The sequence below is a fragment of the Pinus tabuliformis genome, chromosome 4_2 (assembly GCF_031772625.1).
Source record: "Pinus tabuliformis cultivar Carrire ecotype Pingquan chromosome 4_2, CPIR1, whole genome shotgun sequence".
Lineage (NCBI taxonomy): Eukaryota > Viridiplantae > Streptophyta > Pinopsida > Pinales > Pinaceae > Pinus > Pinus tabuliformis.
In genome coordinates, this window is record NC_142304.1 from 729,427,047 (window position 1) to 729,499,135 (window position 72,089).

General features: G+C 37.3%; 2 pseudogenes; one reads left to right on the forward strand and one right to left on the reverse strand.

Annotated features, from left to right (window-relative positions):
• Positions 1 to 12,438: 12,438 nt before the first annotated feature.
• On the forward strand, positions 12,439 to 13,855 carry LOC149171667 (zinc finger transcription factor YY1 pseudogene; annotated as a pseudogene).
• Positions 13,856 to 29,766: 15,911 nt separating this feature from the next.
• Positions 29,767 to 30,683, reverse strand: LOC149171668 (putative pectate lyase 5 pseudogene; annotated as a pseudogene).
• Between the last annotated feature and the right edge of the window lie 41,406 nt (positions 30,684 to 72,089).

Here is a 72,089-nt window from a genome sequence, read left to right on the forward strand (position 1 = left end):
CCATGAAGTATTCTCCAATATGTCCAAGCCTTTGATGCCACAACATGGTCTTCTCTCCAGAGACCAATAGAATTTCTGCTCCACTTTTAGGAACCACAGAACTGTTGCACCCATCAATAATAGTGCTACCTTGTAGCTTGCACAGTTCCAATTCAAGCTCCCCGCATCAATACCAGTGATCCCTGAACCATTTTGCAGGTATCCTTTTCGAACATTGTTTTTACACCTACATCATCCAGCTTTCTTACAGAAATTAGATTTCTGGCCAATGCAGGAATATGCAGAACACCCAGAAGTGTTCTAACCCTTCCACCATGCAACTTCAACTTTACTTTCCCGCGACCAATGATTCTAGCCTTCCTATCATCCCCTAATAAGACATCACCACCATCATATTTCTCATACTCGCAGAACCACTCTCTATGGTGAGTGAAGTGAAAGGATGCACCTGAGTCAATCAACCATGCCTCATGATCTACATGTGTACTTGAAGAAGCCAAGTACACATCCCAACCTTCATCTGAGGTGGTTTTCGCCTTTGTAGAAGGAACATCATCAGATCCCTTTCCTTTATCAGGAGCTTTAGATTTACAGTCCCTTTTGTAGTGCCCTTCCTTTCCGCATTTCCAGCATACCACCTTTACAAGTTTTCCTAGAGATTTAGATCTCCCTCTAGATTTAGATCTCCCACTCGATGAATTATTTTTGTTTCTATTCTGGGACCATCCTCGTACAGAAAAGGCATCACCATTCTGGTTCTCCATATTTTTCCGTCTCATCTCCTCTGTCAACAAGGATGGGACTATTTCATCAAACTGCAAGGTAGTTGCATTGCTACCTATTGCAATAACTAGACTATCCCACAAATCTGGTAGAGAACACAACAAACTGATGCACTTATCTTCATTTGAAATTTTAATATCAATAGATGCTAACTGACTTACCACAGTATTAAATGCATTCAGATGCTCTGTCACCGAGTCTCCATCTTTCATCCTTAGTTTATATAGCTTTTTCCACAGGAACAGTTTATTCACCGGAGACTTAGATTGGTACAAAGTCCCTAACTTGTCCCACAAAGCCTTCACTATAGCTTCCCCTGATACATTCAGCAATACTGAATCTAAGACACACAATTGTATTGTGCTCTTTGCCTTCCGATCCAACTTCTTCCATTCTTCATCGGACAATCCCGTTGGTTTAGTACCCAGATCTACTACGATCCACTTATCTTCATCCACCAACAGATCCTCCATCTTGAGTTTCCACAACTCAAAACTCTTACCATTAAATTTCTTGATCTCTATCTTTCCACTGCTCGCCATCTTCTTTCACCACCGGAATTGATCTCGCAGATCTCCCACTAAACAGGGTCTACCACAGCCCTGAGCGAAACCCCTCAGCAACAAAGGCGTCCCCTTGAAGACAAATTTTCTCTGATACCAAATGTAGGTTTTAACCCCGTATAGAAATTACCTGCATACGAATTCTAAAACACAAAAAATAAACAATGCGAGGCATAACACATAAAACACATATACATAGAGATTTCCCCTGGATCCCAAAACCGAGACTACCAGCTTGATTTTTCATTATGTTCATTTCAATGTTATAATACATATTTATACATGTTGAATCATCTAATACCATGGACCAAAAACCATAGCGTCCAAAAAACATGTGCAAAAATCATGCACAAAATCATAGGTGGGTCCGCCCAACCTAACATAGGGTCCAAAACCAAAAATTTTCTAGGGCGCTACCCCAGACCCCATAAAGTGGGGTTATGGGTACACCTTAAACCCCCTGTTACCTCCCCCCGCTACATAATCGGCGCAACGAAGGGGGGGCTACGCCCCCCCTCTAACCCCCCGGTTAACTACGTGAGCTAGTCCTGGAAGGAATATAACACAACCCAACAAAATGATCTAGCAAAAGATTTTGTGATCTCTTTGTAGAAGCCATCAAATTTTTCAATGAAGTTGAGCCGTCCAACCTTCTGTAGCATTTCCTTGAGTTGTGCTTATCCCTCCATATATTTTTCTCCTACTAGCTCTGTCTTGACAATGAGTCCCATGGCTTTTGTTTCGCAAAATTTCTTAACCTTCAGAATTACTCTCCTAGTCTATGGAATGGACTGACTGCGAGTATGGTGGAAAAGAACTACGGGTTTGCATGGAATAAGTAGATGGTGAGGGTTTGGAAAGACGTGGATACATTGGTCACATCGTAGCCATGCCCATTAATAGATGGAGTTATTAGGGACCATTTAGGTACAGAGTATGGAGAGTGTAGCGAAGATGTGGTATGATGAAGTTATTATGGATTGTTTGGTACCGAGTATGGGAGATGTGGTATGATGAAGTGGCAGTCAAATCAAATGATGACTCGTTAAGGAGACATATGATTATCCATATTACACATGCCTTATGTTTTTAACTTGTTGTTTGAAATAAATTTTGCATTTTACCTTTAGAACTTAACCTTCCTGCTTGATAATTCTTTTGGTGTTGATCCGTAGGTACCTTTTAGCATGTTTGGTCTCCAAAACTGGATTCTTCAATTTCTTGCATTCATGATTTATTTGTGAGCGGTACAATTGTGTCAGAGCTGATAAGTAAGTTGTAGCTGCAGAATCATATTAGTTGCAGAATGTGAAAAGAAAGAAAAGTGAAATATGGGTATGGAATATGAGTGTAAAAATGAAATGGAAATGGGTTATGACAATGAGATGGAATGAAATGTAAAATAAAATGGGAAATAGGGTGAGATGGAGTAAAACTTGTAAAAATAAAATGTAAATGAAATATGACAGTGAGATGAAATGGAACTATAAAAATGAAAATAGAATGAGATGGAATGGAACTATGAAATTGCAGACTCTAAGCTGCAAAATGAATGTAGCTTTTTGTCACTACTTATTACAAAAAGGAAATGGAAAATATAGGATGTCAGAAATCTCTGATTTTCATCCTGTATTTTCTGTATAAGTATGCCAATCAATGATTGGTTTTCATACTCATACAATTTATTTATTTATTTGATATTCTATATTTTTTTATTTTTTTTAGGAATAATAAAGGCTAAGTTAGTGGAGAAGAATAATTCTTCTTCACTAGCTTCATTTCAGAATTATTCTAGAAAATCTTAATGAACTCCTCTCTTGAAATTGGCTTCTGATATATCTTCTACCGATGACCATTCACAAGAAGAGGTATTTTTCTTTCATCTATTGTCCTTATCCTCACTGCTCCGTTATTAAAGACTTCTTCAATGTCATATGGCCCAAGCCAATGAATCTAAAACTTCCCTTGAAAATCTTTGAATTTTGAATCAAACAAAAGTGCCCAATCTCCTACTTGAAACTTCTTCTCCTTGATATATTTATCATGCCATTTAGCCCTTTTCTGTTGGACTATATTGGTTCTTTGAACTGCATCTTGCCTGATTTCATCAAGCTCATTGAGTTGCTCCAATCTATGTTTCTATGCCTCTGATAAATCCAGTCCCAATTGGACTACCATCTTGAAGGTTTTGATTTGAACTCTATGGGGAACAAGACTTGTTTCCCATAAACAAGTTCATAGGGTGTGTGTCCCGTCGTGTTCCTCCATCTAGTTCTATAAGCCCATAAGGCTTCAGGAAGCCTTTCTGCCCAATCTCTTCTATGTAGATGCACAATCTTAGTGAGAATTCCTTCAATCACCTTATTTGTAGATTCAACTTGACCATTTGCTTGTGGATGATAGGGGGTAGATTTCCTATGTTTGATCTTGTAATCTTCCACAAGACCCTTCACCATTTTAGATGTAAATTGAGATCCCTAATCTGTCACAATTTCTCTTAGAACACCAAAATGAGTGAAGATGTCCTCAAAAAGAAAATTAACTACAGATTTTTCATTAGCAAAAGGTAATGCTTTAGCCTCTACCCATTTAATGACATAATCAGTGCATACCAATATATATTTCTTTCGCTTAGATGGGGGATTAGTTGGTCCAACAAAATCCAAGGCCCATTTTTCAAAAGGTTCAATGAGTACCTGAATTTGTAGTGGCATTTACTTTGAAGAAGCAGGTTTTCCTACCCTTTGGCGGCTGTCACACCTCCTGACATAGTCTTTGGCATCTCTGAAGATGGATGGCCAATAATATCCTAAAGAAAGGATTTTATAGGTTGTCCTCTTGTCAGCAAAGTGTCCACCCCATGGTTCATCATAGCATGCCTTAAGAATCTCAGGCATTTCATCTTCCCTAACACATCTTCTGATCATGAGATCTGGACCTGTTTTATACAATTAATTAGTGATCCATGAGTATCTTGCACTTATTTGAATTTTTCTTTTCTCTCTAGGAAACAAATTTGAAGGCAATTTCCTTGTGACTATGTAATTGGAAATGTATGCAAACCAAGGGGTATGAGTAGTCACTACAAAAAGATATTCATCATGAAACTTATCTTCAACTGGAGTGTCATATTTGATATTTTGAATTCTAGACAAGAAATCAGCAACTGTGTTTTTCTTTCCAGGTCTATCTAACACAGTAATATTGAATTCTTGCAAGAGTAATAACCATCTTGTAACTCTACCATTAGTAATAGGTTTATTCATTAAGTATCTCATTGCATAGTGGTCTTTATGAACAAAGGTTTCATAGCCTGTTGTATAATGCCTGAACTCATTGCTGGCATGAACAATAACTAAAAATTCCTTTTTAGTTACAGTATAATTTAACTCGGTGGGAGTCAAATTCTTATTTGTATAGTAGATGGCATAGGGAATCAAATATTTTTGTCCTAATATAGCTCCCAGAGTTGTATCTGAAGCATCTGTTGAAATGTGAAAAGATAGTTTCCAATTTGGACCTCTCAAGATGGGTGCTTCAGAAATTCTTGCTTTTAAAGTCTCAAATGCTAACTGACAATCATTATTCCAATTGAATTCACAATCCTTGGTGAGTAATTTGAAGAGTGGGGATGCTATTTTAGTGAAATATTCTATAAATCTTCTATAGTATCCTGTGAATCCTAGAAAACTTCTATAGTATCCTGATAATTTAGAGATGACTTCAACTTTAGATTTATCAACTTTAATTCCATCTCCTGAAATGTGATGTCCTAAAACAATCCCTCCTGTAAACATCATAAAACATTTCTCATGGCTTAGTGAAAGGTTTGCTTCGTTACATCTTTTAAGAACCTTTTCCAAATTTTCTAAAGCTTCTTCAAATGTATTCCCATAGACTATAAAGTCATCCATATATACCTCTACACAATCATGTATTAGATCAAAAAAAATTCCTAGTACTGCTCTTTGGAATGTCACAGGTGCATTACATAATCCAAAATGAAGTACTCGGTAGGCATATGTTCCCCATGGAAAAGTAAAAGTGGTTTTGTCTTGATCTTCAGGTGCCACCTAAATTTGATTATAACCACTAAAACCATCCAAGAATTAGAAATACTTCTTACCTGCCAATGTATCTAACACATGATCTATAAAGGGCAAAGGAAAGTGGTCTTTAAGGGTAGCTTTATTCATTTCTCGATAATCAATGCATGCCCTCCATTTACCATTCTTTTTAAGCGCAATCACTAAAGGGTAAACCCATTGGCTATCCAAAATTGGGTAAATGAAGTTTACATTCAGTAGTTTTTGCAGCTCTTCTTTCACAATTTCCCTAACATTTGGATTCATCCTTCTTTGAGGTTGTCTGATAGGTTTACAATTTTCCTCAATGTAGATGTGATGTATACAAGTCTTAGGACTAATTCCTTTCATGTTAGTATATTCTCATGCATATGCAACAGAATGTTGTTGTAATGTTTTGATTAGCTTTTCTTGTTGTAATTTCTCCAAGTTATTGTTTATGTTCAATTGTCTCCTTGGAAAGATTTCAATTGTAGAGCTACCAAATTCTTCCATAGAATAAACAGACATCTGCCTAGATGACAAATATTCAATATTGGATTTTTCTTGGAATTGATCATGTTCATATACTGGAGATGATTCAAAATTTTCCATTGTATTCAAGCTTTGACTATCTTCACTAATGTCTGAAATAGTAAAGAGAGGCTGAATGTCATTTTCATCATCAATCCATTATTTGTCATCTATTTCTGTGATTGTTCTTGCTAGAGGATATAGAGTGAATTTATTTGTTGAATTCCCATCAGAAATATACATGTCACCAAATCTATAGCTAATGAAAGAATCAGTTGTAGCCAGCCAAGGTCTTCCTAATATAAGTGGATGTCCTCCTAGATTGTTCTTGGGGGTTAAGATCATAAAATCAACAGGATATTCCCAAGAATCTAAGGACACTGAAATATCTTCTAACACACCATCTGGTTTGATTACAGATCTATCTGCTAATTTCAATAATGTAGGTGTATAAAGAAGATTAGAAAGCTTGAGTTGTTCCATGGTTTGTTTGATCATGATGTCTATAGCTGCTCCTAAATCAATCAATGTATTCAGAATTTCAATTCTATTGATATGTGTTTTCACAATTTGACTTCTTGGATCTACATATTTTTGTATGGAAATTTTTCCCATCATTATGTCTGTTATTTTTCCTATAAGGTGAATTCTTTTTGTTTCTCTTGTTTTTCTTCCTGCTTTCTTTATGCTCAACTCCTTTATTATTTTAGCTAGAATTGGAATCTCCTTAATGGCTTGTAACAAAGGAATTTTGATACAAACATTTTTCAATTCATCTAGAAAATCATAATTAGGCAACGTAATCTGCTTTTCTACCCCTCTATCAACTTGTAATCTTTCAAGAAAAGGAGGTGCAGAAGTAGACACTAGTTGCTCAATGATATGAGTTGAGTTCATTGGTTCTTTCTATTTTTCATTTTCAGTATTTTTGTTTTGGAGAGGTGTTCATTCAAAACTTTTATTGGGCTGTAAAGAATCTTCCTCGGAATTGTCTTGTTCCTGAATAACTACAGAAGACTTTTATTTTTCGAATATCCTACCATATCTTAGTTGAACATCACTGCGATCTAGAGGAGTGATCATATAAGGTGGAAATTGTTGTCCTTCCACCATGCCAGTATTCTGAGGATTTTTATTGTTGGGGTTTGGTAATGGTTGGGCAGGTAGAAGATTTGGTCTCTGCTAAAATGGTAGTAAGAGTTGAGGATTTTGGTTTTGAAGTTGAATTTGCTAGTTTTGTTGTGGGAATGGTAGTGAAAGTTGAGGATTCTAATTTTGAAGTTGTGGCTTCTAATTTTGTTGTAGAATTTGTGGGGGAGGATAATTTTGATATGGTGGAGGATATTGATAATATTGAGAAAATATTCCATAAGGATTTTGTATTCCTTGAGCCCAAGGTTGAGATTGAGATTGAGGTTGAGGCCAAGGTTTCTGCCAAGAATTCCAATTTGGTGGGGGCTGTGGATACATTTGATTGTTAAATCCTTGATTTTGTGGCCCCTGCCAAGGTCTTCTAGAGACAAAGCAAAGAGATTCTGCTGAATTTGGAATTGTTTCTTCTTGAAAAAAAGCCTTAAGATCTGGAATTGAAGGACAACCCTTGGTCTCATGGTTTTCTAAACAAATCACACAAGTCTCTATGATTTTTGCATCCAAAGGGCATTCTCTTAAAGTGTGTTCTTTTCTACATTTGGGACAGAAAATAGCTAAAGCATTAGCCTCAGTTTTCTACTTTTTTTGTAACTTAAGGGTGTCTATTTTCTCACTAAGGCTCCCTAGAATATATGTTTTGAATTCATCAAGCATATTCCCAATTTCTACCCTACTCACTGATCTAGTTGCAGATTTATTCACTCTAACAAGAGAAGGATCTCTTGGACCTTTCCCAGTTTTGGATTTTCCTCTTGAGAGATGAACACATAATTCTCTTATGTCATTTAATCGAAGTTGAGAGATATCTCCCTTCCCCATCATGTTAAGGATATCTATCCACTCATCTCTAATGGCTTTTAATAGAAGATCTTTTAAGGTATCTTCATCTAAGTTATCCATCTTTGCTCTTTTCAAGTTATAGTTGAATCTCTCAATTAAATCCTCTAAATTTTCATCCTCTCTTTTCATCATTTTGAACACTTCATCCTTGTGATTGGTAGGCATGCAATAATCAAAATACCTGTCCAAAAACACTTTCTTCATGTCATTCCATGTTCTAATGGACTGAGTGACCAACCCCATGAACCACTTCAAAGCAGCTCCTTTCAATGTTGAAGGAAACAACTTAAGTTTTTGAGAGTCTTCTAAGTAATCATAGGTTTTGCACAAGACTTCAAATTCAAATAGAAATGTTTCAAGATCCTCACTTTTTAACCCATGGAAGTTTAGGAGAACAGAAGGTGAGATATTTTTCATTGTGGCATTTTTTTCTTCATCAACTATAGGGAATCCAAAAGAATGATCAATTTCCCTATTTCCTCTACCTCCTCCATTATTTCCTCTACGTTCTCCATTGTTTCCTCTACCTCTTCCTCTACCCCCTCCTCCTCCAAAAAGTGTGATTTCTCCATCCTCTCCTTCTTCTACCATTATAGTTTCTTCAGAGTCAGTATAAGATTTAATCTGCAAGGTTAAACACTCTTCCTTTGGTTCCTCTATTAATGGTATGTGGGAGAGAAATTCTACTTCTTCTTCCTCACTAGGTATTCTTAATTCTTAAACTAAAATATGTTCCCCTGTGGAGGTGAAGAAGGCTAATCCTTCTGCTGGATATCCAAGATTTCCCTCCTCTAGGACTGCCTCAGTAAATGAAGTAGGATATCTTCTTGATTGAATTTATGACCTTAAAACTTCAGGAGTTCTATGGCTAGGAGTATGAGCTTGATATGGAGGTATATCTCTTTTTAGTCTTGGTGGAGTAGGTGGTGTTGTAGGAATGAAACTCCTGCCTCTAGCTATAAATCCACCCCTAGAGTCTCTTTCTCTACACATATCAATTTTTTTTTTTTGAATGTAAGAGATAAGGTTACATAATTTACATTTCCCCGGCAATGGCACCAAAATGTTTAGTCAATTTAGTGTCCTAAATTGCTTACATAAATTATCAACCGAGGTTTGTAAGCTAATGAAGTGTAGTGCACTCTATGTACTTAGTTAACCCTTCTTACTTCGTTGTTTTGTATTTTTATATTGTTTTTGGGTTTATATTCTTTGATTCCTAGTGATGTACAATCTGAATTATGAAAAACTCAAGTGAATCTAAACTTCCTAAAGGTGAACCAAGAGCTAAAGCTGGTCACAATCTAATTTAAAGAAAGGAAAAACAGAGCATCTATTATATTTCATCATTAATTCTAAGTCATGAATCTATTTCTTAAAATTGAGGATGAATTTGTAATGCATGTTGAAATAAATACAGAGAATGAAATCAAACAAAGTACTTCTAGTTACTTTAACCCTCAATTTTGAAAGATAACCTTCTTGAGATGGAATACAAGAAACTTTCTGTACTTTATGATCTCGAGAACTAAATAAAACATGCAAAAGGTAATTGATTGATTTCAACCATTGTGTGAAGTGAATGTTTAACCATTCAGTTTAGGATGAGTATCAACTTGAAATGGTGTTCCAAAACATTCATTAACGCAGTGTATTGATAATCTAATCTAGAAAATAAATAACAAAACAGTGAGTAAGCTAGTCAATAATGCATTCCCATTACTTCAACTTTACTCTGTATAGAAACAAAATTGTTTCCTTTCATGAAATGTGTTGGAGGAACAAGATTGCACAATTGAGTTTAAACATTATGCTATTGATCAAAACTAAAAGACATCAACCTAATTTAGAAACACTACTAAAAGAAAGTAATGAAATTAAAACTAACCAGAAAACAAATGGAAAGAAAACCTCCTTCGATGCAGGGGCCCTCTGCAACTGACTAGGTTGAGCTGCTAACTAATTGAAAATGCTCTCTTAAACGATCATTGATCAACACACGGTTTATATTATAGAAAAGAACGAAGTCCCAAAATACAAAGATGAAAGTCTGAACTTGAATACATGAAATTCTTCGAACCCCTCTCAGTTCTGTACAACCAGTATTTAAAAGGAAATATTCATAACTGTCTTTGAGGAAAACTAGTTACAAGTGGCCTATACATATTAAAACAGGACTACGTAAACGTCTGATCAGCTACATGTGACTTAAATTCAAGCGAGATGTTTGCAACAGAACCGTTAACACAGGTGGCTGATCTGAGTTAATGCTGCAACAAAACTGTTAGATTTATTGATTAACCACGAAAGAGTAGACAAAGAGTCCTATTGCTTCCGGGTATCATATGTTTGACTCCACCTTTGACTACGATCTTGAGCTTGCTTTCTTATCGATCTGGGCTAAGTGACTAGGATAGAATCCATGTGGAGATGATTCTAGAGATGCCCATGTGGCCGGATTCTTCATTTGACATCTGGAACCTGCCATACCATAGAAGAAGCTACGAAATACACAGTTAGCGGCAGAATAGGTTGCGCTTTGTAGCTAATTTGCAAAAATTTATTCAAATAGCAAAAACATTAAAATATAACATGTCAATCATTTAATGCCTTCCTTGAGACAAAACCTATCATTTATCATTGATGGGGATCTGTAATCTTATGGAAAAGGAAGGGAAAGAAGTGAGAAAAGTTGTCAAGGAGAGGGTAATTCTGAGGTTCAACAGAGAGCTCTATGAACTCTTTTGCAAGAGCATTTACCAATTGAACTAATCCTTACTGCTACTATCTCTTAACTAAACCTTTGACACTTTATTATTAAAAATAATGAAATAAAAAACATGTATAATTAGTTGTTGATATAGTCCAATTTGTCAAATAACTTAACAATCACAATATCAATTAGTTAATAAGGGAAAATTTTATCAATGGCATGAGGACAAATATTATTGAAGTAGCTTATTTATGTGGTGTGCATAGGAATTGTTTTATACCTCAATGAATTTTGTTTTTCCATTTAGTCCAATAGGCTCCTTTCTTAGAGAAACATATCAAGCACTAACATTTATTAATGACTTCTAAATATAAAAATCTCCAAAGTGGAATGATATTTGTTTATATTGGAATTGTAGTCCACTAATTTTACCTATTAGGATTAGTAAAGGCACTTCAATAAATTTAATATATCAATTCAAATTACACAAGTGACACCATATAAAGAGAAAAAAATTAAATTCAGGTTGGTTATTATCATATTTGCATTGAAATTATACATTTGTCTTTTGGTTAAGTCGGGAGAAAGAAATCTACTTTCACTACAGAAAAGGGGCAAACAAGAAGTTTTATTTTTTTGCAAAGAAATTCCAAATACATTATCACATTAGTTTAGTGGCTGTCATTTATTAATATAAGTATGCAATTGAGGAATGGAAATGGCATCCAAATGAGAGGCCATGAAATTAACAAACCTTGGACTTTGTGTGATATCTCTACCTTATACCCTAATTTTCTTAGGAGTTTCTCCTATAATATGGTGAAGCATGTATCCCAACATAGAGTAAATTAAATTAACACCCAATTTTTCACTAGTGTAGATATTATTTCTTGTACCAAATGGAAGTAGTCCATAGTCATGGCCCTCCATATCAACATTTTCTCCAATAAATATCTTAGGCCTGAAGGTAAATGGACTCTTCCATATAGTTAGGTATTTAAAAACGGCTTGCATATTTACATGTATATTAGATCTTTTAGATATATTATGACAACCAATCATCAATATTTTATGCTTTTCTATGCAATATCATTAGAGAAGTGGGTGGACATGCAAAGAGCCTTTTTTGTGATATATTAATGAACTTTAGATGATGAAAATCAATGTCACTCATCACTTTATCTAATTTGTCGTGTGCTAAAAATATAAACATACCATTCCTTAAGTGAAGATATTAATAAGATCCCCTAAAAAAAATATTAGTGAAAATGATCCCAAATAATAAGCACAACACCCTTTAAATCATACATTTATTAAATAAATAAATTAAATTTTTATAATTTTAAATGTGTCATTATTATTTAAATTTTAAGAATTTTTTTTTTTTTTAAATTGCAGTTTATTAATAAAAACAAAACTACAAATGGAATTAATCTATTTATCATTTTTTACTTTGTAGTAATTTTTAAACTCATATTTATCATTTTTTACTTTGTAGTAATTTTTAAACTCATATTTATTTTTTACTTTGTAGTAATTTTTAATTGAGTTTATGTTATGTTTATGTAACATACCGTTAAGATTTTTTTTTGTTCCAATTATGTTATTACCGTAGTAAGCGCCCTTTGTCATACCTTACCTTTAAGAAATTATGTATATTTGTGATCTCAACTAATCGTTTAAGTTTCTCCTTTTGTAAGGTTTATAGCGCCTCCTTTACTCATATATTCATCTCTCGTAAAATGCCTAGTTCACATTTATTTTGGGCGTAAGTTCTATGATTATAGTTAGATTAACAACAAGCGAGTGAGATATTGTCAGGGTTTTAGAGGCGAGGGGGAGGTGGAGTGAAGAGGACAAGAGGTGATGAGTTCGAATCTCGGAATTCCATTTGAGAACAGCAGGGCAATGGAGGCACTAGAGCAGCAACATCCCTATCCCAATCCGCAGGAACACGAGGAGCAGGCCGGCCAAAACAAACGGAAGTCCACGAAATCTGCGGGTGTGAAATGGATCAAAGAATGGGTGACTCAAGAGACTGTTCTCAATAATGGGAAGTGTTATTTTTTGAAACGGGTAACAGAGGATACCTTGAAAACCCTAAAAGAGAAACAACAAGAGAAGGAACCAGAGCCTGAAACACTTCCTCCAAGGGTTTTTCTTTGCAGCTATGAAGGTTGTGGGAAGACTTTTACAGATGCTGGAGCTCTAAGGAAGCATTCACATGTGCATGGGGAGAAGCAACATGTTTTTCATTATGAAGGATGTGGCAGGAAATTTTTAGATAGCTCCAAGCTGAAGAAGCATTTTCTCATCCATACGGGAGAAAAGCATTTTACATGTCCACATGAAGGTTGTGGTAAGGCATTTTCTTTGGATTTTAACTTGCGTGCACATATGCGAACACATTCACAGGAGAACTATCATATTTTTCCATTCGAAGAATGTGGAAAAAGATATGCACATGAATACAAGTTAAAAGCTCACATAAAGTCTACACATGAGAAGAATTTGGCAAATGCGGTGAAGCTTCCCCCTCAGACTGAAAGGGAGTTTCCTCATCCAAAAGCTCCAACTTCACTGTATGGCTCTATCCCTTTGGATCGTCCATTTTCCTGTCCTTACGAGGCTTGTGACAAGTGCTACATACACGAGTATAAGTTAAATCTTCATCTCAGAAGAGAACACGCAGGTTATGCTATCGAAGAAAATGGAAGACATGGAAGTGATAGCGAAGATGAAATGGATCAGGGAAGCGACCAAGATGGAAATGGTAGGAATACTGGCATCATGACAGGTTCCGGGCGAGGGAGACTTCAGGTTAATTCAAAGACATCTTCTGCAACAAATCTTCATAGAAAGTTTTTGAATGCAACAGCTGTTGATTTAAATACGAAAACCAGTTCCAGAGCAATTGTGGAATCAAAAGAGCCTGGGAAGGGACATCCTCGAGAAGATAGTGAAGAGACAGAAGAAGAAGACCAGGAAGATACAGATGATGAAGGTTGGGGCCATGGGACAGAAACAGATGATGATGATGATGACAATGACGACGATAACAATGAAGAAGAAACAGAGGATGACATTGACTAGGTAATTAATGTAGGTGTAGATAATTGTTACAGGCAAGAATCAAGTCGTGTAAAACAAATTTTCTTTTGCAAGTGAATACACATTTTGAAATTTCATACAGGAAAGATGTGAGAAATAAGTATCTCAGAGGAATAGGTCATAATTAATGTGTCAAATTTTGTTGATGAGGGGGATCATCAAATAGGACAGCTATGAAGAGAAGATCATTTATGCATTTTATCAGGTGTGCATGGATTTGACTGTTAAAAGTCGATCAGATTTTCTTATCTGGCATACTTAATAACATTAAATCTTGTACACAAGTTTCCCTCCACATAACAAATACTCTCGAATCCCTTGTGTATACAGCTGTCAGGGTTCCTCGAGACCAGTGTGATGCTCGATCAAGGGCTTCCATGAGTTTCTCTGGAATCAATGGCTCACAAAAGATGTAGTAGTTAGTGGAACTACCCTCCTCCTCTATCGACACTACTCCCGAGCCAGTGTGCATTTTCCAATATGGAGGTTTAGCTCTGCAAATCAAGTTAGGGTTTCGGTGCTCAAGGGCTTTCCCCACTGTGCAGATAACCATGTAGGCTGTAATTTCACCAAAATACTCCGCTGTAAGTTTCCCTATTCTCAGATATTGTTCAACCCTCCAAATTTTCCTTTTACGCTATTGTTCATTGTTAATGTATTTACAAGCAGGTTGTAGGTATTTCCGTCGCTCAGACTTATTGGGGAATTTTCATTTGAGATTCTTCTAATTTTCTTGCTAAAACCCCAGGTGATTTCCTTCCACTCGGGACAAACATTTCTATGTTTTCTTTTGTTAAAGTCTGTGGTCGGGTTGAGGGTGCTTGCTCCTTGTCCATGCTGGAGATGTTGATGCAATATCCACATAGGTAACCCTGCAACCTTACTCAGTGATGCAGGGCCAACCCTGCAAACCCAGAAATTCTAAATACCATGCATATAAAAATGCATTTCAGCATTTTTCCAAATAAAAACCTCAATACCTGGAAAATTCAACTCACACACTGCTATTTGCATGCGGAAGCTTTTCAATATATGGTTTAAAATCATAATAAATTGTGTGGAAACTCCATCGCTCTCAGCCTCCACATTAATAGTAGATTGAATCCCAACACATCCCCCTTTAATTCAACAAACTTTAACTCACATACCTATAACCTCTGTGCTACCAATCAGATCTTCGATCAGATGAAATCAACTAAGTTTCGATCGCTGCTTCCTTCTTTGTATGCAATTTGATGTTTAGATTAATCATTAAGTCGATTAATGAAATTTAATTCAGCTCAGAATTCCCATCGCTCCTGCAAACTTTGTTTCTCAATTCAACACTGTCACTCCTGCAAACATTGTTTTCTTGATATCGATTTCACATATTGAGCATGTTAAATAATCAACATTGAGTTATCGATTATCATGTACTGGATTTTAACACAAATCGATGTCAATTTATTTACAAACAAATCATTCCTTCACGTGGTAGCATAGATCGGATACAAATCGATCTTCCACAATCAGAACCTTGTTTCTTCTAGCATGAATCAAAGTTATAACTTTCAGTTTCCATTGAGAGAATGATGCAGTGATAAATTCAATATGGGTTTCAGAGAATCAACATTCGTTAATTCCGTCAGTCTCTAAGCTTAATTCAGTTTTTATGGCTTCAACACCCTAAGTCAATAGCAATAAATGAAATTGATTCACTATTGATTATGTTGAGTAACACAAGCTTTTATAAGTAACCAACAAGGCCGAAAGACAGAGCTTTATGCATGGGTTTTAACACCAAACTGCGGCCCGAATACATTGGAAAATACCCACTCATGCTAAGATTCAACATTCATAACAATCAACGATTATGTATTTCAGGTTTCACACAGAGTCAATGTAATTTCAAGCACATCGAGTTACTCTTCCTCGTATCCAACTTCAACAACATGATTCATAATCCCATTGATCTTATTCATTGAAACACAAACTCAATAAAGGTGTAAACTCCAGAAATCAAATTCTGCATAAATATACAGTACTTACATAATAGCCTCCTTACTTGACCTAATTTCCCAATTGTTGGCCCTTTTACAATCTGCCTGAAGGCTTCAAAATGGAAACTCCTACCCTCTACTCACATTCTCCCTCTCAATCTCATTCCTATCTCAATGCCTTTGAGGCTTGATAATTTATACAAATTGAACTGAACCAATTTAGGTTCAAATCCCTTTAATCAGTCAACAAAGTCCTCAAATATCTCAACACCCCTACAATCTATATTTTATCCCTAAAATCTTGAAACTAAATCTAACTTAGGCTCATAATTAATTCTTAAATATCTCAAGTCTAATTTCTCTCATGTTTTCCAATTATTTGGAAACATTAACAAATCCTCCCATATAGTTAATTAAAAACTTTCAAAATCCCATTAATATTTACATAAAATTAATATTTCCTCATAAACATTAAACCCCTTAGTTTAAATAAAATACAAAGTGTTTTTCGAGTCTAATGCTCCTGCATCAGACTCCCAAGGTTGAAAATGATCATGATCTCCTGATCATGCGTTTTAAATCTTTGTCCGCCTGGATCCCACATTTTGTTTTGTAACTCATCATCCATATCTGTTGTTTGCTTCTTTTCTCCAGGTCTCCATATCTTATGTTGTCTTGATCCACTCGCTGCACTTTCACAATCTGTCTCTGTCTTCATTTTGCTGCTGCTACTTCTCTTCCTTACTGATATCTTCCTCTGAGATACTTTCATCATGATTCTTTTGATTATTTCAATTTCTCTGTCCAATAAATCTTCAAATTGTTGATTCCTTACCGCCCGCTGAGCTAAGACGGCTTGCTCAGTTCTCACTCATTCAATTTTTACTGTCACTTGCTGACTTCTTGCTCCTGTCCTTACTGCCACCCAATCATCCAAACCCTCTTGTCTTCTACAACGGAAAACTTCTTCTCTGTTTTCTCCTATCAGCAACTTACTGGACTGGCACATTGTGTACTCTTTTCTGCTATCTTCATCTCTCTGCATCTGCAATTCCCAACTCTGAAATTGAGATTCTTCCTACACTGAATCTTGATCATTCAGCATCCTTTCCAGCAACATAATGTCCTCATCCCATGGATTAGATGTTTCCACAAAATTCTCGTCTTTCTCTTTCATTTGATTGCTCAACTGAGTCAAATGTCCTTCAACACCTGCAATAATACCTGCATTCACAAAACAATTGTTAGAATAAAAAGTATAAGGCTTTAGTGCCTCTTCTGTTGTTGCTGGCAACATTTTAGTATGTTGCTATGAAATTCCCTCATCCATCAGCACATTAATATGCTGATTCAATTCCTCTGTGAGACTATCAGTTAGTCCATCTTCCACATCATCTGATTGGAAAATATTTCCCTTTTCTGTGTCTTTCAGCAACTTTCCCTAAACATAGATCCTTTTCCTTTCCAACTCTCTCCTCTGAAGATCTAACTTTCGATACAACTGAACAATCTGAACTGGAGTAGAACTCGGAAATTTTACACAACTTTCCATACCTTCATTTGCTGTTGACCAATCATCACATTCCTTCTCTAAAAGGAATCCTCTACCAGACTTTACCTCAAGAACTTCATTGTCCTTTGTGACAGTTCCATCAGACTGCTCACCATCTATTGCACATCCTGCAAACATACATGAACTGTGAGAAAATTTACAAGGCTTCATAGCCTTACATGTTTCTCTCGTCATTACCTCTTCAGATGCTTCTTAACTATCCCAATAGTTCATGAGATCTTCCTCATTGATCTCTTCACCCAGAATTTCGCCATGTTCTGGGCCACAAATGGAAACATCCATTTCCAACTCAGCCTCTCTTAGTTCTTTGCAACTCAACATCTGCTCGAGCTTCCTCAGCGCCTCCATCAACTATATGTTTACCTGCTTTTCTCTTCTTGCGTGCAACTTCTGCCACTTTACCTTCTTTCTCATGGTCCAACCATGTGTCTGGTTTCTCACATTTTCCTGCAACAGCTCCATTAACAATTCAAGATGAATTGTTATCTCAGCCTTCTCCCACTCGTACTCTTCATCAAATTTCTAAAAATGACTATCAACAGTCATCTTCCCCTCCTTTGTGAACTGCATCTGTTCACGTATGGACTTCATTTAATCCACTTCTCAGCAATCCTTTCCACAAGTTCAACTCCTTTGCTTGGCTTCTGTTTGTTTTCGAACCAATCTCTGACAACCTCTTGCTACAAATTGTTGCAAACAACACCTTAGCATATACAAAATGCATCTCAAAAATTTTGCCCAAATAAAACTTCAATTCTGGACAATTACATACACTATTATTATCAATTGCGGAAGCTCCTCCTTAACATATGGTTCATAAACCAAAAACCCAATAATCAATTTACTTGCATTTAAACCCACACCTCAATTGGAATTTACAGCCAAATCATACTCTCACTATCCAAAGTTGCTCCTCAGTAACAAACTTTTCAAAGATCTTATGAAAGACTTTAATGGAATTTCATTGGTTTCCAACTTTGTAACCAGACCAGACTCTTACCATAATGTATATGCACGCTCTTCCCTTTAATCAAACTGGACATTGTTTAATTAACCAACCTTATGGAAAATTGAATGTCAACCGTAAGCAGCCACACATTAACTTACCAATACGTATCAACCGAATGGATGCAATTCATATTGCGCTTTCTCCTTATAACGCAGGTTTCATACTTCAGTTCCTCATAAACAAACCTATGAATTAGTTTCAATGCCACTTTCTGCTCTTGTGTCCTTCTAAACCCAGCGCAATGCTTGATGCTCAGTCTGATTTCAGAACTCGATTTATTTCAAACCGATCCCATTCAACGCAATCATTGCCTAGCTACAATAAATACAAATCTGTTAAACAAAATGGAGCTTTTCTCCAACACTTGCGCAAATCCATAATGCACCCCCACTTTAAGCAAGTTCAATCAACGCTTTCACACTTCACCTTTTTTCTGCATCCTCGATTCAATTTGGTCTCCAAACTCCGCCTTTTAACTGAATGCCTTTACCATTTAACTCCCAGTTCTCTTACTATGGTAATTATATAAAATTCAGATTTATTCAAAAGCCGAATCATTAACCACGACTTACCATCACATTAATTATGCCTCTGCCTCTGCACATTCAGTTCCAACTTCTTACACGCGAAGAATCTGTTTCCTCTTTAACAAACTTGACTCTCTGTGCTTCACCATTAATTTCATCACTTACAAACAGAGGTTAATGCAGAATAAAATACTAATGATCAATTTCTATAATATCACCTGCTCCTTCAAAGCAAACTCATCAATTTCTAATGAAACTTCTGCATTCTTGCTCCATACGAATTCACCAGTGCTTCCTCTGCGTGCTTGAATCCTTGTGTAGGGAATTTAACACAAATTAACATCGATATATGTAAATCGATTTGTCTTCCTCCGTTGAATCTGTAACACTTTTACAAAACATCATTCCAGCAATTAGAGAATTCGACATCTGCATTATTTATCACGTCTGGCAATAACCCAATTCATCGAATGGATTAACCTCTTGCACTGTTTCCAAGTCTGAGCAACGTTCTGAAATTACAATGGTATTAAAAATCTACTTGAAAGCCGAACCCGACCAATGTTTGCACAGCCAGAATCGATCTTTTATAGATCGATATTCTGCTAAGCTCCTTATTACGCCCTTCTTCAACCTACAGATCGATTTCTAAAGCTATTTCACAATTCACCTACAGCTCGACAGTGCTTCTGCGCTCAACTAATGTGCACTCTTCAATCCGAAAAACACCAACGTACAAGCTCGTTCCTATAATCAAATCCATATACAACATACATAATTTCAAATTCAACCAGGCAGCTTTCCCACTCTGATACCACTTTGATGCAGGGCCAACCCTGAAAACCCAGAATTTCTAAATACCATGCATATAAAAATGCATTTCAGCATTTTTCCAAATAAAAACCTCAATACCTAGAAAATTCAACTCACACACTACTATTTGCATGTGGAAGCTTTTCAATATATGGTTTAAAATCATAATAAATTGTGTGGAAACTTCATCACTCTCAACCTCCACATTAACAGTACATTGAATCCCAAAGCATCCCCCTTTAATTCAACAAACTTTAACTCACATACTTGTAACTTCTGCGCTAGCAATCAGATCTTCGACCAGATGCAATCAACTAAGTTTCGATCACTGCTTCCTTCTCTGTATGCAACCTAATGTTTGGATTAATCATTAAGTCTATTAATGAAATTTAATTCAGCTCAGAATTTCCATCGCTCCTGCAAACTCTGTTTCTCAATTCAACACTGTCACTTCTGCAAACACTGTTTTCCTGATATCGATTTCACATATTGAGCATGTTAAATAATCAACATTGAGTTATCGATTATCATGTACTAGATTTTAACACAAATCGATGTCAATTTCTTTACAAACAAATCATTCCTTCACGTGGTAGCATAGATCGGATACAAAGCGATCTTCCACAATCAGAACCGCGTTTCTTCCAGCATGAATCAAAGTCGGAATTCTCGTTTTCCATTGAGAGAATGATGCAGTGATAAATTCAATATGGGTTTCAGAGAATCAACATTTGTTAATTCCGTCAGTCTCTAAGCTGAATTTAGTTTTTATGGCTTCAACACCCTAAGTCAATAGCGATAAATGCAATTGATTCACTATCGATTATGTTGAGTAACACAAGCTTTTATAAGTAACCAACAAGCCCGACATGCAGAGCTTTATGCACGGGTTTTAACACCAAACTACGGCCCAAATACATTGGAAAATACCCACTCATGCCAAGATTCAACGTTCATAACAATCAACGATTATGTATTTCAGGTTTCACACATAGTCGATGTAATTTCAAGCACATCGAGCTACTCTTCCTCATATCCAACTTCAACAACATGATTCATAATCCCATTGATCTTATTCATTGAAACACAAACTCAATAAAGGTGTAAACTCCAGAACTCAAATTCTGCATAAATATACAGTACTTACATAATAGCCTCTTTACTTGACCTGATTTCCCAATTGTTGGCCCTTTTACAATTTGCTCGAAGGCTTCCAAATAGAAACTCCTGCCCTCTACTCACACTCTCCTTCTCAATATCACTCCTATCTCAACGCGTTTGAGGCTTGATAATTTATACAAATTGAATTGAACCAGTTTAGGTTCAAATACCTTTAATCACTCAACAAAGTCATCGAATATCTCAACACCCCTACAATCTATATTTTATCCCTAAAATCTTGAAACTAAATCTAACTTAGGCTCATAATTAATTCTTAAATATCTCAAGTCTAATTTCTCTCATGTTTTCCAATTATTTGGAAACATTAACAAATCCTCCCATATAGTTAATTAAAAACTGTCAAATCCCATTAATATTCACATAAAATTAATATTTCCTAATAAACATAAAACCCCTTAGTTTAAATAAAATACAAAGTGTTTTTTGAGTCTAATGCTCCTACATCACTCAGGTTTGATGTTATACTTGTTTTTCTCATTTCCTATATATTGTTTGGGGAATTTTCGTTTGAGATTCTTCTAATTTTCTTGCTAAAACCCTAGGTGATTTCCTTCCACTCTGGACAAACATTTCTACGTTTTCTTTTGTTAAAGTTTGTGGTTGGGTTGAGGGTGCTCGCTCCTTGTCCATGCTGGAGATGTTGATGCAATCTCCACACAGGTAACCCTGCAACCTTACTCAGGTTTGATAGTATATCTGTTTTTCTCATTTCCTATATATTTTCTGGAAATAATTCTAAGCAGAAGGTTGTGCAGGTGTGCAACCTCGTTAAGACAACAATGGGTTCCTTACAAGTGATTTGTATGCCACTGTTTTGTTTTTTCGAAAATTAGAACCTTACTTGGGCAACAAATCTAAATATTCTCCTTTGATTTTGAAGACACCTCTCGAGGGCAAGTTGGGGTTTATTTTCCTCTTGGCACCACGAGACAATGTCTATTTGGCTTATGGTTCGACTCCCAAGATTTCCAGGTGCAATCATCTTGCCCTGACTGGGGTTTCTCTTATTGGAAACTCGCAACATCCAGCTAGCTTGAGCTTAGCTTTATCACTTCCGTCAGCTACATTTACCCATTTGTTGCATGGGAAACTACATTTCGAGGAACCTAGAACTCCAGGTGTCCTCTGTTGTAGTAGAACAGAAAATAAAACTGTAACCCATAACCACATCTTTATTTAATGTATTGAATGAAATTTTGGTTTTGTTTCTTGCAATACTTGTCCTTTAATAACAATGAAATTATGGTTTGGAGGTCTTATACATGTTTCTTATTACCTACTGATATCTGAAATAAGGCGACATTCTGTTTTAAAGTTAGCATTAGTCAAATTTCTTCGGATTTTGTGATCTTTGGGTTTCATATCTAATTTTATAGATAATTCTCTGGTTGACCTTGCAGAACAGGCTTATATTTTACTGGAGATCCTTGACATGTCCCTTGAAATTTTGATTCAGGCCCCATGATCTATTTTATGCAAGTGAGTCGAAAGCTTTAGATTTCTTTGCCACATATTCATTCATGACCAAAGACTATACCACTAGTTCTAAGAATCTTGTGGTTACTATCACCATAATTAATGTATATTGTATTTTAGAGGAGACAAGAATTGTATATTGTCCTTTGGGACACTCCAAAAATATTTTGATGCACCCTATTTCTCTAACACTCTAGTCTACTTTATGACCTTAATTCCCATTCCATGTTCATCCATGTGGACGCACTTTATGATGTTCTAACAAAACCTAATGTCCTTGTAAACTCCCTCTCATCTTCCTTGTCATGTTTTCTAGGACTTGTGTATCCAACAAGAAATTGGGAGATGAATGCCATCAAGGTAGAAAATCAAGGGGTTTTCAAGTCATTTATTTAGGGTTCCCACTAGCATAGTCCCACCATATGATCCACCCAATCCCTAAGTTGGGGTCTAGTGCTATTTCAATTAACTATTAGATGATCATGGTGGGCCATAATTCCAAGTTAAATGTTATGACTCTTTATAGGATATTATTGGAGATACCTAAGGAGACACCTCTTTGGCTAAAGGGTTAAGGAAGGATTTTGACTTCAATATCGAACCATCAACCATATTCTCAACATTTGTCCCATCAACCATATCCTCAACATATCAAACCAAAAATCAAGAAGACAACTGAGATGAAGCATGGACATCCTCTCTCACCCACGTTGTTCAGGATATATATCAGTCTATGAATGCCTCTACACTCCACCAATAGTGCATCAATAAAATTTTGGGTTGCCCCACTGTCAACCAAGATGGATACACATTCCTCTGATTGGAAAAATTGCAAAATTGGGAACTAGAGCACTCAAGGGTAGCATTTTCTGTTGGATTATTTTAGACTTACACCCAAATTACGCACAAACATCTTAAGGTAATCCTCATGAATAGAAAAATTTAATAGTAATCCTCATTAATTAATAAGGTTACCTTAACTATTGATAAAGACACTAAATGATTAAACAACCACACACATTATATCACTATAGATAAGGGTATTTTAAAACATTTTTTTAAGGCCAAATTGATATTTTGTCTTAAAATCCTAAATTATTATTTTAATTATTTTAATTTAAAAATTAAAACTATTTTAATTTAAAAATTAAAACTATTTTAATTGTCGTAAGTTAGAAATTAAGACAATTCGTTCGATTAACTTATAAATTAAGACAATTCGTTCAAAGAGTAGCAGCAAAATTATGAAAAAGAAGAGCGAAGTAAACATAATGAGGGTTGGAGATAGGTAATTGTTACAAACAGGTCAAATGAGGAGCGGGAGGTTGACTAGTCGACTCTTCCAACGAAAGCATTTTTGCATTGTTTTCCCTCTTGAATTACAGGGTCAGGTCCAACCTCACCTCCTATTGCAGGGGTTTTTATAGGGCTAGCCTCACCTCCTTTTGCAGGGGTTTTGATAGGGCTAGCCTCACCTCCATTTTCATGGGTTTTTAGGCTCTTCGTCATGCATATGGACTCTACCACTGCATCTAACAAATTGTGGAGCGTAAGCTTCTAGGGAGCTAGTTCCAGGAACATGGTCATAAACCTGGAGGCATAGGAACTTTAGGAGATGAATGCGATGAATGCAGAGATGTGTTGTGACCTCATGGATGCATCACTTTCCATGCTAGCGACCTTAGGGTGCAGACAATATCTTTGGAATCCTTGTTGCCTAGAGGGTGGAGACATTGATCTTTGGAATCCCTGTTGCCTAGAGGGTGGAGACATTGATCTTTGGAATCCCTGTTGCCTAAAGGGTGGAGACATTGATCTTTGGAGCCCCTTTCTGAGTAAAGGGTGGAGACATTTATCTTTGGAGTCCCTTACTGATTAATTGGTGGGGGCCATACATCTTTGGAGTCCCTCAACAACAATTGGGTGGAGGAGATTGCCTCTGGAATCCCGGTAAAGGTCTAAAAAGTTGTATAGGGTGGAGGCAGTATAAACCTCTGGAATGCCTGGTTTGGTCCCAAGCTCAGGGGTGGTAGCTGCATTATCACAGACTGTCAAAGGATGGGAGGAGAACTAGGGACATTATGCTCATGGAATCAAACACCTTAAGATCAAGGTCATGTTAAGACAAGTACTCTGCTATTGGGGGGTGGTTAAATTTGTATACTGGTAACTTGACAGAATTTAACTTCTGTTTTGGGTGATCTGGTAATGCTTATATTATGTGTTTATTGTGGGCTCTTGATAAATGGACTTCTATGCTTACAATTTGAAATTATTTGCATATAGACAAGTAAGATAGCAAGTGAATCTTGCAGCCTTAAAATTCTGAAGCCATCCACTTGTGTCACATGGTCTCTATGTATAATCTGTGGATGAATTCCTATTGTAATAAGAATTTCACATGGGATGCTACTACCTCCCTTGTACCCATAGTCTCAATGTATGCTGGTCACTTACTGCTATGAAACTGGCTAATGAACAAATGTTGCTCTTCCCTTATACTATATCTAGAACTACCAATTTGGGCTGCGCTCAATTCCTGTAGCAGTTGCAAAATAATTCACCATGGTTGACTGCATTTTGCTTGAGTTTCTCCTTGTATAGTGACAAATCTTAAGAAAATTCCTTTGTACTGGTTAACGATCTCTAGAGTCACTTTGGGGATCAAATTTGGAGTGTATAGTATGCGGTGTAAACATCCTATAGTTGTATGGGTGGACCATATTGTCCTCATTGTCATAGGAATTCCAGCATGGGTAAAGTTACTCGATAAGCCTATATATGGTGGAGGCCATTACCTTCATTACTTTAGCGTCCTTGGACATAAGTTATACATTGTTTGTAGATGATGAAAATTTGCTGACATGGAGTGTGACCCCCTCTTGTTGAGTTAGTGCAGCAAGTAATGCAAACGATGAGGACTTGAGTCCAAGAAAGACCTATCGGGTTTCTCCACTGCATGATTTTGAAATCTATTAACCATTGCACTCACCACAAAATTGCTTATAAAGACCTTATACTCTCGTGAAGACCAAATCTGGTCACACTGATAATGGTTCCTAAGAATGAGACCCTATGAATAAGATAGATAATACTTAATAATGCTTACATCTTAAGGGGGTCTATATTTGTAATGATTTAGGTGATGTCTTTCTTCATTAATTAAAATGCTAGTGTTGTTAAACTCAGATGAATACTAAACTCTAGGATCTTGTTGGTATGAAAATGGATGGTGAGGGTCTGAACAATTTCTTGGCAGATTCCCACGATTACATGAAGACAATCTGTAACAAAGTCCTCACGGCGCTGAGATATGCGGTGAACCTGGCCAAGATGATTCTACAACCCCCGGGTTGCATTTATGTGGACGATACTACTGAGAAATGGTATACATACATTCAGGAGTTGAGACATGCTTGTCATTTGCTCTTGAATGCCCTTCGTTTTGTTTTATCGTCATACAAGGTGTTGTCGGAGATGGAAAAAGACTCATAATATTGCTCTACTGCATGGAAATCTAAACTCAAACTTGAGGTTGAATACTGGATAAGTATTGTTGATGCATGTGCATTCCTGCAGCTCTTGGTTTCTTATGGAATTTCAAAGGAATTTAAGGATGATGACCTTTGTGAGCTAGTCTTTCACATTTTCTATCACCCGGACTTTTTCGAGCTCTGCCATGCACTTCAAATTAGTCACAAGATACATTTTCTGTCACCCATAGTTTTTTTTACTCTTCAATGCACTTCAAATCAATAATAAGATACTAGGTTGGTGGGCATTTTATTTTTTTGTTTAAGTCGACCTTTAGGTTCAGTTTAATTTTTGTATTTAGGAAAGGTTTTCTTAAGGTTCCATTGTTGGTTCTTGCTGTATAAAATTATGAAATTCACTATTTTGTGGGATTTCATGTGTTTTTCCCATTTTTCTTTCTGTACTAGTTTGTTTGAGTCATTATTTGTTTTGAAAGCAATATTCTGTTTTGTTTTCATTGAGGCTTCTTAGTTTCTAGCATATTTTTAGATCTTGCACCTTCTCAGATGTGGTAATTTTGTCTGTTGGCCAAATTGACACAGTTATGTCTTTAGGGGGTCGAGTCAACTTGAGACCTTGGTGACATGTTAAAGTTCATTGGTTTGACAACATGACTAAAACCCACTCGAGACCTTGTAACCTGGTATAGCTCACTACTACACATGACCTGCAAAATAACCTAGGATTTTGACAAATCCCCGTGGATCTTTCCATTTGATGTGTTCCACTAGGAAGATATGGTAATTCTCTGGTTCAGGGTGGAACAATGTGCTCGAATAAATGAAAATGATGGCTACCAGTCAGACAGATAGCTGCTTCCCATAATAGGCATAACATATTAGCATGTTGCAGCGTTGTGTGTCATGGCACAATGCTTGCATGATATGTTATGGAGATGGAGTGGTGAGGCACGTGGCTCTCATGTGAGGGCCCACATGGTCCATTGAGGTCATCTACTTTAAACATTTTGATTCGATATCTGATTTTTACTTTCATGAATAGATACAAGCTTTGGTTTCTTTAAAAACTTAGTTTCGAGCTGGTTGTTGTTCGCCCTTGACTAGGCTTTGATATGCATGCCCCACAATAATTGTACAGAACTAGTAGCCATCTAGTGCCTTATAAGTAATGGAAGATCTACTTCAAATGTTGCCTAGTTGCTGCAACTATCTAATATCTCCATCATCCCTATGGACAACACTGTTGTAGGGTGACATCTTGGTTATACATTTCAGACAACACCCCAATGCTTCTCAATACAATACCCTGTCTACTCATCACACTAGGTTACACTTCATTTTAGGATCATCACTTATACCAGGTGATGTTCCAGCCATGGGATTAATTATCTTAGTTATCTTCTTCGATATGAAATCCAACTTCCCATAAGTGTCTTTCAAACCATAGCCTTGTCTTTAATTTAGGAGAAAGCCCACAGACTTTCATATCTATCATCAGAGCTGGTAGAGGCTGATCATAGTAATAGAAATCCAAACATTTCATCGATCTCCTCTGTCCACAAATTGTGGGATAATTTTGAGGAACATATTTCTTATGGTACCCTCATGCAAACCAGGGGGTAACATATTGCTCCTATTGGGCACACACGTCCTTCTTGGGATCACTTGAGAATCCCAAACTCTCAAGATAAAGCTGCCAAAGTGAAGTCCATAATCCAAAGTAACCAATTCATCATCTCTAGACTGCAATATCCATTTCTGGTGTGTTTAATCATTGTTGAAAATAGAGACACATTAAAATCCAAATAAAAATATGTTGGGATCCCCATCACCTCTGGACTAAATGGTCCATTTTCAACAACTCTCGTATTCCCAACAATTTCATCGTATGTAACATCTTGAGAATTTCCATTTCTTCCATAGAGAAGATATATGGCAACCAAGATTTAAGGGTCTCTTTGAGCAATTTCAGTGGACTATTTGATTAAATAGTCTGCTCCTCACTAAAATTTCTAGTAATCTTTGTTGCCAAGCCATCTATGATATATGATAACTGAACAAAAACAAATTCATCCCATTCACCCTCTCCTTTTACCTTACTATTTGTTGTGAGAAAACCTTGCTCGCACTTTCCAGAACAAGAAAAATCCTATCATTACATGTTGTACAATGCTTTGTACTTCTGCAATTTCCCTGATTTAAGAAATTACATGTTGGTTGAAGAAATTGTGAAAGAAAAATGCTACTATTCTACAACATTAGTAGCATGAACATGGTGAAGAATGTGAAGTCCATTGTCCACTTCTTGCCTCTCTACTGCTCCAAATATGACCAGACTTAGGGCTTGGAGCTGCCTTTTTATTTCTCATTTGGCCCACTATCAATCACAGAACTAGGGCTCAATAACTAGCCCTCTTGACTGCCCTTTTACTCCTCCAAAAGTCAATTCTTAGGGCATAAAATGTACAACCCTCTTGTTGTGACAAATATGCCACTTGTCCACAACACTTAGGGCCACCCAAATAGCCACTAACAATCCAACCACTGTACTTAGGCTGCTTCAGAACTTTCCAAAAATAGACCTACAAGCCCTAGTGAAACATCAACATGAAAGAAATACAACATACCTCTCTAGGACGCCATCATCTGCCCTCAAATACTTGGCCCTGTGCACAATATCTTCTAATGTTTTCGGCCTTGTCTAGGGCTTTCTGTAATAGCTACAATGCTGCCCCAACTCAGTCTAACTATCCTCAAAGACCTACACAAATCCTCCTCCAAGAGTGCCAACTCTTAGGGTCTTAACCATTGTCCACTTATTTCCTCTCTACTGCTCCAAATATGACCAGACTTAGGGCTTGGAGCTGCCCTCTTATCTCTGATTTGGCCCACTGTCAATCACAGAACTAGGGCCCAATAACTAGCCCTCTTCACTACCCTTCTCCAAAAGTCAATACTTAGGGCATACACTGTACAACCCTCTTGTTGTGACAAATCTACCACTTGTCCACAACACTTAGGGTTACCCAAACAGCCACTAACAGTCCTCTAACCACTGTACTTAGGCTTCTTCAAAACTTTCCAAAACTAGACCTACAATCCCTAGCAAAACATCAACATGAAAGACATACAACATACCTCTCTAGGACGTCATCATCTGCCCTCAAATACTCGACCCTGTGCACAATATCTTCTAAGGTTTTTGACCCTATCTAGGGCTTCCTGTAAAAGCTACAGTGCTACCCCAACTCGGCCTAACAGTCCTCAAACACCTATGCAAATCCTCCTCTAGAAGCCCTATACTCCTGCGCTACAACTCAACCTTTATATCAGAGTTGTTCCAAGGTTGTGCTGCAATACACAGAAGATATTTCGGCATGTTCACAGAGAAATTACACCTCAACACATGCACATAATCTGCCTCTCCAACTTGGCTAGGCCCAATCCAAACACAAGAAAGATGGGCCCATAGCTCTTGAAAACATTTTGGACTAGAACAATGCATCAAAATGAGTGGGCCCATACCTCTTGAAAAAAATAAAACAAAGGAGGGAGGATCAATGATAGACCATAACAATGTTTCAAAACAAATGAGCCTGCTATTTTTGAAAACAATTGAAATAGAGGGAGGATGATGGTGGTGATATTAACGTGTGCATCTACTAAACATACTTCACTTATATCAATCTTTGAGTTGAGACTTGAGAGGTTGTCTAGTTGACATCGTTTGGATTAACTACACATAGAAACAATTACACAATTTGGAAGAGTAGATTCTTCTCACCAAAACATGTAATGATTTGGATAAGTAGTCGATCATAAAATGACTAATACATAAATCCTTTAAACTAGGCCTTTTAAAATGACCATATCAAAAAAATGGATAAAGAAATTGATAGGAAAAGGTTTTCTGACATTGCATTGTATTCCATTCCATTCCATTAATATACATTTATCTTAGCACTCATAATATGATCAATCTAACATTGTGAAATGCACCATTCCATTCCTAATATGATCAATGCAACCTTGTGAAATCCTTCTGCAATTATGGCAATACCATGACATCACAGAGATTCAGAGGTTGATTTCATGTGGGGAAGAGAGTTTAACCTAGGCATCCTCTGGATAAGGCCTTCACCAAAGTAATTAAAGGCGATCGTTACTTGCATTATTACATCTTGAACATAGCTGTCGCTGTGACCCAGAAGCATGACCTGCATAGAAATTACCATTTCAGCTTTTTGTCTGTGACAGAGATTAATAGATAGAACTGTAAATTCGTTGAAAGGAATCCAATGGCAGTATGAGACCTCGTTATGGTGAGTGAAGTAATTATTTGATATGGTGATGGTAGTGGATCCCATAATTGCATCGATTAGGCCATCGTTACAGTTGGAAAGAGAACAGTGGTCTATCCAGATATAGCGTCCTCCAAAAATTGAAATTCCATTGCCATATGAGAGATTTCTCCAACCATAATGCTTAGGGGAATCCCTCACCAAGGCATTGCCTATTTGAATGCGGTCGTGGATGTTGATACCATGAATAATGAAGTTGTTCATAAACTGTATCGTTATGCAGGGACCATGGGCATGGACATCGGCATCTCTGCCATCAATGGTCTTGAAACTATTCATGATGAGCTCTTCTTTGAGCTAAATGACCATGTCACTCTCAAATATGATCCAGAGCGGCTTGTCTTGAATAACAGCATAGCAGAGAGTACCAGGTTTGGGATTCACAACATCGTTTTCACTGGAATCAGTTACTACATAGTATGACCACCCTTTCCTCCCATGGAATTCCGACCAAAGCCAATAACACAATCTGCAAGATTTTTCCTATTCATTTGCCAATTTGGATCACACCATTGTTATAGACATATTTGGGCACTGTAACCCCAATCACATATGTCCATAAACCAAGGGATTCTAAGTCCCTAAAAGTGTTGTTTCATACCCTAAAGGAGCAAGGTCAACTGATTACATCATCTCCCAGAAGTTCTCCCTGAAAAGCTACTCAGAACTGGTCAGAACAGGACCATACAGACTGCCCAGTGCTAAGGGTGTGATGCATCTCACCTGCCACATGCAAAAAGTGTGATTCATACTAGAAAGCCATTCTGTAGGGTGTGATGAGTGAGAGCAGACAAATGGCAGAAGCAGTTTGCTAGGTGGAGACCCCGAGAATCTTCTAGAAGCTGCTCATTTGACACTTGCCTCTCTGAATTCGCCCAGGGATGAGTAAGAGAACATGAAATATCCAAGTGGAACCAAGAACTATTAGAGAGATGAAACTAAGCAAAATCCCATAAGCTGACTCACCCCCCTGTAAACATCTATATATGGATCCCTCATCCCAAAGATCCAAAGGCTGGAATTTTGTAATTTGCAACGAAGTGTTGTTGGTTTCTCTTCAAAGACATTGTTGGGTGATCTTGCTTTGTATGAGGTGAAGAGGGCTTTCATTTTGGGAGGATGGCAGTGGGTCAGACCAATGGGTTGTAATCCTCTCTTCTACTACTTCTATCAATAAAGCTATTTGAGTTTTCCTCCATATTCTTGTATACCTCTGAATCTTGTATTGATATATGCATTTGTATGGTTAATATACATCTGATCCTATATTGTTTATGGTTATGGATCTCTATGCTTTGATGGTATTATGCTGCTTTGACTCTACAGGTGCTCTATGAAGTGGGACAAGTAAGGAAGGAGTGGCGAAATTTTGTCAAAGGGGAAAGGAAACAAGCAAGGAGCCAAACGAAAGACTGAGGTTGGTACTCTATGCTTCTTTCTCATCTATCTCTCATAAAGGAAAACACAAGTGACTTTAGTTTGTTGGTTTCTAAGATAGCTACCCATCTTAGTGGGACTAGCAGCTCTGAATAGACACTAGTTTTCCCAATAACAAAATAGCAACTTCACTGGGGAGCGATTAGTTTTATTGCTTGTTTATATTTGTTTGCTTCATAAACTACACATGGATGCTGAAGTTAAGCCAGCTAGCCTTCGAACTACATTTGATATGCAAGTGCAAAGTAGATCAATGCTGCTTCAGTCAATCTCTGGGTTTGTTTATGAACTGAAGAACTAACTCAAACATCCTAAGTTCCCTAGTGGTAGCTCAAGTAACCTCATTAGATCAGCCCCTATACTTTGTATCTACGGACTATCATTAGTTCAACCTAAATCCTTGAACTAAGCTGCAAACTATGACCAAAAACCAAGTTAAAGTCTCGTCCCTAGACCATTGCACTATCTCCTTTTGGTAGACTGGATGCATCGCACCTCCCATGTGCAGTAGGCGGGATGCATCCTTGTTTCCCTGTGTTACAGGTGCGATGATCAGATAAGACTGTTTTTGCCTCTAGATTTTGGTTTTTTCTTCATTGTCTTCAGCTTTATTCAGGAGTTTTGTTGTCTGTGATCAGTATACCACTGTTGAAACCCCCTTCCTTTGCATTATTCAGCCTCCATTGTACAAATAATTGTCAATGTTTTTATATATTTTTCGCCATTTACAGTTCTCCTTTACAAAAAAGTAGCTTAATCGAACTGTCCTCTTTTGATTTGAAAGTGTTGCAAGTGTCGTTTTCAGTCAAAGAAAAGAATCCTACTATGTTTGATGGTCGATTACACTATTACTCTTGTATTTGATCTGAATTAATAGTATTTCAAGTGTCGAAAGCAGTTTTAATTCAAAATCACAAAGTGTCGTCCTTGTCTTCCTTTCGTTTTTGAAAAGAAAAAATTGTTAGTACTGTCGCTTTGAAGAAAAAAGATAATTCAGATTTGTACTTAGCATTCCTTTTGTCATTCACACAATAAGAAAGCTGAAAATAAATACATGCATGTGCATTTGCATTTAGACTGCTTGTTGATTTTGATTTAGGATAGTGCATTATAGTGTGTGCTCTCTACTCTATGTTGAAAGAATTCCGCTTCTCTTTCCTTAGTAGCTAGGATTTTCATTGTAAAAAGAAGAGTAAACAATTGTTTATCATCTTAGATTGCATATTTAGGAGTTGTATATCTACATCACGTGGTAATCCTTAAAGGCAAACTTCTTAAGAAAGATCAACTGTAAAATAAATTCAATGAACATAAAAATGCTTTGGAACCTAATGCATAACATCTAGAAGTCTAGGCTACAGACGTATTCCGGCATCGTAAAGCCTAGTAACTGTCCCTTTCATCGTAGGTTGGGCGATTCCTCCTCTTTGAGACAACAAGTGCCAGTACAGACTTGTGCTCCCACGTATCGTCGAGTATATATTGGGAGACCACAATAGGCTATATCCTTTATCCTTAGGAAGCCGTGTCTACCACCCTATCGATCGCAGTGCACTGAACACAACATTCGGGAAGATTGACTACCATACCGTATAAATTATTCTGCATTTTTGCGATTGGTTTGGTAATCCCTCTGTCTAGATTCCCAGAGTAGTCTCTTTCATTCCTTTTCAGACTCCTTAAAGGAAAAGGTCCATCTAAGCACTTGTCACTTCAGGCTCATTAAAAATCGAAGGCGACTAGAGTCATCTTTAGCTTTTTATAAACTCTTAAAAATCAAAAAAGAAAGTTGCGTCAAGTCATAAAATTTATTTTAATCAGAATAACGTCATTGTTCTCTCGTTGATCTTAGGTTGAGAAAATGGAGTCCACCAATCAAGGATTTCCCCTTGGGGGAAATCCTAGTCCTTTCTCCTCTTGGGGAGATGTTGGTGCACCTCATATGGCCACATTGTCCCTTCCAGGACTGACAATTGGCATGCCAATATGGCTCTTCTCGACCTCTGTCATTCAAAGCGCCATGATTCCTGAGCAATCAAATCAGCAACTAGATGATACTAGAGTTACCCCCCAACCTTCTACTTTGTTTGTTTCTCCCTCTCCTTCTTCCTCTTCACTTGGTGAAGCTAGTAAAACTAAAAACCAAGTAACTGAGAAGAAGAAGAAAGGGAAGGAGAAGAAGAAGAAGGAGCCAATGGCAAAAAGGGGCAACCATACATCATCTAGCGAAAATCCACATACTACACCGTCCAAACCTAAATCTCCATGTGTCATCTGCAAGGGGACCACTATCATCGAGATTGTCCTTGCATCCCACGGATCTTAAGGGACTGGTCTCCCCGCTTACACAATCTAGTGTCGACAACCTCTAACGATCATGTTGAGAGTACACTGTCAACTAGTGAAAACGAAGTCAATGGACAGAAAGGAAGATCTAAATTTCCTTGTAGACTGTGTGAAGGTGATCATGCCATCCACCGTTGTCCCTTCCTAGACAAAGCTAAAAGAGTCTTGGATAACCGTCCTGCTTCACCACTACGGCTTCCTCCTGGATACAAGAAACTCTTGCCGAGTCCATCACTAGTTGAAAATCCGACTGACACACCTTTGTGGTTGGTCGAAGCATCTATAATTGAAGATAAACCCTCTGAGTCCACACCGAACCAAAGTCAACAAGTCAAGATGACAGTCAACCCAGTCTTGTCTTCAGAAGGTTTACCCTCAGATGATACAATCACCAAAGAGAATGAGAACGACACCATTCAAATTATTTTTGTAAGCACAAACTCCATTTAACATGGGGGAAATCTACCCGTTCCTTTACCGTAGGAAGGAATTTCATCAGAGATGTATCCGGTCATTTATTGGGTCCCACCTCCAAGCAACCTAGTCGTTTCCTTTGATTGGAATCTACTAGGCAGACCCCATCTACCATCTAATGTACCATTCCGAATCAGAGTACAAAATTATAGGATGGTAATGGTTGGTACCATCATAGATGAAGGGGCTTCTCTGAGTATCCTTTCCTCAACTGCTTGGAAAGTGCTTGGTTGGCCATCGTTTCTGCCTGAGATGCGAAATCAGATAGGCTTCGACAAAGGAACCAGTCGACCATTAGGGATCCTTCCAAATTTTCCTATAACTTTGAGAAGGAAAACCGTTTATCTGAATGTAATGGTAGTCCAAGGACCTTTAGATTACAATCTACTCCTTGGGCGTGACTACATTTATAACATGGGAGCTATTTCTTCCTCACTCTTTCGAGCGATTTGTTTTCGCATGAAGGCAGAGTGGTCCAGCTCATAGAACAACTTTCATTCCCCAGTTCACACATAGCTAATAGTCAAGTACTATCCCTAACTGGTCTTTTCGCACAAGGAATGTCTCATCAATCTCCAGTACGTCCACCTGATGAGCGCAAGTGATTCGGTGATTGCGACTGAAACCCAGGGGGCATGCACCCTGGTCTGCTTTGGTAGGAAAACTTCAGGTATAGGGTAGGTTTTCGCAGAGGATATATGACTAGTTTGACACACCCGTCCATTTAGGAAAATGAGATTAGACCGGAATAAGATACCTCTGTCATAAGGTATGCCTTTCCCGACAAAACAAGTTTTTTGTGTGCAAATTGAAGGGTAACCTAGAAACTCTACTTCGCTATACCTGGGGGCATGCAAACCTTTTTGCATGAAAGTGAAAAGTGACCATTTATTTTCTTAGTTTGTAGGTTCTTAACCCATTAAACTCGTAGGATTGGTCATTCCTAGCTTACACAATAAAAGGATCCGGAGAAAAATTTCGAATGGGGCAAGCTCCCTAAAAAATGAACCTATCGATGAGACATCCTTATTATACGACTAGCATGAGCAGTTTTACGTGAAGTTCAAGCTCGTTAAAAAATAAACCTAGCAATGAGCATATGTTCCACCAGAGTTTAAGCTCATTAAAAAATGAACCCACCTTCGGTAAATAACCATTGCGATTGCATTATTATCAACCTTTGAGCCTTGGTCGTGTTCTTACCATCACCTCCACTCTTTTTTAGCTGATCATATGCCTCCATTTGATTGTTTACCCCTTTTGAGGAACATATGCGATGAGTGATCCTATTAGCCACCTTCTTTACACTACCGTGATTGAGAAAGTTCCGAACATTACCTGGAACCAGCTGTTATTTGAAAACATCACTTGTTTCTCAAAAAACGAATCTCCTTTAAGCTCTTTTCATCTGACCCGTAAAATATGAAAAGATTGCCGAGAAATTGGCCTCTCCAACTCGTTAAAGCCATCAGAAGTGCTATCCCTCCTCTAGATGTTAATCTTTTTGGACCTGAGGGATTATTACACAAAAAGATCGAGCGTTTGTCTTTTTTGGCTCGTTAAAACTATCGAAAAATCATCCCTTTCACATTGTTTTATACTTTTTCAGACTTAAGGGATTATATTACGAAAAAGGAATATTGGAGTTTCCTTTCAGTCTCTTTTTAGACTCTCTAAAATTGAAAATAACCGAGTTATCCTTGTCGTTAAACTCATTAAAACAATAGAGACAAACTTGTCCATGTAGACAAGAGCGAGTCTCACTGTTGCTAGGATCATTAAAACATAGCGACGGGTTTGCCCAAAGGGAAAATTATAGAACAAGCATATGTTATCCTCCTCAAGCTTGAAAAAGATAAAGAGGTACTGGTCAGAAATGACTAGGCAAAATTGGGAAGAAAACTTGAAGAAACTTTATTGGTAGCAGGTCACTCTTGAACATGACACTTTCACTCCATCACCATGATTGAGTCAGGTTGGGTTATTCCATTCACCAGTCATATCACCATTGGTCCACCGTACCATCCACTTTTGGGGTTAACGCTACCAATCCATTTCAGTGTCGCCGATATGCTCAAGAGAAGTTGCTCAGAGAATTCACGAACCTAGCTTGTGTCTCATCCACTGCAATACCTTCACACTTCATTCTTTCATGACCGCCACCCTAAACCTTGTATCATCAAATCGTTTTCACCTCCACAAAATCATTTTCTCTGTGTCGTGTCGTAGATGTGGGATTCATTAAGGCCCTCCTACGATGGGTCACTTCTTGTCGACATCAACTCATTATCCAAGAAGTCGACTTAGGAACAACCCTTTTAGTACTTTAAAGCTTGCATGCCTCAATGGCAAGTTTCTCACTTGCGACTATAGGTTCACATCAATTACCTTCGATCGAAAGATTTCGCGTGGTGTTCGACATCAACTCATGTATTCACACCACTTGAATTGTACTGCAGTACCTTGAGGGTCATCATCATCATCGATGATTCCTCTCGTGCCTGTTAACAACTTACATCCTTGGCTGGTAATCAGGTGATGCCTTTCCATGTTTGACATCAGAACATCTTTTCACATGGACCAACTTGTACTTCGGGTGAAGATTGAACAAGTTTTGAAGACCCCGGATCTAGTTTCATCCATTCGGGCTGCGACATATTCAGGAAAACAAAGACATCAAATGTACATCATTGCTGCACAGATAATCATCCAAACCAAAGGATGATGGCTCTACCAGAATCATTAATCTGCTACACAGATGATTGTCTGTCCTATGTACATGAAAATGAATTTATAAATCTGAGCATGGGAATGCCCGCCTCGGTGAGATCATGAAAAATATTATGAAGATAGTGTATTGTATTGTATCTTATTATAGGTCACCTTCCACTTCGAAAAACCTTAGATCCTCATGATAAAGCATTTCACCTGACATCAAAAAGATTTACAACCTCGTGCTTTAGGGGGAAATTGTTATAGAAATATTTGGGCACTGCAACCCCAATCACATATGTCCATAAACCAAGGGCTTATAAGTCCCTAAAAGTGTTTTTTCATACCCTAAAGGAGCAAGGTCAACTGATTACATCATCTCCCAGAAGTTCTCCCTGTAAAACTACTCAGAACTGGTCAAAACAGCACCATACAGACTGCTCAGTGCTAAGGGTGAAATGCATCTCACCTGCCACATGCAAAAAGTGTGATGCATACTGGAAAGCCCTTCTATAGGGTGCGATGAGTGAGAGCAGACAAATGGCAGAAGCAGTTTGCCAGGTGGAGACCCTGAGAATCTTCTGGAAGCTGCTCATTTGACACTTGCCTCTATGAATTCGCCCAGGGATGAGTAAGAGATCATGAAATCTCCAAGTGGAACCAAGAAATATCATAGAGATGACACTAATCAAAATCCTAGAAGATGACTCACCCCCTGTAAACATCTATATATGGATCCCTCATCCCAGAGATCCAAAGGCTAGAATTTTGTAATTTGCAAGGATGTGTTGTTGGTTTCTCTTTGAAGACATTGTTGGGTGATCTTTCTTTGTATGAAGTGAAGAGGGCTTTCATGATGGGAGGATGGTGTTGGGTCAGACCAATGGGTTATAATCCTCTCTTCTACTACTTCTATCAATAAAGCTATTTGAGTTCTCCTCCATATTCTTGTATATCTCTGAATCTTGTATTGATATATGCATTTGTATGGTTAATATACATTTGATCATATATTTTTTATGGTTATAGATCTCTATGCTTTGATGGTATTATGCTGCTTTGACTCTACAGGTGCTCTCTGAAGCGGGAAAAGTAAGGAAGGAGTGGCGAAATTCTGTCAAAGGGGGAAGGAAACAAGCAAGGAGCCAAGCGAAAGACTGAGGTTGGTCCTCTCTGCTTCTTTCTCATCTATCGCTCATAAAGGAAAGCACAAGTGACTTTAGTTTGTTTGTTTCTAAGATAGCTACCCATCTTAGTGGGACTAGCAGCTTTGAATAGACACTAGTTTTCCTGATAACAAGCGCCAACAATCATATTTTGGATTACCGGTTCCCCAAGGTAAATAGCTCAGCGGTCTTCGAGAATCATTGATACTTTTTCATCACACACCATTCCCATGCATAAAATCAGTAAAATTTTATAAGCAATACTTTGCATTTCAAATACTCAATTGCAATCAATTAGTATAGATGTCATTCTCATCGTTTTCAAATATATAGCTGGAGATTGAAAAAATTTAAATGGGGCACTTACTTATGGACCGATTTAACTACTTGTTCAAGACTCTGTACTGAAAAAGAAGAATTTTGTTTCTGTTGTCGTGTCTGCCCTGTTGCTTGTATAGTGGGGTGCCCTCTGGGGAAACCCATGATGTTGTCCACAATTCGGTGAGTTTTTGTTGCAAAACAATTTGGAGCCAGGATTTGAAGGCAAACTATTACCGCAAGTAGAAATAGAGAATATAACTGACTCTGGATAGCCATTTTCATCCTAGAAGCTCAAGAAATCGTAGCTTTCAATGCAGAAAAATTTTGCACCCTATTTATCTCTGAGAAATAATCCCACAAAGAAGTATCTTTCTTCTAAATATTCTGCACCCTGTTTATCTCTGATAAATAATGCCACAAGGAAGTATCTTTATTCTATACTCGCAGCAGTGCTCTAGGGCTACAACAACTGTGGATTCTGAAAACATGAAAAATGGCTAGAGATTCTAAAATACCAGTGTTTTGCCAACGGGGGAGAATCTGAAATTCAAGGATGTGTGCTGCTGTAAGCGTGGAACAGTGTCCTTATCTACAATGCTGGTATACTGGTCTTGAATTGAGATTCAGATTTGGGATTTATGTTTCCTTTTATAATTTTCACAGAGCTTGTAGATTAATTGTATTAAATGATGTTGATGTCTATTCGGTTTGTAAGCCCATTAAATTTAAATGGAAAAGATTGATGCTAACAGAAAAAAGACCTAAAGTAGCATCCTAGAATTTTTTAATCAGCCAGAGGTTTATGCCTCCATAACTTTTTAATCCTTTCCATCTTACTAAAGCTGGGATGGAGATGTTTCTCTCGTAATACTGTAACCATTCTCTTGGCACCCAGTGAGAAGAGCAGGGAAAGACCATTGTGGAAACTAATGCTCTGGGAAGAAATCAGTATTTAGAGGAAAAGGTATCGCTTACTGGTTACTTCTTGAAAGTTTTCATGGGTAGGTTTCTTAATATTCCAGTCAATAGTTCTAGCGCCGACTTGCCAATCTTTCAATCTTTCGGATGCTTGAATTGAATACCGAGGGACCAATATAGAGATAGAATAGCAGTTTCAGAGTCAGATAGGCTGCCTACAGAGTTTAGAGACACACTCATGCGGTTATTCTTTAGTTCACAGAGAGGTCATGCAGTTATTCTTTAGTTCACAACAAGGTCATCGCCGATCTGATTCCGAGGCATTGAATTTGCGTGAAATATATTTTACTTACAAGAAACATATAAGAAATGTTGTATCTGTTGTTGGGTGCTTGTTTGTGTGAGAAATGGGTTCGGTTTCTCGATAAACATGATCCTTGATATGTAGGCACAAAGAAACCATGAAAAGAAGACCATAATTAGGGCTTGGAGCTGCCCTTTTATCTTTGATTTGGCCCACTATCAAATCACAGAACTAGGGCCCAATAACTAGCCCTCTTGACTGCCCTTTTACTCCTCCAAAATTCAATTCTTAGGGAATAAAATGTACAACCCTCTTGTTGTGACAAATCTACCCCTTGTCCAAAACACTTAGGGCCACCTAAACAGCCACTAACAGTCCAACCACTCTACTTAGGTTGCTTCAGGACTTTCCCAAAATAGACCTACAAGCCCTAACGAAACATCAACATGAAAGATATACAACTTACCTCTCTAGGACGCCATCATCTCCCCTCAAATACTTGGTCCTGTGCACAATATCTTCTAAGGTTTTTGGCCCTATCTAGGGCTTTCTGTAATAGCTACAGTGCTGCCCCAACTCGGTCTAACAGTCCTCAAAGACCTACGCAAATCCTCCTCCAAGAGTGCTAACTCTTAGGGTCTTAAACATTTCCCACTTCTTTTCTCTCTACTGCTCCAAAGATGAATAGAATTAGGGCTTGGAGCTGCCCTCTTATCTCTAATTTGGTCCACTGTCAATCACAGAACTAGGGCCCAATAACTAGCCCTCTTCACTACCCTTCTCCAAAAGTCAATTCTTAGGGCATACATTGTACAACCCTCTTGTTGTGACAAATCTGCCACTTGTCCACAACAGTTAGGGTTACCCAAACAGCCACTAACAATCCTCTAACCACTATACTTAGGCTGCTTCAAAACTTTCCAAAACTAGACCTACAATCCCTAGCAAAACATCAACATGAAAGACATACAACATACCTCTCTAGGACGTCATCATCTGCCCTCAAATACTCGGCCTTATGCACAATACCTTCTAAGGTTTTTGACCCTATCTAGGGCTTCCTGTAAAAGCTATAGTGTTGCCCCAACTTGGCCTAACAATCCTCAAACACCTATGCAAATCCTCCTCTAGAAGCCCTATACTCCTACGCTACAACTTGGCCTTTATATCAGAGTTGTTCCAGGGTTGTGTTGCAATACACAGAAGATATTTTGGCATGTTCACAGAGAAATTACACCTCAACACATGCACATAATCTGCCTCTCCAACTTGGCTAGGTCCAATCCAAACACAAGAAAGATGGGCCCATAGCTCTTGAAAACATTTTGGACCAGAACAATACATCAAAATGAGTGGGCCCATAGCTCTTGAAAACACTAAAACAGAGGAGGGAGGGCCAATGATAGACCATAACAATGCTTCAAAACAAATGAGCTTGTTATTTTTGAAAACAATTGAAATAGAGGGAGGATGATGGTGGTGATATTAACGTGTGCATCTACTAAACATACTTCACTTATATCAATCTTTGAGTTGAGACTTGAGAGGTTGTCTGGTTGGCATCGTTTGGATGAACTACACACAGAAATAGTTACACAATTTGAAAGAGTAGGTTTTTCTCACCAAAACATGTAATGATTTGTATAAGTATTCGATCATAACAGGACTAACTCTTAGGATGAAGGCAATCACAGATCATTCTCAACAAATGTGTCTATCAATTTTTTGTTCGAAAGGTAAATTAATGATGGATTAATGGAGTGAGTGGGGTCAAGGACTCAGCCAAATTAGCTTTTAATTGCTTTCAGATACCTTTCTGGTGGTCATTCTGGTTCTCTCTGGGACTGGCACTAGCAAATCAGTGTGTTTTTTGTTTGTGGTGTGTGTGAAAAGGGTATAAGGTTGGGGTTTGAGGTTTTGAGGCCTTATACTGCAAGTTCTAAAAGATTGGGCACTATATAGATCTTTTGAGATAATTTAGATTACTACAAAACTAAAGATTTTGTGGTGTATAGAGAGATGAATTTTTGCATCTAGAATTCAGGGATTGAGGTGAGTGGACTACAATATTTTGCGGTAGTCTCATAAGGTGAAGAAAAAATAAAACACATATAATGAGGGATTTTGGCATCTGTTATCTCAGGGTACAACAATGTAATATTTCCCTTTTGGAAAAAACAATTCTCTGCCCCTGAATTTGCTGTGGTTCACTGTGTTTGTCTTTAATGAGTTTCGTTAAATAGTTTAGGAGCTGTTGTGGTCACCAACAACCCCCCTTCTTCACTTGACATTAGCAATAACGTCAAGCAAAGAGCGGACCCTAAACAAAAATCCCAAAAAATATTTTTCTAAAGTTTTTGTATTTCTCTCCCTAAGGCTTAAATCGCATCGCAAAGAAAAGCCGAAGCATTGCTCGAGCGCGAAAAGCAAGACTGCGAAGGAGCGATGCGAAGTTCATTGCGTCGCATACATCACACGCGCCCCTTTAAAAGAAGACCTTCGAGAAATGCCGATCGCCGATATGCGATATCGCAAATCGCAAGCATCGCGCTATACGACATAACCATTAAACAAAATTTGCGATATCTGCGATGGTAGCGATTTGCGATCTGTGATCTGAAAAGACTTATCACACGATAAACCCAGGATTAAGTGCGCGCCTTGAAGGAATTTAATGACCGCATGGTTGAGTATCTAGGAATGATTGCATTACATTTATCGAAGAGTCAAGTCATGATGAATGTCAGGGTTATGCATTCATTAGAGATTAATACTTTCACATCAAATCTTTTCATTTCCCTTCTTCTTTGCGTAGACTGCAAGACACGCAACTAATATAAGTTTATATGCAGGAAACATTTGAGGGAAAGAGGAAAGCACCAATCAGATAGTAAAGAGAGAATGCCTCCGCAAACGGATGCCGCATGCAGCAGAACCGCGAATTCCAGACTATCAGCCAACCGGCACTAATGAAATTAGACTATTCATGACTCAGAGTCAAAGGCGCACAAAAGCAGCATGTTCAGAAAAGATCCTGAAGCTCAGACTTGGTAAAGCAGAGAAAGAAGCGCATGAGAAGGAAGACGCTTCAGGAAAACCTGGAACAAAGAACGGAAACAATTCTTAAAACAGGGGGATGTCCATACAGCACGACTCCTAACCCACTCAGTCATTCGCACGACCGGAAACCGAAAACAGCAACAGCAAAATCAGTTCGAGAAGAACCTGGGTTATGCTAAGTATACACGTGGCGAATACACCCAGCTAGAGAAAGGTTTTCGAAAATATCTTCTGGTCTGCCGGAAGGAAGTGCCAGCTCCTGTTATTTCCACTTTTATCTCCAGAGCGAAAGAAGAAAGCAGCCAACCGACTCTTCCCAGGAAAACGTTGCACTGTTGACAGCACTAAAGAGAATATACAGAAACAGTCAGAAATTAGATTTTAAGTTTAGAAATAAAGTTGATTTTAGTAAAAGGGCGGTCATTTGAAGCCGATTCCCTAATTTCATGTAATTAAGATTGATTAGTTAGTAGTATTTAACCCTTCTCATGGTTTTTGGAGAAGGGTCCGGAAATCTGTCAAAAAACTTATCCTCAGAACATGCACTTCTGCACCCTCAGAGGAGGTTTTTGATGAATAGATGGATCAAGATTTATTTATGTTTGCATTTTAATATCTGTTACTGATGTTGCACTTCTGTACTCTTAGCAGATGTTAGAACAAGTAGAAATAAATCATTATTACTTGAAGTTTATTGGTGAAGTTAGTCATAAATGGTACTTTTATCTCTTGACTAGATTCTGCTAGTATCCCTAAAGTGATATGTAGCTGAGTTCTTTATATGTTATTGTATGAATGTCTGCATTACCATTTGTCACTTCTGTACGGTGGGATCATTTAATCATGCTTAACATATAGAAGACTGATTATGCGATATGCTGTTCACAACTATTCTGCCTAACTTCTTATGTGGAATGGTTTATCTTTATTGGTTTATATTCTGATATCAGTTGAATGATCTTTATTACCAGCTGCTGTTAGAAATCTTTCTAGATCGCATAAACAAAAGAAAAACACCCCGGGCTAGCATAGATCAGATGTATTTCTCTTCATTAGATTACATTAGCATAGAGTTAGTTTAGCAGTTAGAATCGAGACTAGTTTAGAAAAACCTCTAGATTAATATCATCAAACTCTACGCACACACACACACCCATCACATTGGGAAATTGGTCCCATTACCCCCAGTCGGACCCGCTACTCCAAACGGGCAAGGAGCCGCCAACCAGGTTCCGGACCGGGTGGGTATCCCCCTTGTTGTTGACCCGACTTCGGGCCCCTCAACATTTCTGGCACTAGAAGGAGGGCCTGAGCTATGAATGGCGCATAATTCAAAATTCAAATACCATTCTAAGAGCAAATCACCCTCACCAACTTCCCCGACTTCCCCGGTACGACTAAACTCGGAACTGGAAGTCGCTCGGACATCCACCGCTGCTATACATCCCGATACATCAGAACAACTTATTGTCGATCCCCCTGAAGTTCAAACTTTGATCCGTAAACTCTAGGGATTCTCTATTTTTAACCAGAAATCTGATAAATCTAAAGGCAGCTTGACTTCGCAATACAACCCTGCTCATCCCCTGACCCGATTGAAGAGTGAAAAGTTCGGCATTCAGCCAACTGAAATCCCTCTCCCCACTAGGAAAAGAGCAAGGAAAGCACTTGAAGAGTCTGACAGAGAGACTCTTTCATCCACCTCGTCCATTTCAACTCCCTCTCCGCGAAGTCAACCACCCACATCTCCACCTCAAATCACTCATCCGTCTTCCGCAACCCTTCCTCCACAATCGTCAAAGATCGTAACATCTCTATCTTCTCAACCTCAAAGATCATCTTCTGCACTTTTATTAACCAGCAACTCAGCGATGGCACAATCTCCATGGAACAACCCTGGGGCGGTTTTAATGCCTCCACCCCTGAGTCCAATACCTGCCCATCCTGAGAAGTGGTTACCAAAGTTCAATCCAGAAACTGGAATGCTAGCTGAAGAACATATCAATAATTTCATGCTTTCTGTTAATCTCAATGGGGTCACCAACGAAGATGCCGTGGTCCGACTCTTCCCCTATACGATGCAAGGGACAACCGGGTCATGGTACTTTTCGCTACCCTCCGGATCTATCACCAGCTGGGATATTTTTCAAAATCAATTTCTCACCAAATTCGGCGATGATAGATCGACAATGACACTGATCAACGATCTGTCCAATCTTAAAGCTGAGGCTAGGGAACCCATTAAAGATTTTAACTTACGGTTCAACAAGATCCTCAATAAAATCCCCGTTGCTTCCCAGCCCAGTGAGGAAGTAAGATGCGAATGGTACATCACGGCCTTACCTTCAAACTTGGCCATCTTCGTAGATAGGGCAAGCAAGACAACCTTAGTCGAAAACTTGGCTGAGGCATTGGCAGTCGAAAGACGCATAGTAGCCCTAGAAAAGAGATCTACAATCGAAGAGCGTAAATCTAAGAAAATCTCTTTCAAAGAAGAAACCAAGAAGAAGCAAACAAAGGATCCTTTCGACATGGAAGGATTACAAAAAGTCTTGAAAGCCATGTCTAATGAGATGATTGACATAAGAAAGAAAGTAGCAGAATCGTCCCCAAGAAAGCCTTTTAGGAATTTCAAAAGAAATCCCCCTATGGAGACGAAGCCACCCAACGTGGTCTCAAATGTGGAATCTGAAGAAGAAGAAGAAGAGAGCACCATCGAAATGCAGACCGATGACGAAGAAGTGGTGGAACTGCAAGGAATGTGGGACTTCATCCTCCCACAAGAGGAAGATCAAGAAGCACTTCCGGTTAGCACACGAAGCAGAAATCAACTTGATCCTCCCCAGACTACCCCAAAACAGAAGGGCGCAAGCCCTCCAGCGAAAGAAAAGGTCGCAACAAAGAAGACAACCCCTAAAGCGACCTCATTTAGTCCAGTCCAATCAGAGCAATTACCTCCATCAGAGATACTAATAGTGTCGGATGAAATGGAGTATAACATCATCGACGACATGAAGAAGACTAGGGCTAATATCACCCTGTACGAGTTGAGCAAATTGAAACACCAACAGAAGATCATGATGAAAGAGTTACACGCTGTACCTACTGCACCTCTACCTACAGCTATAGCTTCCCATAATATAGGAATACCCCCAATCAACGCGATCAATAAAATCGATCCAAATGACATCGCTTTGATTGGAGGGAGGTCTAGATCTCACACTCTCCTTTCCTCCTCACTTATGAGATCTTTAACAGAAACGTGCATAACTGCTTGGTTGATTCTGGTGCTTCAACCAATATTCTACCCAAGTCAATATGTGCCAAACTTAATGTTCAACCGCAAAAATCCGCAGTGCGCATAGTTCAACTTGATCGATCACAAGTCGAAGTGATAGGCGAACTTAATCAAGTGAACATAAGACTGTCGTCCAACCCCAAGGTATGCCAGGTCATCGATATTCTAGTTGCTGACATCCCTGAATTTTATGGTCTAATTCTTAGCAAGGATTGGTCCGAGAAGCTCCACGGATACTTTTCGACTGACTGGTCACACATGTGGTTACCCTTCAACGGGAAGCCAAATCAAATAAAGGTTGAACGAGAACTGCACCAAAAGTACATAGTGACGGATTTGGAGGGAGAGAACGAAGCCATAGCATACAACAACAGCATCATAGGCAACTACTCGGTAGACTCTTTCCTTGGAAATTTCAATGCTCACATATCACCATATTTAGAAAATTCAGTCGTGTCCCAAGTAGAAAACTTTTCCCAGACTGATGATTCAAAATGTGTTAGTTTCTTAGATAACCCTGTAAATACTTCTTTATTTTGGAAATTATATTTTGATGGCTCTAAGTCTAATGAGGGAGCGGGAGCAGGATGCGTCTTGATTAGCCCGGACGGAAATAAGACCATGCTCACATGCAGGCTGGAGTTCGATTGCACGAACAACACAGCGGAATACGAAGCCTTGGTGCAAGGCCTATACAAAGCAATCGGCTGCAACGTCAAATATCTTCAAGTCTTTGGAGATTCCGAGATCGTCGTCAAACAGGTACGTAACACCATACACTGCCTGTCTAATCATTTAAAGCACTATCAATCTTTAGTGCAAGATCTCACTGCGCATTTTACATCATTCAATATTTCATCAATCCCAAGACTTCACAATGCAAGCACAGACCTGCTAGCAAACGTATCCTCCAGACTCATCCCCTCCGAAGACTTTAGTCCAGATAGGTTTTCCATAGAATTAATTTTTAAACCATCTATCCCTGACAACATCACCAACTGGAGAGTATTCAACGACGACCCAGACATCGTAAGTTTCCTTACCTCTGAAGGATCCTACTCAAACCAGATAATCGACGAGGACTGTCATGACCACCAAATACAACAAAAGGGCACTGATAATGCTATACCCAAATCAGTGGTCAAATTAGAAGATTTGTATGACTTAAAAAGTCGGTTCAAAAGGTCAGCTAACGCCAAACTTTACAGTTCAACTCTGAACTATGAATCAGTGAACTTAGGAACCGAAGAGAAACCCCAAAACGTCAATCTAGGCCAAGGCCTGGCTCCTGAAGAAAAGTCAGCATACATCCGTCTTCTACGACAGTACAAAAACGTCTTTGCCTGGAACTACGATGAGCTGAAAACTTATAACACTTCTATCATTCAGCACACTATCCCTATGATTGACAACAAGAAACCCATCCAACAGAAGCTCAGGAAAATCCACCCCAACCTGGAAAATCAGATAAAAACTGAGCTGAATAAGTTGTTGAGAGCCAGAATAATTTTCCCGGTCAGACATTCCAAATGGGTATCCAATATGGTACCTGTTAGGAAGAAAAACGAAGATATTAGAATCTGCATCGACTTCCGGAATCTCAACAAAGCCTGTTAGAAAGACAATTTTCCCCTCCCACCTATGGAGCAAATATTACAGGCTGTAGCAGGCTCAGAATTGATGTCTTTCCTAGATGGATTTTCAGGATATAATCAAGTGCTGGTACACCCAGACGATCAGCTAAAAACCACCTTCCGAACTAAATGGGGTACCTACGCGTATCGGAAGATGCCGTTCGGTCTGATCAACGCCGGCGCTACTTTTCAAAGAGCTATGGACATTGCGTTCAAAGGGTTAGTCAATAAATCAGTAGTGATTTACCTGGATGATATAACTGTGTACTCCAAGAACCGAAGCGACCATCTCAAAGATTTGAAGCAAATCTTTCAAAGATGTTTAAGGTATGGAATCTCGCTTAACCCGAAGAAATATTTTTTCGCGTTGAGTGAAGGAAAATTGCTAGGGTTCATAGTGTCCAAATCGGGCATTCACATTGAACCTGACAGAATCAAATAAATTTCCGAGATATCCATGCCCCATAACAAAAAGACCATGCAATCTTTCCTAGGACAGATCAATTTTGTGAAAAGATTTGTCCCAGATTTTTCACGTATTATTTCTCCTTTACAAAAAATGATAAAAAAGAATTCAAACTTTAAATGGGGTCTAGACGAGCACGAAGCGTTTAACTTAATCAAACAAGCCATCATCAACGCTCCATCCCTAGCAACCCCAAATTTTTCAGAACCATTCATCTTATACACGTTTGCCTCAGAAAATTCTTATGCTGCGATCTTGACCCAGGCAAACCAAGAAAAGGCAGAAGCCCCAATCGCATTCTTTAGCTCAAACTTACAAGGTGCTGAGCTGAAATATTCGGACGTAGAGAAACAGGCGTATGCCGTTTTCAAAGCGGTCAAATATTTCAGACGCTTCTTGCTAAAGGCCCATACCAAGGTCATAGTACCATTCCCAGCGGTAAGAAACCTCCTGATTCAGAAAGATGTGGGTGAAAAGAGAGCGAATTGGATCACCGCCTTGCAAGAATACGACCTGGAAATCAAGCCGGCACACATCGTAAGAGGCCAAGGCTTCTACAAGATGTTAGCTGGAGCATCGCAAATCCCTGAAGAATCGCCTGAAGAGGTACACACGTATGAGGTAAGCCTAAACGACGCAGAATCATTTTATGCTGACATCATTTATTTCCTGAAAAACGGATATGCTCCATTTCACCTGGATCACATCAAAAAGAGAGCCCTGAGGTTGAAAGCTAAACAATATCAGCTCGTAGATGATGTCTTGTTTAAAAGAAACTATGATTCTGTGCTTCTTAGATGTCTTGAGAAAACTGAAGCCGAAAAGGTTTTGCAGGAACTCCACGATGGACCAGCAGGTGGACACTATGCTGGAGAAGCCACCGCACACAAAATCTTACGTGCAGGATACTATTGGCCCACGCTGTTTAAAGACTCGTACAATCACGTAAGAAAATGCCAAGTCTGCCAAACGGCTGCAGGGAAACAAAAGAAGTCATCCATGCCACTGCAGCCGGTTAACATCGAACAGCCGTTCAGCCAATGGGGCCTGGACATAATAGGTGAGATCGTTCCTCACTCCTCTAAACAGCATAGGTATATCCTCACTGCAACTGACTATTTTACTAAATGGGTAGAGGCAGTTCCTCTCAAGACAGCTAATTCTGAAAACATTGTTGAATTCATAGATCAGTTCATCATTACTAGGTTTGGATTGCCAACGGCCTTAATATTTGATAACGCTTCATATTTTTCTGGAAATACCATGACTGAGTTCGCACTCAAAAGAGGGTTCAAACTAAAGTATTCCGCCAACTACTATCCGCAAGGTAATGGGTTGGCTGAATCAACGAACAAGAACCTAATCAGGATCATCAAAAAGACAGTCGACCAAAACCAAAAGAATTGGCACAAAGCGCTGGTAAACGCCTTATGGGCAGACAGAATTACCAAGAAAGCCTCTATCGGGACTTCTCCCTTTAATTTGGTTTACGGGAGAGAAGCAGTTCTTCCTACTCACTTACTCATTCCCTCCTTGTCCTTAGTGCAATACATTGATGAAGTACCTACTTCTCCCTTACAACTAAGGCAAATGGAAATGATCAAGTTAGAAGAACGACGAGAGCAGGCCAAGAAAACCCATGCTCACCACCAAGCGCTGATAAAATCCTCTTTTGATTCAAACATAATGACCAGAAAAAACTTTCAGATGGGTGATTTAGTTTTGAAGTGGGATAAGGCTCACGAAGAAAAGGGCAAACATACGAAATTCCAGAAGCTATGGCTTGGTCCTTTTCAAATCGTAGAAGTCATAGGCCCATTGACTTTTGTGTTGCAGGACTTGATAGGCAGGAGAGATTCTCTGCCTGTAAACGGACAAATCCTCAAAATGTATTTCCCATAGAAGGTCATCCTTCTGTTTTTGTAGGATAATTTTAATTTTTTTATATTTTTTTTTACGTTAGTTTTCCATTTTTTTTCATAAATAGGGTTGGTTGTGAACGATCATAAATAGTATTCATGAAGAAACATACCATTTCTCTATCAGATTTTGATTTCACTTGTATAAATAGCAAAACTTTTCGAAAAATCTGACTTTTATTATTGACAGGTAGAGTTAACTTTAGCCTGAATGTGATGTTAGTTTCAACTTTACAAAGAAATCTGGGATGAAAGTAACTTTTGGCAAAAAATTGTTTTATGCCAATGCAATGAAAAGTATCATCGATAGCAAAATAAGTATTCTCTGCAAAACTGTTGTTCTTAAACTCTATTATTGTCGTCCAGAGCTTTCTTAAGGAAAAACAATGACTTCCTCCCTGCTAAGGAGAATCGCAGCATCCAGAGAAACAATCCAAGAAAACACTATATCTCAATAAGAGGTCTCATCGCGAGCCGGCTTATCATGATCACAGATATTATAACTTGCTGACTTTGCCACTACTGTCTATCAAAACAGGGCAACGACTCAAGATTGTTGCAATCGAAAGACAAGGGGTCTCATCACGAGCCAGCTTGTTCAGAAAAAGTGTAAATCAAGTGGATGACTGTGTCATAATTTGGCCACCAAACCAAGACATTGTTCTTTAGAGAATAAAAAATTAAAAAAGAAAGAAAAAGTGTCAAAAGGGTTTTTCTCTGGAATGTTGTAAATAACCTCAAGCAAGAAAAAGGATCATTGCTGGATAACATGGTAACCCTGTCGAGGCTATGGATGCTTGCGGGCAGCAGAGGCTCTACCTACGACAAAGGAGCATACTTTACAAAGCCAGTACGCAGAGAAGACCTTATTTTATCTTTGAAAAGACTGAGTAATGACTAGGTATGAATACAAGAAATAACCCAGAGGAAACAAACAATCAGAATGAAATAAGAAGTTGTGACGAAGCATCATTGACAGGATAAAAGGTAATACTCTATCTGTCCATAACAAAATTTAGGCATAAGAAAACTTTTCTGTTTTGGAAGTGAAAATGCAATAGAACAAGCAGAGATAACTGGTTCTTCACAGTGAATCGCCATTGTTGTGGTCACCAACAACCCACCTTCTTCACTTGACATTAGCAATAACGTCAAGCAAAGAGGGGACCCTGAACAAAAATCCCAAAAAATATTTTTCTAAAGTTTTTGTATTTCTCTCCCTAAGGCTTAAATCGCATCGCAAAGAAAAGCCAAAGCATTGCTCGAGCGCGAAAAGCAAGACTGCGAAGGAGCGATGCGAAGTTCATCGCGTCGCATACATCACACGCGCCCCTTTAAAAGAAGACCTTCGAGAAATGCCGATCGCCGATATGCGATATCGCAAATCGCAAGCATCGCGCTATACAACATAACCATTAAACAAAATTTGCGATATCAGCGATTTGCGATCTGCGATCTGAAAAGACTTATCACACAATAAACCCAGGATTAAGTGCGCGCCTTGAAGGAATTTAATGACCGCATGCATGAGTATATAGGAATGATTGCATTACATTTATCGAAGAGTCAAGTCATGATGAATGTCAGGGTTATGCATTCATTAGAGATTAATACTTTCACGTCAAATCTTTTCATTTCCCTTCTTCTTTGCGTAGACTGCAAGACACGCAACTAATATAAGTTTATATGCAGGAAACATTTGAGGGAAAGAGGAAAGCACCAATCAGATAGTAAAGAGAGAATGCCTCCGAAAACGGATGCTGCATGCAGCAGAACCGCGGATTCCAGACTATCAGCCAACCGGCACTGATGAAATTAGACTATTCATGACTCAGAGTCAAAGGCGCACAAAAGCAGCGTGTTCAGAAAATATCCTGAAGCTCAGACTTGGTAAAGCAGAGAAAGAAGCGCATGAGAAGGAAGACGCTTCAGGAAAACCTGGAACAAAGAACGGAAACAATTCTTAAAATAGGGGGATGTCCATACAGCACGACTCCTAACCCACTCAGTCATTCGCACGACCGGAAACCGAAAACAGCAACAGCAAAATCAGTTCGAGAAGAACCTGGGTTATGCTAAGTATACACGTGGCGAATACACCCAGCTAGAGAAAGGTTTTCGAAAATATCTTCTGGTCTGCCGGAAGGAAGTTCCAGCTCCTGTTATTTCCACTTTTATCTCCAGAGCGAAAGAAGAAAGCAGCCAGCCGACTCTTCCCAGGAAAACGTTGCACTGTTGACAGCACTAAAGAAAATATACAGAAACGGTCAGAAATTAGATTTTAAGTTTAGAAATAAAGTTGATTTTAGTAAAAGGGCGGTCATTTGAAGCCGATTCCCTAATTTCATGTAATTAAGATTGATTAGTTAGTAGTATTTAACCCTTCTCATGGTTTTTGGAGAAGGGTCCGGAAATCTGTCAAAAAACTTATCCTCAGAACATGCACTTCTGCACCCTCAGAGGAGGTTTTTGATGAATAGATGGATCAAGATTTATTTATGTTTGCATTTTAATATCTGTTACTGATGTTGCACTTCTGTACTCTTAGCAGATGTTAGAACAAGTAGAAATAAATCATTATTACTTGAAGTTTATTGGTGAAGTTAGTCATAAATGGTGCTTTTATCTCTTGACTAGATTATGCTAGTATCCCTAAAGTGATATGTAGCTGAGTTCTTTATATGTTATTGTATGAATGTCTGCATTACCATTTGGCACTTCTGTACGGTGGGATCATTTAATCATGCTTAACATATAGAAGACTGATTATGCGATATGCTGTTCACAACTATTCTGCCTAACTTCTTATGCAGAATGGTTTATCTTTATTGGTTTATATTCTGATATCAGTTGAATGATCTTTATTACCAGCTGCTGTTAGAAATCTTTCTAGATCGCATAAACAAAAGAAAAACACCCCGGGTTAGCATAGATCAGATGTATTTCTCTTCATTAGATTACATTAGCATAGAGTTAGTTTAGCAGTTAGAATCGAGACTAGTTTAGAAAAACCTCTAGATTAATATCATCAGACTCTACGCACACACACACACCCATCACATTGGGAAACTGGTCCCATTACCCCCAGTCGGACCCGCTACTCCAAACGGGCAAGGAGCCGCCAACCAGGTTCCGGACCGGGTGGGTATCCCCCTTGTTGTTGACCCGACTTCGGGCCCCTCAACAGGAGCACATGGATGTAGGTTCATTTTCTTCATTTAATTTAAAATGCATTACTATAGCACTCACAAGGAACTCCCACACTCTACCAAATAGGAAGATAAGCTTCATATTTAAACTTCAACAATGAGTACACATTCAATGGTTACCATTCCATGAAAATTAAGCATTTTACACAGTGGAAAAGTTACACAGTGGTGAGTTTATGAACCAACACAACACACCAAATGTGTTGTAGGTGTTTCTTTACTAATTCATTTCCAAACAAACCAATACCATGCATAAATGGGAAATAAAGAATTTCAACATGCTAATCTGATGTGTATTGATCTGGAGTTGCATTATAGACTGATATCATATTTGATTAAAAACAGAGCTTGCATTTCACTTTATAACCATGCATAAATCGGAAATAAAGAATATCAACATGCTAATCTGATGTGTATTGATCTGGAGCTGCATTATAGACTGATATCAGATTTGAGTAAAAACAGAGCTTGCATTTAACTCAACCATATAGACACAATAAATGAGATAAAGGGAACCTAAAATACATGGTGAAATTCCAAGGCAGCAAGCAGTCTTGTTCTTTATGCAAACCCCTGTGTGAAAAGTGGAAGAATTCCTTCAATCTTCTGTCACTTCCCTGTGTAAATATCAGTCTGCCTTTGAGATAGTTCCTACAATCCTATAGGAATGAATATGTTGCCCAAAACTTAGTTTCAATCCATGAAATGATCAGTAGTAGTGGTACAAACAGCAAGGTGCTTGGCTTCCAATATTCACTGAAATATCCCCTTGGAATCTTGGTTCTGCTCCTTGTTTTTGCACAGGTCACACATCCAACTAAATGGATGCCTCCAACAAGGTAACAAGGTCACTAGAGGCCCCACACACTTGTGAAACTCTTGCCTCTTGCCTCAAGATAATCTCGAAAAAATTTCTGATCTGGTCATGACTGTAAATGTGTGACAGTGAGGCCTTTCTTGAGGCAAATGCAACCCTTGAAATTGCCCAAATAATTCCTCCACAACTTCAGATTTTTGGCACAGGCAATGGTTCTCGTAAGGAAGAATTAGAACTGTTGATGTGAGATGTTGAGGTGAACTAAGCCAGGGACTTTGAATGGTGGAAATCCCTTGCCAATGGGGCCTTGCACTAGTAAGTGGAGGTGTCTTTATGGTCACCTATTTGAGCAAACATTGCATCATAGATCTACCTTTGTATGTGTTTATTGGTCACTCGACACCCCAGTTGCTAAGATAATTTGGAAAAAGGTGGTGATCAATGTCATAGATTTGAGATGATCAATCTCATAAGACCAAACACCTATGGGTTGGATAGAAAAACAAAGTAGCAAGTAACCTCGACAATCTTTATATAGACAAAGAAATCTCCTCTGATTGTCATGGAAGACAATTCATTGAAAATGAAGTGTTTCACCATGTTTATATATTGAGGGCCTCAACCACATACACAAAAGATCCAAATCATGTGGAAATTTAATAAAAATTCCATGTATTCCTATCAAGTTAAGAAGATCAACTTATGGATTTGTACGAACAAGATTTACCACAGGACTAGTCTTCTTGATATCATTGACGTGTGGATTGCAAATATAACCTGAGGAAACATATTTTACTTTACAATGTCAATAAACGCTTTAGACATCCTCATCCTATAGGATATCCTCTGCAGCTTATTATTACTTTCTTTTCTCCCCTTGCCTTTCCTAAATCATAATTATGACTTCACAGATGAATCAAAATTTGATTCTAGTTGGCATGCCCTTCAAACTGTAGGAAAATAGGGTCCACAAAAGGTGGAGAGAGAAAATAAAAGAAATATCTTAGTATTAATATTGCAACAATATATTTTTCACGCACAATGAATCATAATAGATGACGTTAAATCACTGAAACATTGTGGCATAAACATTAATGATTCTCAATGATAAAGTAATTGAATGTTGTCACTCCAATAGTATTTTTGAACTTGAAATAACATATTTTATTTTTACCTAGATTTTACTTCCACCTCAATACAAAATTTTGAAGTTCTACATTTGAGAATTCTGTTAAAAATGTTGATGTGAACATCACATACAAGTCAGATCCCACCCAATGGGCCATTTAGGAAATGGGTGGTGGTGCTTGTTGGTTTTTTAGAAGAGCCACTTGAGTATATGACCTTGTCTTCAAAAATATTTACCACTTCTCCAGAACCTGATATTGGTTGTCCATTAGGTTTCCATCACTCTCATATTGAAGGTGAAGGTAGAAGTCACCAAGACAAATGCCCATAGTTGAGCACCTCCTTGCCTAGAGACTTATATAATAGGAAACCAATCAATGATATACCTCTTTTTACTTTGGTTCATTGGGGTGAACATGTTTTCTTCTAGGGTTATTTCTTTATGAAGTTATTTACATTATCGAAATATCTAAATGGATTTTTTTTTAACAAAGTGTATAATGTTTAATACATGTAATTAAACATATAATTTTCAGACATTGCTCTTTTTATTATTTTCATTTCTAAAGACTGCTCTTGTTAGAATTTCCATTTTCCAATTTGCATACAAGGAATTAACTTTTGTCAACTCTATTTCCAAATTTCCACATGAGGATGGTTTATCTTTAGATGGTGACAAATGGCATTGGGTGGTTGGAATTATGGTTTCAGTTACTTTTGTGAAATTCTTCCTCATAATGTATTGTCGAAGTTATATTGTGAAGGCATATGCTCAAGATCATTTCATTGATGTGATCACCAACACAATTAGTCTAATTGTTGTTGTTCTTGCAAGTACTCTGTACTGGTGGATAGATCGTGTTGGAGAAATTGTGGTAAGCAGTTTTTTGACCTTTTTCTTTACAGTTCATAGTTTTCAACTTTTCATAGTTTGAGTGTGTGCCATGGTTTCTTGGCACTGGCTATTGAAGAGTAGTTTGTCTTCCATGATGTCATCCTCTCCTTTTTATAATCAATGCCCACTTGTTTAATAAGAAACATGTTGTTTTTTTCATTATCATGATATATCTTTGCATTTAGTAGCAACATAGTTGATATTTTTAGCACATGTTCTCGGTCATCAGTACTCTTCACTCTCATAAACAATAGTTGGTGTGGAACTCCCAAGACATAGAGGGCCCCAAATAATTGTGGAGCTAGAATGGTGCCATGAATCTATCCAGCTTAAAATTCAAAGGAAAAACATATTCCAAGTCTATTAACTTTTAAGTAGGGAGAACTGATTGCAAAGGTGCAAGATAATATATCCAATCCGTTTCATTTCTTTTGCTTTGATAACAACTCGATCTCAACTTATGGATTCAAAATCATAATTCTATTTGTTTTATGTTTGGAAATCAAGACATTTTGTTATAGAATTTTATATCGGTGCATATACACCATAATAGACACATACATGTGTGGAGAAGGAGATGAAGAAAAAGAAGTCTTAACATGGAATGAAATCCCAACACAAGGATATGCCACTGTAGCAAGATAGCCTGTATACATGAACATTTAACTATATACTAATATAAGATTTTGAAATTTTTTGCTAGATATATAATCCGCCTCTCTTTGCACCTTTTGGGGCAATTGCTAGTTTTAGTAAGTTAAAAATATGGTCTGCATGATTATAGTTTTTATAAAGATTATAGATCATGTGTCAGTTTTTTTTTTTTTTTTAAATCAATGGCTATAAATGTAGTTTTTAGGATTTCCATAACTCTTCACGTAATTCTTTAAAGTGTGCTAGCTCAATGGAAGAGTGTCTGCCTTACAAGCAAGAGGTTGGTGGTTCGATTCCACTGCGTGCTAACATGAATTAATCAACGATTTTGTAGTTTATTTTTAATTAAATGTTTTTTATATCAATTTATTTCAATGGTGAGATAATTCTGGATTCATTGTTTTATATTGTCTCTAGAGAGACAATAGCTAGTATTAAAAACATATTGTCTCTAATCCGAGTGTTGTCTCTAGAGAGACAAAAATGAAATTGTCTCAAGAGAGACAAAAATGAAATTGTCTCCTAAGAGACAATAATGCATGTGTTATATATTGTCTTTATAGAGACAATTTTTTAAAACAATAATCTTTAAAACAATAATTTGAAGACAATAATCTTTAAGACAATAATTTTTGAGACACCCAGTTAAAAACAATATTTAAGACAATATAAAAGTTTTTTTGTCTCAAGTGAAGACAATTTACTCAAAAATTATCTCAAATATTGTCTTGGTAGTAGTGTGTGGGCACCACTCACTTAACAAAATACATGTCGACCACAATAATTGGACTTGCGATGGAGATCATGAAATGATCGTATGCAATGTGCATGTGTCCAACATAGATATACAATTACATGCTTATAATTTGACCTTCTGACTTGAAGACTTGTCACCCCCTCCTCCCAACACTCTATGACCGACAACTACTATTGAAAATGGGAGGTCAACGATATGCGAGGTTCAATTTCTCCATAGGAAAGTTGGCACACTAAATCTAGGTCATTAATGGATTGGATGAGTCGACCTCATCTGATGTAGGTCTCATCCCGACCACACCGAACTAACTTATTGGTCCGTCGATTGACACAACCACTACTATGCATTGACTTATGGTCGATATGCTCTCTGGAGGCTAGCTTGAGTTTCCTAACGATACTTTGGCCAGGGCCTTTCCGAATGACCACTTGATTTTATTGCCCACGGTCTATTCTCATCGACTACCGGTCGATCATTAATCTCCATCTCTAGAGTACCAACTACTCATGTAGGACGCACACTAAGGTGTATATATATGGTGAGATTAAGTCGATTGCAGATTCCCCGAATATTCGGGAATCTGACGGATATGGACGCGATAAAAAAATTAACTGTGCTCATGTACGTCGGATTCCCGAATATTTGGAAAATCTGCGATCGACTTAAGGATAGCAGAATATATGTGTGTGTATATATATATATATAGTATTGACTACACGTAATTCATAAAGGTACATTAAAATATACTCATATATCTATATAACATATAACTGCCCTCGTAACCTCATCCTATATGACGTGAAAAACTACTTAGCCTTTCAAGGGTGTAAGATTTGGTTGTCTTCCAAGAATATATGTAAATTACTGTTCTAGATACATTACATTAGTGGTGTCCATGCATCCTTTCAGTCGACTTCGCCTTCATTGTTGCCGTCAATGAGACATATGGTGCTCGAGCTCAGGTCCTTTGATACCACCGGTGGAAATGTGTAACGATACATGATGCTACATGTCGCATACTACATGGTGTTACTCCAAATACATCCAACGTAGTGTCGGCGATGCCACCAGGCCGGTATGATTATGCTCCGCACGTTCCACCGACTACGATTCTATTCGGGTTATGGGAAATGAAGCTAACTGTGTTTTAGGGGATAATATGCTCCCCTGTGCCACAATACTCTCTTTTCCTAGAGTGTGAATAACAGTGTTAATACAATCCAAAATTCACTGGGCGTCCTTATGTACTTACTGACTTAATAGTTTGTGTTATTACAACTCGACCCGATTGCAACCAACTCACATCACATATAGGTCTGTATGACAAGGATTAATCTCGCAGTCAGAACTCGTGGTATTATTCCCCACCTATCTCACTTTTATGGAGGCGCAGTGTTCACACTACGTGTTGCGCCATATTACCATTCTCCATCTCTAGAGTGCCAACTACTCATGCAAGATGCACACTGAGGTATATATATGTGTGTCTTTACAATAGTTTCAATTCTCGATTATGGGTTATACATATATATATATAGTATTAACACTACACATAATTCATACAGGTTATCTAAAATATACTCATATATCTATATAGCTTATAACTTCCCTCGTAACCTTATTCAATATGACGAGAAACGCTAGCTGACCTTTCGAGGGTGTAATATTTGGTTATCTTCCCTAAATATACATATATTGGTTATCTAACTACATTACATCAGTGACGTCCATAGTCCACGCACATGTGTCCTTTCAGATGACTTCTCCTGGATCATAGTTGCAATTGGTTGTGGCCATCCTTAATTTCATGGTAGATTTTACAAATATTTGGGAATTTGATAGACATAAGGGCGGTCAATTTTTTGATGCACTCATATCTGTCAAATTCACGAATATTCGGGGAATCTACAATCCATAAACTCACATGTTGCAATTAGTGAGATATATGACGCTTGAGCGTAGGCTCCTTGATACCACCGGTGGCAACATGTAACGTTACTCTAACTTTACATACTACATGGTGTTACTCTAACTTTATCCCACTTAGCATCGACGATGCCACCAAAACAGGAATGTCAAACAACTGCTCTTATGCTCTGCATGTTCCACCAACTGCGATTGTATTCGGGTTATGAGAAAAAAAATTAACTGTGCACTGTCGGGGAAATACACTCTCCTATGCTACAATATTCTCTTACCCTGGAGTGTGAATAACAACAAAAACCACTAGGCATCATTACGACAAACTCGCATAACATATAGGTTTGTATGGTAAGGAGTAATCCCACAGTCAGAACTGTGGTATTATTCCCCAATTCCCCACCTATCTCGCTTTTATGTAGGTGTAGTGTTCACACTAGGTGCTGCACCATATTACCTCATCCTCACAACATCAATTGTGTTATATATATATGAGAATATATTCTAAATTTTGCACGTCATGCTGACAAATCCCAATGTCAAGTATCACCTTACCAACCAGGTCTAGTATACTATATCTTGGTGAATATATATACATATTAAATTTGGCTAGTGACTCTGAGAGTAATCAATGTTGTCAGTCACCATGCTATTAAATTTGGCTAGTGACTCTGAGAGTAACCAATGTTGTCAGTCACCATGCTCTATACATGAATATATCCACAAACAAGGAGCTAACACTCCCTTCACATTCAGGAAGGCTACAAACTAAGCACAACTTACCGGGTTTGTAAGCTCCTTACATTGAACTCAAGGAAATTCCAAAACTTTAGGTAATGGCATTAAAGACTAGAAGAAATTATTCTTGTGATTTAAACACCTGATCATGGCCAAGGGAGATTGTCTTCTTATTGGCGCTGCTAATAAGTACAAGCAGTGTTAGAATACTTCTTTCAATGATAAATTTCAGTCACAAAACAATAAAAGATTCCCCTGTGTGAATCATAGTTAGAGCTAACACGAGCTCTGTTCCAGCACCTTTGCATCCACAATCGCATATATATATATATATATATATATATATATATATATATATATATATATTGTCTTCTTTAATTGAGTATTGTAAATATTATCTCAACATGGGTGATCCCTCCACCATGGTAACTAAAAATAAATACAATATTAAAAACAAGATTCTTAATAACACACTTTATTCACAATAACATAACCTCAACCACATTGTATTTTTCTAGACAAGGTTCTTCTCCTAATCAACCTCCTAATCCCATCAAAGAGTATTAATTAGAATCCATAAATAGACTTAGGATGAAATCGAGAATAGATATAAAATTTCTGAAATTAAATTAGAAAAGAAAAGATTTATAGGAGAACATCAATTCCCTGGTTCGTTAAACCTTAAATAGATTTGGGAACAAAATTTCACAGAAATAAAAAATTATTTCCCATTTCCATGCCTCACCACTCCCAAGAATGTGAGCTATTTTATCCCATTGAATAAAATTCCTTTTGTAGAATATGATTTCTTCCACAATATTCACATTCATTTGAGTTTCTCCCTCCATGTAACTTGTATTAGTGTGGTTCAAGACATTATATACTTCAAAATTTCTCATTAATTTTGTTGAAAGCAATGTATAATACTCATATTAGCCCAGATAAAAAAAGAGATGATATAGAATACAATGAAATTCTTTTAGTTTCATATGGTAATATGCTTTTCTTTTAGTGATCAAACTCTATGGATAGTGCCATATATCCATATTAACTTGTATGTATTAGGCACATAGAGGAATCAAAACAAGTAATGACTCGTGAAAGGCAACATAACATCATTTCACCAACTGACTTTGATGCCGAGTGTCAATGGAATATGTACCTTTATATCGCTATATCATTAGATCATTAGTTGTTATTGGTAAGTTCTATACTGCATGAGTTTAGTGTATGATGACCGAGTAGAATAGTCGCTTGATATTTATTAAGCAAAAATCTTCCTTATTTCGAAAATTCAAAATTGGATTTTCATCCTCTTCATATATCACATCCCCATTCTTAATGTTTATTGAATTTTTAACCTCTCCTTCCAAACCTCTCATTTCCTCATCGGTTGCCTTTCCATTTAAATTACATATCATAATATCTCTTCTCTCATGTCATTTCCCTTTTGAGACTTAATATCTCTCATTGCATTTTTCATACTTAATTATCTTTTAACATTTAGCTTCACGTTTTTAGATTTTCATAATTAACATATAACTATATTTGAAACAAAAACTTGTAAAGTCCTAGGCATCCACTAAATCAACAAACACTTTTAAGTAACTTAGAGATGATATATAACAATATGCTTCAGCCCCACAACCTAATCCTATCATAGGTAAACACAAATTTGACACCTTGGCTCCATGCTCATGCATTTTTGTAGTTCACAACATTCATTTACAATGTACTCACTGCGAATTTTTTAAACGGGCAAATATTAAAAAACCGGCATTCACGTCATTTTTTAATGCTTAATTCTAACAAATACCATCTCCTAAATGAAAATTGGACTCGATATCAAAATCAATTTTGTTTTTTTCGTAATTTAATAATGAAAAGAATTTGTGAAAATAAATGTTATAGATGTATTGAATCAGGTCATGATTTCTATTTTTTAATTTATATTTATATAAATGTACGATTAGCACAACCATATTAGTAAATGTGGTTGATAGGTCGAAGGCCTAATTCCAACATAAACTATGCCTCCTTGAATCAAATTTGTGTAGTTTATCAGAGCTAGCTTTCATTTCTTTTCTTTCTGTTGAAAGATCTTCGACCTTTTTCTGTATATGGTGAATGTAATTCACAGCTATCGACACTTGGTCTGATACTACACGTTCTAATTTCCACTAAATAAAATCCCAGCGAGTACAATTAATGTCTCTAATGCAAAATACCCTAGAAAATAAAAGGATTGATGTAATCTGGGCAAAGGGGATCATGAATGAGTTCAACTACCTTATCGTCCACAAAATTAGGCCTAGAAGCAAGCAATGGCTCTATCATGTGTATCTTTCTTTTTAAGGTTCGATGCTTTTGTGTCCCCTGTCTCCTCAACATACTACACACTAATCATATAAACTAGCACAACCACATTTACCAATGTGGTTGATATATGCCGATAGGCTTATATCGACCACATTAATAAGTAAATGTAGTTGATATATGCCGAGAGGCTTATATCGATCACATTAATAACTGTTAAGTGTATTTTGTTAAAGACTAAATATTTATGATTATTAATAACTATATAAATAATAATAGGCATATTATTTTATATTTATATAATTATACTTATTATTTTTCCCCAAGGAAAAATTGTAATTTTATTAATGAAAATAAAACTACATGTTGTAGATTCTTGCAAGAATTCCATCATCTAGTCAAAGACTAATGATAATAAGCTCATACAAACTAGGCAACTAAACGGATGAAGAGAAAATGTTAAACTTTTCTCCATTTATTTTCTTCAACCTTTTGTCATTTTCCTTGAGATGGCGTGGATGAGACAATAGCTAGCTGATTTCCTTCTTCTATTCTTGAAATTTCCTTGTCTGAATCAAATTTATCATATGCATGATGGCGTTTGTATCCGCTAGATTCCTTTGCTTCAGGTATCCTCACTAGTTGTGCCACAGTGACTTGTATTTTTGTTGGTTCTTGTGATGCTTCCCCCTTTCCTTCCTTTTCCTGCATATTCTGATTTTCCACATTGGAAATGGGACCCTTTTCTACTTCATCCTCTTCCTCATCTGGTTTATTTGAGGGAAATTTCCATCCTTTGGGTTTCTTTCCTGGTTTCTTCTTCCTTCATGACTCTTTCTCGGCATCAGGGAACGTTCTTTGTAGATGTCCCACTCGTCGGCATATTCAGCATGTGGAGGTTGTCTTCTCAAAATCTAGGAACTGAGTCCATCTCTGCTTTTTGTGTGACAATTCAATGTGATCCGATAGGCCTTTACAGAGGTCTACTTCCACAAATATTCGTGTGAACCTTAGATTCATTCCTCGATTATTTTTATGTCTGTCTTTATGTATCGTCCTAAGATATTCCCAATGCCTTCTAGCACTTGGGGGAGGTTGTGAAGCCTAACCCAAATCGGCATTCTTGATACAATCATGGTATTTGCATCAAAATATGGGAACCATGGGGTAATGAAAAGTCTTGTCAATCCCCAAAACCATATGCCTTCCTGGAGGATAATTTCTCAATCCTCCGATGATGCAAACTTTACAATGAAGAATCCTTTGGAGAAAAGGTGTATTTCACAGTTTGTTGTCCAATTTGTGAATATCTAATGGAAGAGATCCATTGGTTTTGGCCAAAAACTGTTAAATCTTTAGATGATGGCTTTTTCTTCATAATTTGTGTTGATATCATTTGTTTTTGGAAGATCTATGATCAGTTTTGGGACATGATTAATTTTCTCCACTATGTAGGGACTCAGAATATTGTATGTTTGTTCCGGGCGTACTATAACTATTGGTTTCCCTTGCAGGATGTTTTTGAAGAGCCCACCATTCATGTGTTCTTGATTTGATTATGTACCTTTGGGTAAGCTACACCCAACAACACTTATTGAAAATAGAAACAATAAACGATAAAAATTGAATCCAGAATATTCCAATTTTAATTTGTCCTTGAATTAAAATTGTGAATTAAAAATCGAATTTAGTCTCACTAGCTGCTTGGAATTAATTAATTAATTAATTATGGATTAATTAGTTGGAGAAATTCAAGTTAGAAGTCTTTCTGAAGTCATGCAACAATTATCCCTTAAAGTAAGGAGATTATCCCTTAATTAAGGAGATAAAGTTGAGTTGTAATTGTGAGTTCAATCAGTTAATGCATGCATGCATCTAACTAGTGTACTCCAGATAACTGAAGATTCTCTCATCAGTAACTCATGCATGTCTATTCAGAGAAAAACCCAGTTGAGCTAAATGTCAAGGATAGGTTACTGTCAGTTGCATGATTTTTCCTATAAAGGAAACTCATCCATGTAGAAGGAATAAGGTTCCTTGAGGATTGCGTAGTTCTGACAGTGTGTTAGAGCAATGTTCTACTTGGTGAGGTGAGAATCATCCACTAGGAACAACACAAGGAAATAGGAGGCTTGGAGGGCAGAGGAGAAGGCTTGTGAGAAGCTTTGTTTGCCTGTGAGCATCCAAGAGGATTGTGCTGAGAGCTGGCTAGCTGTGAGAGCTAAGGCTTTGCGTAATTCTTATGTATTTCCACCTTGTATGATAATACAAATAGTGGGGTTTGTAGCTGAGGCTTTCCCCAAAGTATTTTCATGTGTATTGTGCATTGATTCTTCTTCTTATGGTTATATGTGTTTAGCTCTGATTTAGCTTGATCTTTAAGCTTCTGCAAGTTTGATAGTAGAAGTAGATTATAGTATTTTGCTTTGGTATATTGCATTATCGAGTTAATCTACAGTCAGATTTTCTACATGTTCTTAGAGCGAGATTTGTAGAGAATTTGCAGAATTTCTACATGGTATCGGAGCTAATTTTATCAGAGCTATGAATAGTATACAGAGAAGAGAATTCGAAGTTTGAAGTTCGGGGTTGCAGGTGCAAATCAAATTCATATCATACTTCAATTGAGATGGGACATTATGCAACTAATTTTCCGTCGAAGAAGTCCAAGAAGGGATCCTCAGAAGGATCAGAGGATGAGGCATTAGCCTCTCAGTTCGAAATGGACTTTACCCTCATCGCATGCATGGTGTCATCGACGATGGGTTGTGGTTGGTATCTTGACAGTGGAACCTCATTCCACATGACCGGCGATAAAAGTTTATTCAGTGCCTTAGAGGAGAAAGACCTCAAGATGTGCATAGAGATGGGTGACGATGAAAGGTTTAGTGTTTCAGGAGTGGTCACGATTGCTTTTGAGAGGGAGCATGAACTTCTATCACCTTGATAGATGTGAAGTATGTGCCTGGACTAAATAAGAACTTGGTATTGGTCACAATGTTGGAGGAAAAAGGCTAAGATGTTGCCTTTAGTAAGGGAAAGGTTTTCCTTAGACACATCACCTCAAGACAGGTGAAACATATCGGTTCACGAGTCAAGAACCTGTATTCTCTTGAGGTTCAAGATGCATGCAAAGCCTTGAGGAGCAAGGAAAATGTTAGAGACTTGGTGGTTGAGAGGGAGAGTAAATTACCTCTCAACATGCAGCCCCACAATAAGTCTCAGACAATTGTGGAGGAGCCACAATTGGAGAAGTGGGAAAAGGGATCACATGCAGTCATACCTTCAAGTGTGGGGTGGAGTGATGTGAAGTGATAGTCCCAAGAAGGCTGAAACTGGGTAGGGTCCATTGAGAGGTTTTATCTCATGGATCATACCTTGCTACGAGAGCCCAAAGTACATAGTAGTAGGAGGAATCAGTGGGATTGATGTAGTCAGAGATCAAAGTGACAGAGGCTAGAGCAGTCAGATACTGAGGAGCGCAGAGAAGGATCGAAAATAGTGCAGAAAGGCAGAGTCAGCAGAAGCACAAACTTTTCAGTTGACAAAGGTAACAACTGTCAGATACTTTGATGACAGATGCATCGTACTGATTCAAGTTGGATGTTTTTTTTTTTTTTGTTGTTGTTTCTGGAGTTGCTGGAGCAACAACACTAGAGAGAAGTGTTGCATGCATAACATTCCAAAGGCTCACTATCGGGATCGAGTTGAATTCCTTTCTTGTTGAGAGGGATTTTTGAAAATAGCAACAAGAAATAATAAGAGTAGAATCTAGAATATTCCAATTTTAATTTGTACTTAAATTAAAATTGTGAATTAAAAATCGAATTTAGTCTCACCATATGCTTGGAATCAATTAATTAATTAATTATGGATTAATTAGTTGGAGAAATTTGAGTTAGAAGTCTTTCTAAAGTCATGCAACAGTTATCCCTTAAATTAAGGAGATTATCCCTTAATTAAGGAGATAAGGTTGAGTTTTATTTGAGTTGTAATTAGTTAGCTCAATTTACTAAGTTAAGTCCAGTTAAATTAGTTCCAAACTATTTGAGGAACTAATTGTGAGTTCAGATAGTTAATGCATGCATGAATCCAACTAGTGTACTCTAGATAACTGAAGATTTTCTCATCAGTAACTCATGCATGTCTATTCAGAGAAAGACCCAATTGAGCTAAATGTCAAGGACAAGTTACTATTAGTTGCATGAGTTTTCCTATAAAGGAAACTCATCGATGCAGGAGGAATAAGGTTCCTGGAGGATTGTGCAGTTCTGACAGTGTGTTAGAGTAGTGTTCCACTTGGTGAGGTGAAAATCATCCACTAGGAACAATGCAAGGAAATAGGAGGCTTGGAGGGCAGAGGAGAAGGCTTTTGAGAAGCTTTGCTTACCTGTGAGCATCCAAGAGGATTGTATTGAGAGCTGGCTAGCTGAGGATTTCCCCAAAGTATTTTAATGTGTATTGTGCATTGATTCTTCTTCTTATGGTTATATGTGTTCAGCTCTGATTCAGCTTGATCTTTAAGCTTCCGCTAGTTTGATAGTAGAAGTAGATTATAGTATTTTTCTTTGGTATATTGCATTATCGAGTTAATCTATAGTCAGATTTTCTACGTGGTCTTAGAGCAAGATTTGTAGAGAATTTGCAGAATTTCTACAACCCCTCCTACTCCCTTTGATTTTATTGATCCCGCTACTCCGCCTATCAATCTTAGATTTGGGATGATATTGGTTGGAGAAAGAATGTTGTATTCATGTAGACTTTGATCATCTTGCAGAGATCTGCCACCACAGGTCCAATTTTGTAGGTGTGATGGATAACCCAAAATTTTCATGATATTCTGCTTCAATTGAAAAACCTTATCTGAAGCCTACACCCAAACTAATGAAGATTTACCAGTAGGGGATTTTAAGAAGAATTGGAAGAAGTTCTGATCTTCTTGATCCTGAGAATCATATGCTTGAGGTTCCGTATTAGTGTGGAGACTACAATGCGGGCACAATCGTTGACTGTAAGATCCTTACTACTCAGTGATCTATAATTTTTTAGAGCAGATCCGATGAAAATAGTTAATATAGCCTCTATTTAGAACCTCATCTGTCTTGACTAGTATTAAATGAGCACAAGTTGGGTGAAGACCCTAGATCCAACATAGAAGATCTAAGATTTATTGCATACATTACCTCAATGATGGTTTTTGATCTGTTGTATTACATCCTTCATATAAGTTCTTTTATCGAATCTTCTATGATAAGAGACTGGGGCGTAGAAATCTTCAGATCTATTCCTGATGGCCCTTATGAATACAAATATGGCATGTAATAGTTGATCCTTGTAGTGACTTTCCATCCTTCCCACGAGGTCTAGGCGGATCGGGCCTCAGTGTCGACAAACTAAGCACCCCCATTAATGTGATGTGGGTTCCTAGTGTGTATGGTCACAAATTCGTCAAACCACCCATAAAAATCATCGAAGGAGGAGCGTTGTCAAGGTGCTACTAGTGCAGATCTGGCCCAAGATAGTAAATCAATAAAAAGAAAATTATTCCCCTCTCTTTCGCAGACAAGTGATGGTTCAGATCTAATAATAAAATGTAATCAGAGAGAGAGATCCCATTGTGCCCTAAACCATCCAGCACAGAGAAATGGCTCTGGATCTGTCCTTCAATACCTTGAATGAGAGATGCATCCCCACTGTCGATGATCTGCTCGATTGCAGAGAGCATCGAAGCCGAAACATGTCATTGATTGCAACTCTGATCTCATTCACTATGAGAAACCGACAGAGCAAATCAACCACCGGTGTAGGCTTCACACTCTCGCAAACATTGTCCACCTCCATCTCGATTCAGTTTGCTAATTATACTTATTATATAAACATTATTTTCTATATTATTATAATATTAATTATTACATAAAATTTTGCTAATATATTAATAGTTATAGTTAAAACTATAATTAAATTCACTTATAAAATAATAATAACAATTAGTTATTATCATAATATGTATTTATTCTCAGCATTATATTATCATTCATAATTATTATATAGTTATAAGTATAATTTTCAATATATTTTATATAATTACTTGGGTATATTAATAATATTAACTATATGCACATTATATATTTAAAATTTTGATAATATATTAATAGTTATAACTCAAACTATAATATAATTTACATATAATAGTATTTCATTATGATTTATAATATTTATTTATCTCTCATCAATATGGTGAATGATTATTATATATTTATTAATATAATTGTTAATATATTTCATATATTTACTTGAAGTAAATTAAAAATATAAAAAAGATATAGATTATATATAAATTAAGAACATATTATATTATTACTTACAAATAATAATAGTATATTAAACTCAATGGAATATTATTATTATAAACCCAAGGATCAAAAAATTCAAGAGACTAATATTATAAACCGAAAAGGTTAATAAACCAAAGGGATTAAATTATAAATTCAACAAATTATTAATACTATAAATTTAAGACACCAATAAACCCAAGGAATTAATAAATGCAAGGGAGTAATATTATAAACCCAAGCTATCAATAAAATCAAGGGATTAATAAATCCTAGGAAATAATAAAACCAAAGAGATTAATAAATACACGTGATTATTAATATTGTAAAATGAACCAACTAATAAACCCAAAAGTTTAATATTGTAAACCCAAGGGATAAATATTATAAACATTAAACATCAACAAACTTAAGGAATCAATATTAAAAACAAATGGGATTAATTGACCCTAGGAATTAACATTTTAAACCCAAGGCTTAATAAGTCCATGGGATTATTAATATTATAAAACCAATGAGTTAGTAAACCCACGACATAAATATTATGAATCAGGATCAATATTAAAAACCCAAGGAATTAATAAACCCTATCAATTAATGTTTCTAAACTCACATGATTAATAAACAAGGGATTATTAATATTATAAAACCAAGGGATAAATAAACCATGAGGATTGTTAATATTAATAAACCCAAAAGATTATTAATATTATAAAGCCATACTTTTACCAACCCTAATAATTAGAAAACTCAAGGATTAATGTTAGAAACTCAATGGATCAACAATCACAAGGAATCATTAATATTATAAACTGAAGGGATTAATATTATAAATACAAACGATTAGTAAAACCAAACAATTAATAAGCCCAAACGATTAATAAACCCAAGGAATCAATAAACTCAACAAACTAATATTAAAACCCTAAGTTATTAATAAACCCTATGAATTAATATTTTAAACTCAAGGGGTTAAGAAACCTAAAAGATTAAACTATACACCCAAGGAATTATTAATATTATGAACCGAAGTAACCAATAAACCTAAGGGTTTAATGTTATAAACTCAATAAGTTAGTAAACACAAAGGATAAATATTATAAACCTAAATGGTCGAGAAACCCAAAGAATCAAAATTAAAAGCACATGGGGTTAATAAACCCTAGGAATTAACATTTTAAATCCAAGAGATTAATATACTCATGTAATTATTAATATTATAAACGAATTAGTAAACTCAAGAGATAAATTTTATACACCTAAAAGATCAACAAACCCAAGAGATCAATACTAATTAGTTATTATTATGATGAGTATATTATTAATTAATATTACTAAGATTGCTAATTAGTATTATTATTTAAATTTAATTTCATTAAAAAAATATAATATAATATAATAGAAATAGTAATCTAATATTATTAATTAATAATATAATTAATAATTAATTAACAATATCATTATTAATAATTTCATAAATAATAATATAATTATTAATTAACAAATATTAATAATAATTAATACATTCACTGAATTAAATATTAACAATAATTAATTAATAATTTTAAGAAATAATAATTAATTAATTAAGTAAACAATAACAATAATTAATTAATTAATTTTAAATTATTAATTAATTATTGAAAATGGTAAATATTGTTTTTTTAATTATTGTTAATAATAATAATATTAACCATAATATTATTAATTTAACAATAATTTATTAAACAATGAACCAGGAACATAAGACATTTATAAAAAACTAAGGATTAAAATTATAAATCTTATGAATAATATTATACCGTAGGAATATGAACCCTTAGATTAATAACCTGAAAGGATTGATATTATAAATCTAAGGGAATAATAAAACCAATGATCAACACTAAAAATCCAAGAGATTATAAACCCAACGGAATAATATTAAGCCCAAGGGATAAATATTATAAACCCAATATATATAAACCCTAACATAAATAGGCATTTCGCTTTGAAAACAACTCCCCCAACTACCACCATGTGTTGTTCTCAACCGTTCATTCTCTATTTTAGACGATATAATTATCTTCTGCCGTCTGATAGGTACCTCCATCACGTGGCATGAGTGGTTACTAAAGTCAGGTGGAACTTTATGTTGTGCCTCCATCATGCATATCTAGGCGGTTACTAAATTCAGGTGGGACTTTAGCTATTTCGTTTGGTGTGATTATCTATGTTACAATCGTTGATCCAACTGTCCTAATCATGCTTACGTTCCTCCTAATTGTGTATATCAAGCTGCGCGGAGTGGGCCAGAATAGAGGAGTACAGCCCGAAGGATTAATGGTCCATCGCCACCCTAGTCATGGTTAGTTGGTTTCTTATAGGGGATATTGCCACTAAGTGACTTGGGAATCAAGTGTCTGGTAATAGACTCGCTCCCGTGTACAAATTTTTTGCGCTGCAAGGTTTGAAAGAGGGATAAGAATGTGCGTTCTATCTGAACAGATTTGAAGGCCCAAGAAGCCAATGGACTGAAGGACAAGGGTCCTCAGCTCCTACGAGCCTTTGTGCAGAGCGAAAATGCACTCAAGGAAAGAGAATCTGAGTCGCTGAGATTTACAAGGCAAGGTAGTTTCCAGCAGGCCCAGATAACGAAATCCATGGGACCTGCGATTGGGTGTTTTAGCAGTGGGAGAAATAAAGAGCTCTCGATCTCATAGGCCGAAGGGCTTGCAATTCTTTCGTGAGTTTTCTCACCGTATAGTCATGGATGATGTCATGTGTCAACATCGATGGAGCGATATCGAACACTCTGATTTATTGTTTCTAAGCTCCCAGATGATCATGACTGATAGCGGCCACATGGATTTTATAGAGGTGAAGCTGAGAGACAAATAAGAAACTTGGGGCTCACGGTGGCATGAAGGTCATCTTATATGCTTTGATTCTTGATAGGATCTTCCGACGTGGAGGGAAGATCGTCTGCATGAGGAGAATACACATACAACATGTCAGCCTCATGAGTTGTTGAGTATGAGGTATTCTTAGTATCAATTCTAGGGGACCCAGACTGAGAGCAGGAAATGAGGTTGATGACGAGAGAGCCTACCAT